The sequence below is a fragment of the Triticum urartu genome, chromosome 7A (genome assembly GCF_056163025.1).
Source record: "Triticum urartu cultivar PI428250 chromosome 7A, HENAU_Tu73, whole genome shotgun sequence".
NCBI lineage: Eukaryota > Viridiplantae > Streptophyta > Magnoliopsida > Poales > Poaceae > Triticum > Triticum urartu.
Window position 1 is genome coordinate 632,972,957 of NC_141879.1, and position 55,811 is coordinate 633,028,767.

The following is a 55,811-nucleotide window of genomic DNA, read 5'->3' on the forward strand; positions in this document are numbered from 1 at the left end:
ACAGTAAGTTTAGTCAACTTTAATGACAAAATTTGTAACACGCGATTAGGTATATGCCGAATGCATTTTCCGTTGTGGATGTCACAATCTGTGGGTTCTGGTAGCCGAGCTTCACAAAAAAAAAGTAAAAGAAATAAGTTAAATTGTAATCGAAAACAATACATGAAACAACAGTCGTCATACAAAAATTAAGCGTGTCACTAGAGGATTCCATGGCCCTATTGGAAGTTTTCATTTTCTTCCAAGTGGATTATCGATGTTCCTTTTAGTAGGAATTTTAATCCCTCAAAGGTTTTTGTTTTAGAAACCCAAAGAAAAAGCGGCTAGCATCTCATTACATCAATAAATAAAGGTCCATTTTACTCTCCCAGATTTTATTTCATAACCCCCTAAACTATTTATTGGTTAAGTTTGCCCCAATAGTTACTAAAACAAGTCATTTCAACCATTGATGAAAAATATTCTTTTGTTTCACCTTCTAGAAGCCCCCTTGCAAGTAGATTTTTTTCATTCTGATGGTAGATAACATCATACCCTATATAATAATAATAAATCATAATTTCCCATCTTGCATAGTTGGGAGCAACTAAACCTATTTCACCACTCATGGTACAAAATATGTGCTAAAAATGAATGTTTATGAATATATTTCCAAAACACAGGACATGGTGACAACAAAAAGGATAAAAATCATTATGCACTGAACTGAACTCATTCTACTGGAAAGGAAACTTGCTCATGCATAGAAAATTAGCCACAAGATTTCAACATAGAACACATCAGTTGACCTTATCGCTTGAAAAGGTGCTCATAACAAAATGAAATAGGTAAAGATATATTGATCACTTACTCTCGTTACGGTTTGCAACATTATATTCCCTTTTCCACGAATGATTGGCCCTGTATATCGAACGATCACGGTGTGTGCTTTTTGGAAACATTCCAATACGGAGTACATCATCTTCTTGGCCATCGCTTGCTACCGATGCCCTCTTTGTATCCTTGTTGGTTGAACTCCTTCCGTTTTCCTCACAACCAGAGATGTCCACAGTTTTTGAAAATGCATCATGTTTGCCGGCTATAGCATCTGTAACCTCCAAGGTCGTGCCAATCGTCTCCACGTCTTTCATGGCTTGGCTGATGGCAGAGTGATCGTTGGTAGAAGAGATGAACGATCGCGCGTCCGGTCTAGCAGATTCATCGCCTTTGAATCCGCTGGTGCTCGCCATTCTCCGAGATCCATGAGGAAATAATCTGTCACCAAAGAGCATAAGAAGGCAATCTGGTCAGGATCCAGATCCAAAACTGTGGCAACTAGCTATAAAGGGCGCGCACATAGGATCAAGAAAATTAAACATACCGGGAAAGACGAAGGGCGGCTAGACTGTGAGCCACCATGACCGGCAAAGCTCGTCGTGGAAGCGCTGGTGGCGACCATGAACGGCGAGGCGGCGGAGCAGAGGCCATGAACGAGAGGAGAGGTCGCGAGGTGGAGGAGAGGCGGCGCATTGGGTCAGGGGAGGAAGAATCGGGCGCAGGGTTTGCATCCAGGCGGCGGGCGGCGGCGGACAAGCAGGAGAGGAGTATGTGGAGCGCGACGATGCTGCAGGCCCGGACGACGCGGGGGCCGTTGCTCCAGCTAAAAAACTGGCATCTCCCTCCATGGTGGATGCCACGCCATCGATCGAGGCCATCGACCCTGATCTCATCTCACCCGCCACGCCACGGGCCGGAAAGAAAATCCTAAGAGCATCTCCGGCCGTTGGCCCCAGAGGCGTTTAAAATCAACACCGGGGATGAGCCGACGCAAAAAATAAATCTGGGAGCGAGTTGGTTCCCAGCCGCCGGCCTTAAAGCCGTCCCAGGCGCGTTTAAAAATAAAATTTGTGTAGCAAATTTTGACACAGTTCGGCGAAGTTCGGCTAAACACGATAAATTTCGGCAAACTTGGGCATATATTAGACATGTTCGCCGGTTTTCATTACATAACAAAATAGATAACTAAACAAAAAGAGAAACTGGCTGAACGCCGAGTAGTCGCCGTCGTCGCCGTCATCGTCGCCGCCGTCGTCGGACTTCTCCTCCTTGACGCGGCCGTCCCTGGTGGACCCCTGACCGGCGCCGCCAACGCGGGCTGATGGCGGCGGCGCGTCGTCGTCGTCGATGTCACAGATGACGACGACCCCGCCTTCGTCGCGGCCGCGTCGGCGCTCCACGAAGCGGCGCAGGGCGGCGCACTGGCGCTCCTTCGCCTTCTCCAGGCGCTCCTTCTCCATCGCTATGGAGTCCTTGCGCGCCCATTCCAGGGCCGCGTCGTCGTCGTCGAGCTCCGTCTTCACCGGCGCGGCCGGCTCCTTCTTCACCGGTGCGAGCCCCGACTCCGTTTTTGGCTTGACGAAGCGCGGAGGAGGAGCCGATGAGGAGGCGCGCCGGCCGCCCTCGTTGATGACGATGCCGGCGCTGCGAGTGCGCCGGCCGAGCGGCGTCTCCGCCGCGGGCTCGGCCTTGACGCCGAGCAGGGCCGGAGCACTGGAGGAGTGCGAGGAAGATCGCGAGGAGGAAGAAGAGGAGGAGGACCCGAACCTCCTTGGCGCCCATGGCCCAGCGCGTCGGTGGTGCGCCGGGGCGGCCACCCTCACCAGGTACGCCAACGACGTGTCGTTGCCGCCCTCGAGGTGCGTCAGCACGCCCTCAAGTGTGCGGCCGGGGACGCCCCATCACAGGTGGCGCCCCTCGCTGTTCTTCGGGCCGCCGACCACCGGCGCGTCGTTGGTGGACGCCAACCGCTGCTGCTGGCGGCGCTCGAAGTACGCCGCCCAAGCCGCGTGGTTGTCGGCGGCGTACTGGAGGAGGGAGAGCTGGGCGTCAGTGAGGGAGGCGTGTACGACCTCGACCTCCTCGGCGAAGTAGTTGGGCTTGGCAACGGCGTCGGGCAACAGGGGAACGAGCACTCCCCCGTCGCTGAGTCTCCACCCCGTCGGCCCGGCGCGCATGTCCGGCGGCGCCGGGATGTTCGCCTGGAATAAGAGCCAGGACTCCTGTTCGCGTAGCGAACGGCGGCCGAAGCCGTTGGCCGCTGTCTCGTCTCCGGGGAAACGCTCTGCCATGAGGACGGGCTCGGGAGAGGTAGAGAGGGAGAGGGAGGGGCTGGGCGGCGGCGCTCGGGAGAGGCAGAGGGAGGGGTTGGGCGGCGGCGAGGGGCGGGGGCTGGTGTGGGCACAGACGAGTGAGGCCACCGGCTATATAGCCGCGCCGCGCCCGTGTGAACGTGTGCGAGGGAGGGAAGGCATCGGCGCACCGTCCCGTGACGCGCCGCCCGTGAGGAATCAATGGCAAGGCTGACCGGCGGCAACCTTGCCATTGATTCCCCGCGGGAACCGAGGCCGTTGGGGGAAGACGAAGCGCCGTGTCGCTGACGCGGCTGGCCCGCGGCTTTTTCGCGCCAAAATAGCTCGCCCCGGCGCCCCCCCAGCGTGCCGGGTTTGATCTGGGTCCGCCGGCGCTGTTTTCGGCCCAGGCTGACGAAAATCAGATTCCTGAGACGCGAGTAGGCCGTTATTTCGGCGTCGGCGTGAAAAAATCGCTTGGGAAGGCCTTCTTGAAGGTGCGGCTGAAGATGGTTTAAGAGACCGGTGCTCGTAACAAAATGAAATAGGTAAAGATATATTGATCACTTACTCTCGTTACGGTTTGCAACATTATATTCCCTTTTCCTACGTATGATTCTCTCCCCATTCTCACCGCGTCTTTGCCGCCGCCGCCGCGAGCTGAGATGTCAATCCTCGGCCCGATTTTTGGTCTCCTCCGACGGCCTGGCGTCGCCATCAGTGGCGGAGACAGCACCCGGCGAGCCGGGGCTGCTGCCCGGGCTCCCATGGTGCATGTGCATGAAGCTCTAGTAGTAAACAAATGGTTTACGTACAGTTTGTTTGGGCAAAATCTAATTAACTTGGCATCACGTATATCTTGCCCAGGCTCTAAGTTTGAGCTGGCTCCGCCACTGGTCGCCATCTCTTATGACCGAATGCGCCTCCTCTCCTCTACCTCGCGATCTCTCCTCTCTTTCATGGCCTCTGCTCCGCCTTGCCGGGCGCCACCAGCGCTTGCACGACGAGATTTCCCTCTCATGGTGGCTCCCGATCCAGCTGCTCGTCGTGTCTTTGCTGATAGATTTCCTCCTGGATATCGGAGCATGGCCAGCACCAGTGGATTCAAAGCTGACGAGTCTGGTAAGCCAGGCAAGGGATTGCTCATCTCTTCTGCCAACGATCACTCTGCCATCAGCATGGAGAACGCAGCGACGAGTGGCACAACCTTGGAGGTTATAGATGTTGTAGCCGGCAAACATGATGCATTTGCAAAACCTGTGGACGTCTATGGTAGTGAGGAAATTGGAAAGAGCACAACCAAGGATACAAAGAGGGCTGGCAAAAAAGGTCGTGTGATTCCCATGGAAATACTTCCAGAAAGCAGACACCGTGATGGTTCTTTGTTCAGGGGCGCTCATTTGTGGAAAGTGGAGTATCATGTTGCGGACCGTAATGAGAGTAAGTGATCAATCCCTCTTTACACATTTTATTTTAATTTTTAATGAGTACCTTTTTCCAGCTATGGGGTCAACTGATATATGGGCTGCTGAAATCTCGTGGCTATTTTTCTTTACTTTGTTTACTTTGACAAGTTAAATTCCGATGCATTAGCACCCAGGGGTTGCATTTGTTAGGTTTTGCAAACAAATTAGAGGAAATTGTCCAGATACCTGCCTGAACTAGTTTGGTTCATCTCTGCGAGTAGAATGGTTTCAGTTCACTCCATAATGATTTTTTATCCTTTATGTTGGCGTCATGCCCTATGCTATGGAAATGTGTTCATAAAACTTTCATTTCTTAGCGGGTATTTTTGTATTATGAGTGTTAAAATAGGTCTAGTTGCTCACATATGCAAGTCACGGAAAATTATGTTTTATTTATTATATACGGTAATGATGTTATCTACTATCAGAATAAAAATAACTTACAAGAGGACTTCTAGAAAGCAAAAGAAAAGAATATTTTCATCAAGGGTTGTAATGACTTGTTTTGCGTAATTTTTGGGTAAACTTGGCGAGTACACTGTTTAGGGGGTTATATGAAATTACCCGCTTTTACTTTGCGTTTCCTAGAACAAAAATCTTTGGTAGTAAAATTCCTAGTAGAGAGAACATCAATAATTTCCACTTAGATGAAAAGGAAAACTTCCAATAGGGCCATGGAATCCTGGGTGGCATGTTTACTTTTTGTATGGCAAGTATTTGTTTCCTGTATTGATTTCCATTGGAATATAACTTGTTTTTTTATGAAGCTCGGTTGGCAGATCCCACAGATTGCGTCATCCATAATGGAAAATGCACGCTGCATCCTGTATTGATTTCCATTGGAATATAACTTGTTTTTTTATGAAGCTCGGTTGGCAGATCCCACAGATTGCGTCATCCATAATGGAAAATGCACGCTGCATGAACCTAATCGCGTGTTACAATTTTTCTCATTAAAGCTGGCTGAACTTACTGTGGGTGTTGGCTCAGTAGAGTTGTATGGATACATAGCAGTGCGGGACAGTCTGGATCCATTGCTTAATTATGTTGTCAATATAAGCAGGGACGATCCCATCATCGTGAAGCAGGTGAAAATCCTTACTTACCTGCAATTATTTCAAGGAATAAGTCTGCTTAACCGCCTCAAGTATAAAATACCAGGCATTTGGCCGCATGAAGTATTCCATACGGTATAAATCACCCACTAGGGAAGTTCTCACATTAAGTGGATGTTGCAACGTGGGCAAAACCACCCCAGGGAATGCTTTATACGGTATGGAAATTCTTCTTTACACATTGTAAGGCCAAACCCAACGCATACATAGAACAACAAGCACTTAATTTCTGTTGCATCGTTAAAGATGTGTCTATGCGATGTCAAGAAGTAGCAGAATGGTAGTTTTGATTGTATAAGCCACTATTATACCAAGTTTATACTGTGAAATGATGATTTACTACGAGAAGCTTCTAAATTATGGAACTGAGTATCATGTATTCCAAACAAAATCAAACAGAATAGTTTGGGCTCTTTGTTTGCTGTAGTACATGGTTCCACATCGAAGAATGACCCGACTCCCCTGTACACCCCCCCCCCCCGTCGCCTTCCCGAGCGGAGCGACCGGGGTGGCCCTCCCTTGCCATCTAGACCTCCACCCCTCCTCCCCTCCTGCCGCTGGCGGCTCCGTTGTGAGGCCGACGGTGGCGCCCCCACCCCCCTCTTCTTCCCTTCGCGGATCCTCGGATCGGGCGGGTGTCGTGGGTTTGTCACGGCAGATGTCCTTGTGAAAGGACTTAGTCGTGGAGCCATCGCAACGGGTTAGCTTAAATGGGTTAAACCGGACAAGGGGACACGGGTAGTTTATACTAGTTCGGCCCCTTCGATGAAGGTAAAAGCCTACGTCTAGTTGTGTTTGGTATTGCTAGGGTTTCGAAGGCCAGGGAGCGAATCCGCTTGTCTGGCTCTCGAGTTGTTGTCTATTGTCCTGAACCGCTGTCGGGTCGTCCCCTTATATACATGGGTGGCGCCCGTCGGTTTACAGAGTCCCGAGACCGACTCATAAACGTGTCCAATTCGGTCTCCACTCTTTCTATCTTACAATACAAGTTTCATACAAATGCCGGTTCACGGCTACGGGCCTTAAACCGGTTCTGGGCCCTGGACCTTTCCTCTTCTGTCTACATGGGCTTCAAGCATAATCAACTACGGATGAAGTTAACCCGGCCTTTCCTGGCCGATTTACGCCCAGTAGTAATATCCCCAACATTAGGCCCCAGATTGATTTGAACAGGTTCATGTCAATCCTTAGTAAAAACTTCGTGTTCAACATCTTCTCATAATTTAGTAAACCGCCGTGATGTCATCTGTTTAAAAACTGTGTATGGCACATCTTCATTAATGGGTCTCCGACAATCGAGGCGACAGCTCCGCCTCACTTCCAAATTTCTGGCCCCTCGATTTTCGCACCTAACACTTATCCCTTGCCTTTATAAATAGGACCGAGGGGTCATTTTCACCTTTTCCCCCTCGCGCCTCTTCGCGTCTTCTTCCTTGCGCTGCTCAGCCTCTGGAGCTCCGCCGCCACCGTCGACCGTCGCCTCTGCTCCGACCCTGGCCACTGCATCACCCTGAACGCACCAGAATACTGCGGCGCCTTTCCGCTTCCTCATCAGCTCCGGTAAGTTCTCTGCTTTTTTCCGCCACAGATCTGTTCTAGGGTTTTGACGTTCTTTGTAGTTCTTCTGAAGTTCATCAGTGCTTCAGTGTTGTTCTTCCCTGTTCTGCCTTTAGTCTGTAGATGGACACTTCGTGCTTGATGTATCCCTTGCCGTGACTAATCTTCTGTTACCACCACAAATCCTTATGCGCAAAAAACTGATCTAGTCCTTCATAACTGTTTTGGGTCCTACTCTTTTTAGGTCAGGATATTTTTTCCTTTCTGTCTTCGGTAGATCCAAAATTCCCATGTGATCCTGTGAAACTTGTTTTTCCTTACTTAGCCCCTTTCGCCTTAGATCTGCATCCTCTGTAGGCGGTTTACCTTTGCAAAAACAATCTATCTCATACCATTAGTCCCCTAGTAAACCGGCAGGCCTTCTTTGATTGTAATAATCCGGTTTAACAACACATGCACGCCCTTGATATGATCTTGCCATTCGCTATTGTATTCTTCTCCGGTTTACGCAATTTCACATACCTGTATAACTTTATTCCACTGCATCTTGTATACCACCGTGAATAATTGGCAAACCGGCATTTCTTTTCCAGCTTTTTGTTTGACAATGGCCAAACAGTTTGCCGCTTGCAATTGGGCTCGTTCCCGGGTCACCGAGGAACAGTTGAACGGGATGGTCAAGATTGGTACCTTACCTAAGAAAACTGAAATTCGATGGCGAGTTCCGGGAACAGAAAATCCTCCAACCCCAAGGCAGGGCGAGGTTGTGGTCTTCGTCGACCACATAGGCTGTGGTTTCAAACCGCCAGGGTCAAAGTTCTACCGAGATGTGCTTGCCAGTTTCCAACTTCATCCTCAGGATATCGGACCCAACTCGGTGTCCAATCTATGCAACTTCCAGGTCTTTTGTGAAGTGTACCTACAAGAAGAGCCCACTGCTGAGCTGTTTCGGGACTTTTTTTCATCTAAACCGGCGTATAGAGTTTGTAAATGGCCCCAATACTGAGCTTGGTGGTGTCTCAATTCAAAAGCGGAAGGAAGTTGAATTCCCTCATGCCAAACTGCACAGTCACCCGAAGGAATGGAACCAGACTTGGTTTTACTGCAGAGATACTTCTCCTGAAGATGAAAATCCCCTTCCAGGCTATCATGATCACCGGCTTTCCAACACCTATCCTATGCCGCAACGCTTAAGTTTTGCAGAATGGGCCAAGTATGCCCCTCAACTCGCCAAGCTCCGGGCTTTTATGGCCAACGGTTTAACAGGCGTTGATTTCATGCGCTGTTGGATATCTTGGAGCGTCTTGCCGCTAAGCCGGCGCCCCGGTTTAATGTGTGAGTACACCGGTGATGTTGAAGACCCTCAATGCCATTGCAACATTCAAGTGACCGATGAAGAGGTCACTGAAAGTGTAAAGAAGATTTTGAATGAGTCGGAATCAGTCTGTAGTCAAACCGGCTTGAGCCCCTTCTATACTAAGAACAAGCCGCCTGCTGTAAGCACTATACTTCCTTTTCATCTTTGATATCTTTAATTTGTTCAACTTGTAATCCTTCTTCTCTGTATGTATGTATAGGGTGACGATCCCTTCTGGAAACGGAAATCCGTAGATAAAGCAGTGAAGCCAACCGGGGATAAAGCGGTCAAACCATTTCGTCCCAAAACCAAAGCCGTCAAGCGGACCTCAAAGCGGAAAACAGCTGACCGGATCAACATGGAACTTGATGACGATGCTGATGATCCAGAAGTTGAGGTAGAACTTGACTCACTTGGCTCCCTTTTCATGCACCTCATTAAGAATGATCTGTATCAGGAGGACATAGAAGGCTGTAACGCCCTCGATGCGGCTATATCTCCCACGTGTCGAAGCACGACTTAGAGGCATAACCGCATTGAAAACAATGTCGCAAGTGAGGTAATCTTCACAACAACCCATGCAATACATTAAGGGGAAAAGATACATAGTTAGCTTACACTCGCCACTTCACACAAATACATGAATAAAGCATTACATCAACCAGATACAATCAAGGTCCGACTACGGAACCCAAAATAAAAGAAGACTACCCCAAAAGCTACACAGATCCCCGATCGACCCCAACTGGGCTCCACTACTGATCAACTAGAATGAAACAACACAAAGGACAAGATCTTCATCGAGCTCCTCCTTGAGCTTGGTTGCGTCATCTGCACGGTTCAACGACACCTGCAAACCTGGTTTTTGAAGTATCTGTGAGTCACGGGGACTCAGCAATCTCGCACCCTCGCGATCAATACTATTTAAGCTTATAGGTAAGGAAAAGGCATGAGGTGGAGCTGCAGCAAGCGACTAGCATATATGGTGGCTAACATACGCAAATGAGAGCGAGAAGAGAAGGCAAAAGCACGGTCGAACAACTATGATCAAGAAGTGATCCTAGAACAACCTACGTCAAGCATAACTCCAACACCGTGTTCACTTCCTGGACTCCGCCGAGAAGAGACCATCACGGTTACACACGCGGTTGATGTATTTTAATTAAGATAAACTTCAGGTTTTCTACAACCGGACATTAACAAATTCCCATCTGCCCATAACCGCGGGCATGGCTTTCGAAAGTTCAAAACCCTGCACGGGTGTCCCAACTTAGCCCATCACAAGCTCTCATGATCAACGAAGGATATTCCTTCTCCCAAGACAATACGATCAGACTCGGCATCCCGGTTACAAGACATCCTCGACAATGGTAAAACAAGTCCAGCAAGGCCGCCCGATGCGCCAACATCCCGATAGGAGCTGCACATATCTCGTTCTCAGGGCACACCGGATAAGCAATCCGTACAACTAAAACCAGCCCTCGAGTTTCCCCGAGGTGGCGCTGCAAGGGGCTCTAGTTTGGACCAACACTTAGACAAGCACTGGCCCGGGGGGGTTAAAATAAGATGACCCTCGGGATGTGCGACTCCCAAGGGAAAAAGGCTAGGTGGAAAATGGTAAAACCAAGGTTGGGCCTTGCTGGAGGAGTTTTATTCAAAGAGAACTGCCAAGGGGTTCCCATTATAACCCAACCGTGTAAGGAACGCAAAATCCGGGAACATAACACCGATATGACGGAAACTAGGGCGGCAAGAGTGGAACAAAACACCAGGCATAAGGCCGAGCCTTCCACCCTTTACCAAGTATATAGATGCTTTAATTAAATAAGAGATATTGTGATATCCCAACAAAATATCCATGTTCCAACAAGGAACAAACTCCAATCTTCACCTGCAACTAGCAACGCTATAAGAGGGGCTGAGCAAAGCGGTAACATAGCCAAACAACGGTTTGCTAGGACAAGGTGGGTTAGAGGTTTGGCTCAACAATATGGGAGGCATGATAAGAAAGTGGTAGGTATCGCAGCATAGGCATAGCAACAGAGCGAGCAACTAGCAAGCAAAGATAGAAGTGATTTCGAGGGTATGGTCATCTTGCCTGAAATCCCGCAAGGAAGAAGAACGAGTCCATGAAGAAGACAAATGGACGTAGTCGAACGGTTCCTCACAAACGCGACGTTGTCAAAACCAACCCGAAGAAGCAACACCGGAAAGAAGCACACAACATAGGTAAACAAACAACACATGAACATGGCATGATATGCGGGATGCGGTATGCGGTGCATATGCATGATTTGGAAAAGAATGATTGATCCTGGCCTCAACTTGGAAAACCAAGAGTGCCACTGGAAAGAGGAGGTGATTTTGGTCGAAATCGATATAAAGATCACCGGAATCGGATGCATGGTTTGGAAATGGCAAGCAAAAACAAATATGGCACCGGTGTACGATAAACAACAAGTAACCATCTAAATGCATCAAGATAAATATGCTACATCACTCAAACATGGCAAAAAAATACATGGCAGGGATCCACTCATGAAGCTTGACAAAAGATGAACAGTGAGCTACGGCTAATTCACTCAATAATAGGTTCAAACAAGCATGGCAAAAGTGCAAAAAATAACCGGTTTCAGACTTAGTGAAATTAACAACATGTCAGGAATTATCATCAGGAAGCAATGTTTAGAGCATGATAACTACATGCTACAGGAACATATCATGGCAAGGCAATGCATGGCATGAAGCTACTCAAAGCATATAACAAAAGTCCCTTAGTGACCATGAGCCAAAAGGGATCAGAAAATACAATTACAAGCATGTAAACATAGCAAAAATATAAACAGATTCAGACTTGGCGAAAAACTGGAGCATGCAAAATAGATTAATAAGTAGGCATGTTTACGAGCTCGATGCACTCACTACGAGGCATTGCATGACAAACTAAGCATACACCCATCGAGAAGACATGGCATAGTGACGGTGTCCTGGACTAGGGGGTACTCAACACGTCATCTCCCGATCTGATAGATTGGGCCGAGGACCCCCATGGCCGTATACTCATGGGCCAGTTCGGATAGCTGCCGCATACAAGGAAGATTCCACAAGACTTGGCGATCAAGACAAGGACTTCTCCCCACCGGCGTATTCGGCTAGGACTCTTGTTATCTTAGGCCTCCGGTGCATTATATAAACCGAGGCCAGGCTAGTCGATAGATATACAATATACAACATACACATAGACAATCATACCATAGGTTAGCTTCTAGGGTTTAGCCTCCTTGATCTCGTGGTAGATCTACTCTTGTACTACCCATATCATCAATATTAATCAAGCAGGACGTAGGGTTTTACCTCCATCAAGAGGGCCTGAACCTGGGTAAAACATCGTGTCCCCTGCCTCCTGTTACCATCGATCCTAGACGCACAGTTCGGGACCCCCTACCCGAGATCCGCCGGTTTTGACACCGACATTGGTGCTTTCATTGAGAGTTCCGCTGTGTGATCGACAAAAGGATTGATGGCTCGCCTGCAGATCAACTGCGACTTCGGCATCTTCGTCACCAGCTCGACTGGTCACCTTGGTTCGACCAAGAATTGCGCCCCGTGTTCGGATCACCATGTCCGGACGAGGGCCTTCATCAAACATCAACTCCGATCTCTATCAAGATCACGGAGGAATCATCTATGGAGCTCGGGGGCTCAACGTCAACATTGCCCTCAAGCGACCATGCTGTTTTTCTGGACAGCGAACTCGTATCTGCCATCACCACCTCCTCGAGTATTGCTTTGACGATCGCTTTGGTGGAATTGTGCGGAATTGAGTCTAAAACAACCCTGGAAAATTTCGTCGAGTTCCGATGGAGGAATCTCTGGCAATCCACGATATACCGGAGCCCTGTCAAATCTGGACGGGAATTTGGATGAGTTTAGGGCGTGGTGTCCAGCTTCTAGCTCAGACGTCCTTTGGAAGATCCAACCGTTGATCAGCTGAGGAATTCCTATATCTACCACCTCTCAAAATTTAGGCTCGATCCGACCGTCCAAACTCCGGGAACCTTCCGATTAGTGCATCACTTTTCGGATCTGTTTTCTGCGCGAAAATGAATCCGACCCGAGTTCATCTTTTTTATGAACAGGATTTCGGACATCCCTTTTGAAGGAAGTTTTGTATGGGGTATTGTGTTTTGTTCCCAAACACATCCCACTAACTGTAAGATCTTTTGAACATGATCTTCAACATCATGCTGGTGTCAAACCAGTCCGGCAATATTACTCCACGGCTGTCGACCTGCGCTAAACACGGCGTCACTTTGTTGAGCCGATCTCAACTTCTTCGGATCATCATCTTGGCAAGCCGAACAAGAGCCCGGCATCACGAAGGATAAATCATCACCAACATCACCGCCCCACGGATTACACGGAGCGGGCATACCGGCATCGCCGCACGGTCGTTTCATCAAGCCGGCATCGACCACGTCACGACCTGCATCGACAGGGCCGCACTATTGCTTCTTCAAGCTGGTGTCCATCACGCCGACCTACTTCGACTCATCGGCTGACATCGAGGCTTCGACATCTCGGCTGGACCGAGGGCTTTGCCATCTCTTCATCAACCTACTCCGGACACTTCGGCGTCACTAGCCGACCAGCTCCGTCACGTTAGCTGGGCCGAGGGCTTTGCCTCGGCGAGTCAACCTTTACCAGCATTGCCATGCCGTCGTTTTATCGCCCATCAGGCAACGGGTGTGCGGAGCGGGTCCCAATTTTAGGAATCACCTTCCTTCGAATTGCTACAACAAATAAACCAGGTGCTATTAATCCCAGTATTTTTTGCTTGTTTGGGTTCATTTTTCCCAAAGAATTATTACTCTGGTTTGTCCGTCATATGTACACAGGTCTATCAAATGGTGGCCACATTAATGACAGTCGCATGGTGGTTCGGTCAGTTTCCGTACATAGTCCAGCGAACGCCGCACTCGGAGCTCGGACTGACCTGCGAATTCAGGCTTTGCCACGCCTTTACCGCATCACGCCGATGCCCTGCATCGACATTGACTTCGGCGCCAGGCCATATTTCTTTTATTACTCACTTTGCATAAATTATTTATTATGCAACGATTTTTTTTTAATTATCATTATTACTATTATCTCCGGTTTGCACTATTTTTTGTGCACAGGAAAATGATCCGGGGACTTCGGCGTCACTCTGCCGGTCTGCATTGATCGTGCTATGTCACCACTTCGGCGTGTCAAGCTCTCCGCTCCGCCACCTCGGGACCGGCTTGAGGGATGGAACCTTGCCCCGCATCAAGCTCGGACCGCATCATTAATACCGAACACATTAACCAGCTAAGTCGCTTTCATGCTCAAAGCTTTAATTTCTAACTTGCGTTCGGTTCGACCAAGCATTATACCTTTTTGGAAAAAAGTTGCTTCTAAAAAATTTCCTTGTCCAAACTTTGTTTGTGACGCATAAATTCAAATACCCCGTTTACTTGGGGGCTTCCTTTATGAAGCTTTTCCTGTTGCATATGATTATACTTGTACGGCTTCGTTCCTTGTTCGTGTATTACGCCACAATATGCACCACATTGACTTAAGCGATTTGCAAGCTGGGTTGCCTCGCTCCTGTGTTTACCCCTACGTTCCCGATTGTTCGGCTAGGGAGTAAAGGGAGCACCTCTGTGATTGTCATGATCGGGTCACCCGAGCCGGACCTCAGACTGGGTGAAGCCGAAAGCTAGCGCTCTTATAGTTATTCAATGATGGTCGACACACAACGGAACTCATGAGTACAAAAAATCTATTGCACAAGTCTCATAATAACAATGAGCACCGAAGAAAGGTATCGGTGGGGGTACTATTTTCTTCGAAGATGCTTCTTACTCTTCGCAGTAATATAGCATAAGTTCCCTAAGCGCGCTTTGTCTGTTACAGCCTTATGGCCTGATTGCCTGGTTATTGGAAACACCATCGATATTCTCGACCGATGGAGTACATAACACTTTTCGGTCCTTAACCGAAGAGGGAGAAGCCGACGGTCGGTTAAGACGCGTTTAAAGTTCGGTTGAACATAGATATGATATAAGTACTTCGGTACATGCAATCATTCTTCTACCCAAGTCACTTGGGGGCTCTTAAGTTTATTTGAGCCGTTTTATAATAAGTGTTCTTCTTCTCAGTCGTTGCAAAGTTCTATTATTATTATTATTTATCACTCCTTTTTTTCGACGCGAGTGTGCGGTCACTAGCCGGGGATCCTAATTTCTCTCTCAAAGCCGCTAGAGTTTAGTCTGCTAAACTGGCCTAATGAGAAGTACTCCGCCCTCGGGATAGGAGGTTGAAGCCGTAGGCTGACCTGCTCGAAGTCTTGAGATATGATGTGTCATGTTAAAGGACGACAGAAGCACTTCTTTTTTCTAAGACCAATTTTTGGATTGGCACCGAACACTTGATCTTGTTCGGACGTCATGTTTTTACTGACGTTTCTTGGTTTTCCAAGCTTTTTGGCACTTTTAAACTATTTGTGCTTTTCCAGCATTAGTCTCGCAGTGCAACGCCGGACACCTTTAGGGATTCGGCAAAAACATTCTCAGATATTGCTATATATGCATCGGTTTCGAATTGTGTCTTCGGTCAATAGTTGGGTTGCTCGGCTCTTGCACTTGCTTCCTACGTTCCGTTTTGTTCGGCTAGGCATGCAAAGGGAGAACCACTGCGATTGTGCTTCCAGCTCACATGGTTAAGCACCTTAGTGGAGAAAGCCGAAAACTGACTGTCACAATAAGCGTAAACTGGTCAGCGATCCGACGACTATGACGGGCCATTCATAACATTGGCCGAAGTGTTTACGGCTTGACCTCGACTGTCGCCGAACACTACCGGGGGCTATTAACTGGCCTCCCAAACTAAATCCTCGATATTTTGCTCTTACATTCGAGCTGAGATTTCATGATTATGCTTAGCATGACAACCCAAAGAAAGGAACCGATAGCGGGACTATTTTCTTTGGAATACATTTCATCTGTTAAACAGTAATATAACATATCTCTCTGCGTACCTTTGTTTATAAAACCGTGTGGCCAGATTGCCTTGTTTGTCGTAAATCTTTACCCTCATAAAGGCTTTATAAAGTAGGACAAACACTCCTCGGCTACTGGCCAAGGAGGTGGAAGCCGATGGTCGGTCAACAAAGTTTTGTACAATGCGGATCTGAGCATTAATGACATAAAGTACTTAGATACATAGAGTCATTACACATAATTTGTGATTTTACTATGGATATTGATCCTTAATTCGGCCACCCGTGCCCGCATTAAGGCTCGGGGGCTACTGGGCTTCGGGCTTATTATTTACAAATATTAAAGGGGCACATCGATCCCCTGATCTGGTGTTGCCACCCGACCAGTGTCTCGAGGGCTACTGCATTGCTTGTCCAATGCAGAAAATTTTATGTGCAATATAGTTTCCGAGGAGATTTTGATCCTCAGGTTGGTCGGCCGCACACAACCTGAGTCTCGAGGACTAAGCACGCCGCTTTTAGTGTCCCGAAGTATTCTGCTGAGCTAGGACTTGATCCTCAGGCCAATTTTGCAAATCAACCTGACTCTCAGCGGCTACTGGGATCAGCGGTCTTACGTCATCCTTCAGGTGCATCTCGGGTTTTAGACCGACACACACCTTGAGGCTACCGGCCATATATCTCGGCAGAGAATAAATTGCAATAATAAAAAATATTGACAAAAAATCGGCCCATAGTCGGGGTGGTGCACCACCTCGGAAGCAGTCCGGCATAAAGCTCGGGCGCTAGTGGCTGGCTCCATAGAGGGCATTTCCGGCATTAAGCTCGGCTAAATTCCTTCAACTTTTTTGAACCAAGGTGATATGACACCTCGGATATAGTCCGGCGTTGGAGCTCGGATACAGTCCGGCGTTGGAGCTTGGACATAGTCCCGCGTTGGAGCTCGGATACATTCCGGCGTTGGAGCTCGGAAGCGATCCGGCATTGGTGCTCAGCCGCAAAAGATACCTCGAATGCAGTCCGGCGTTAGAGCTCGGACGCAAGAGGACACTGCCTCCCGGGAACAACTTCAAACCCGAGGTGTGGCATAAAAACAAGAAGGCATTGATAAAGGCCGGAAACTTAAAGGGGCTCCTCGGATACCCGACGTGTAAACTCGCCGAATGCATTTCGGCGATCCTCAAGATCAAAGATGAGAAGATTTGTTGAACTAGTTTTCAAGACCGTCAACCGAAGATGAAGAACAGTTCGGAAGAATCGAGGAGCGTCCCTAACTTGAAGACCGGTTCAGGGGGCTACTGACGGTGTCCTGGACTAGGGGGTACTCAACACATCATCTCCCGATCTAATAGATTGGGCCGAGGACCCCCGTGGCCGTATACTCATGGGCCAGTTCGGACAGCTGCCGCATACAAGGAAGATTCCACAAGACTTGGCGATCAAGACAAGGACTTCTCCCCACCGGCATATTCGGCTAGGACTCTTGTTATCCTAGGCCTCCGGTGCATTATATAAACCGAGGCTAGGCTAGTCAATAGATATACAATATACAACATACACATAGACAATCATACCATAGGCTAGCTTCTAGGGTTTAGCCTCCTTGATCTCGTGGTAGATCTACTCTTGTACTACCCATATCATCAATATTAATCAAGCAAGACATAGGGTTTTACCTCCATCAAGAGGGCCCGAACCTGGGTAAAACATCGTGTCCCCTGCCTCCTGTTACCATCGATCCTAGACGCACAGTTCGGGACCCCCTACCCGAGATCCGTCGGTTTTGACACCGACACATAGGATCTAGACATGGCAAGAACAACATCATAGCATGCACGGATCAATAGCAACAACCTCGGCAAAATTGCTAAACAAGTTAACAATCTGCCAGGAACATTTTATAACAAAAGTAGAGCTCGATTGACTAAAGCTAGGGTGCTCCATAATTGCAAACAAAGACATGGATGGATAGAGCACCACAATATCTACAAAACATCCTTACTGATCATGCTCAAAAGAGGCACGGATCACTAGGAAACAACATGAACATATGGCATAAAAATAAAGATAGGGCAAGGACTTAGTGAAAAACTGAGTCCCTGAAATCAGCATCATTGAGTAAGCTACTTTGCATGCTTGTGCTAGTCACCACAAAGATCACAAAAATACATGGCATACACCCCTGTAAAGATGGCATGTCATACTTCAAAACACATGTAGAGCTCATGATCATAGCATGCACACATTAATCATGGCAAAAATGACAAAAGTGCATTTGCTGAAACATATCTGAAACTATCATCACATAGCCCTCTTCCAAAAGCATTTCGGGCATCAATATGAGCTCAAATGAAAATGATGCAATGAGATGAAATGATGTACTCGTCGAGACGAACATTTTGATATGCTACACGCACGAATCAGAGCAACGGTGATGAAGTTATGATGCGATGAAGATGGCTAAAATATCTGGGACTTAGTCGTCTCTGGGAAAAAAAATAGAACAGGCGCAAAATGTTAAAACGCGCACTGGGCGAGGGTTAGACGGGCTGCTCACCATGGGCTCGGCCCAAGTTGAAGGAGAGGCAGGCCGAACTGAGGTGGGCCGGCGCGCCGGCCTCGGGGCCCATGCGAGAGGAGGCGGGAGGAGTTCGTCGTCTCCCTCCCGTGCTCCTCATGGCAGGAGACCATGGCGGCGGCGCAGAAGAACAAGGGACGCTGGCGGCAGCAGGGCGGCCTCTCCGGCGACGATGGCGGGCGCAGTGGCCGGGATGGATAGAGGGGAGGACGCAGCGGACGGATCCGGGCATGGCCCCTCCGGATCCGGTCGGAGGAGAGAGGACCGAGACTCCGGCGATAAGCTCCAGCGGTTGGTGGCGCTGCGAGGAAATAGAAGGGGTGAGACAGGGAGAAGGAGAGGAGTGAGGAAGGAGCAGGGCACGGGGGAGCCTGGCCTGGTCGGCGACGAAGAAAACGACGGTGCAGCGTGCTCCGGCGAGGCACGGTCACCGGAGACGGGCGGAGAGGATGCGCTGGCGGTGGGGGCGCGGATCGAGGGGCTCCTCCCTTCGATCGGCTGTGGGAGCGGGGCTCCTGGATCGGGCGCGGCGAACGGGCGCGGTCGGGCTCGCGCGGGCCGCGGCCGCGGGGACGACGACGGCGGACAGATGGCGCGAGGGGAGTGGACGAGGGCGGCGGCGCGATGACGTGGCATCTCCTGATTGGGCGGAGTGAGGTGGCGGCGGGTTTTTGTCCGGCGGGCGCAGACATGTCCGACGGCGCGGAGGGAGGTGAGATCTAGGGTTAGACCGCGAATTTCGGAGGGGGTCACATATTTATAGGTAGAGGGAGCTAGGGAGCTCCAAATGAGGTGCGGTTTTTGGCCACGCGATCATGATCGAACGACCGAGAGGATGGAGGGGGTTTAGGTGGGTTTTGGGCCACTTTGGAGGGGTGTTGGGCTGCAACACACACGAGGCCTTTTCGGTCCCTCGGTTAACCGTTGGAGTATCAAACGAAGTCCAAATGGCACGAAACTTGACAGGCGGTCTACCGGTAGTAAACAAAGGCCGCATGACAAGTCTCGGTCCAATCCAAAAACGTTTAACAGCCGCACACGAAAAAAGGTAGAAAGGGACACCGGAGGACATAGGAGCGCCAGAATGCAAAACAGACAACGGGGAAAACGCTCGGATGCATGAGACGAACATGTATGCAAATGAAATGCACATGATGACATGATATGCAATGCATGACATGCAAGCAATGACAAGGCAACAACAGCGAATAACTGGAGGACACCTGGCACATCGGTCTCGGGACGTTACAAAGGCAGCCAAGCTGATGATGTAGAGGTAATTACCCTTTCCTCCGGTTCAGACTCTATGCCAACACAAAAAACCCGTCAAGTTGTCCGGAAAGTAAGCTTTTCTCATCCTCTTGCTTACTTGGACCCAACATTTATTTTGAAGACACAGCAACATGAAGCTCGCCGGACAACCTGGCACAGTGGCCAACAGGTCACTTCGGCCGGTTTACCTGATACCCCGGTTCGGAAGCGCCGGTCTGAGGTCTCTTCCACTTCTGACCATTCTGATCCCAAGGCAGGTTATTTCAGACAACCTCTTAATCCCTTCGATTCAAATTATCAGGTGACACCTCCCTCATCCTCTGGCGAGTCAACAGCAACCCAACTCCCTTCTTTAAAAACGGTGGCTGGGTAAGCTTTCAAACCTTTTCTTCCAATGTGTTACAAATCTTGAATAGGATGCTAAACCTCTTTTATTTTTGTTTGCAGAGCCAAAGCCAGACCCAGCAAGAAAGCTCGGGCCACTAATCCGTCAGAAGACCAGGCTGTTGTTGAAGAAGAGCAAATAGGTGAACTGGACCAAACTCGTGACCCGGAAGGCCCTCCTCCTGAAGCCACCTCTGCTGAACCGCCCCTTCCAGACCGGAATACTGATGAACTAGCAGAAGCTGATCCTGTCGTTCCTGATACTGAACCGGCAACTCAAAACCGGGCTAGTCCAATGAAAGATACTGAAACTCCGTCATCACCCGCAAAAACCACTGAAGGCCAAGGAGATGATGTTGTTGTTACTGGTATAGGCCAAAGCTCTCCTGGCCATCCTGTAATTTTGGCCCAACATAGTGCCAAAGAAGAGTGTGCTACTAGGGAGAAGGGCAAATGGAGTACTGACTTATCAAGTTATGCCCATCTCAACGCTGAAGAGCTTCACTCTGGTTTCTTAAACCGTCTGCACTCAAACCGTGACTATGAAGCCGGTTTGGTGAATTTGATGAAGGAACGTTATGAGGTATTTTCATCTTCCTTTACTTCTTGACTCCAAAGTTGAAATGCCAACCCAAGTAGCCCCCAAGGGCCATTTTATGATGTTAATCGTGAACCGGGTATTTGTAATACTTTAAGTTTCTCCCACTGACCCTCAAAATGTTAGATCCTTAGTGAAAACCAAGGCCGATACTTTACCAATGTAATGATATAGCTTTCCTCAGCGTAGCCCCCAAAGGCCGGTTTAGCTTTGCAAGGTAATCCGGGTTTTAATCAATGCGTCTGTTTTTGAACAGATATACATTAGCCCCCAAGTGTCAAGGATAATGCTTGCATTGTTCTGGAGACTTTATAAAAGATGTAGTGAATCAGAGCAAACAAACATTAGCCCCCAAGTACAAAGTGCATAACTTGTTGTACGCTTTGTACTTTAGAAAATATATATCCTGTTGTCTGACATTTCTTCATTATTGTAGGCCGAAATAAGCAATAGAGATGCCCGGACTGCTGATTTGCAAGAGAATGTGAAGTCCCAACAAGCAGAAGCTGCAAAAGCTAAAGAGGAGCTGACCAAGGCCCTGGCAGCGATGGAAAAGCTGAAAGAGTCTTTTAACAAAGATCGGGCTGACTAGGAAACCAAAAAATTCGGTTTAACCAAAAGAGCTGAAGATGTTGAAGCGGCCCTGAAACCAGTTGTGGATGAACTAACTGGGTTGAAACGGCAAATCAACGCCATGACTTCTGCTATCTTTGGTAAGTATCTCCTTGTGCAGTTTATCCAATTCATTGAATCTTGTCATTGATCAGAACACTTGATTTTAAACCGTCACAGGCACTCGTATTGCTCATATGGGCACAGATATGAGGATGAAGCTTAAAGCGGCTTATACCCTTATTGAACAGCTGTACTTTGGGTCCCAGCATGCGATTTGTACTGCGGCTTACAATAAACTGGCGCCCTCACTGATAAAGGAAACACTTGAGAAACTGGCCATGTTACCAGCCCGGATCACCGAACTGAAGAAGGCAGCTGCAAGAGCAGGCGCATTAACCGCGCTAATCCGAGCCAAGGCATGGATTCCAGACCTTCAAGCGGAGGATATCATCAAAGGATATCCAGGTGTGAAAGAGGATGGTTCAGACTTCGACAATGATGACCTCCGAAGGCTGACCAAAGAATGCGGTCAATAGCTAGTAAGCTGGCAGAGGACACAGACTTGTCTCATTTCCAACCGGCTTATGACGCTGAAGGGAAGAGATAGCCTGCTGAAATCCATGAAGTCGAAGAACTGGTACCTCCAATTCGTAAGCATACCTACGCTCCTGATATTAACCCTTCCAGCCTTATCCATGAAGAAGCTGTGTTTCAAGCGTTAACTGGAATCGATTGGTCAATGGTTGATTTCCAGCGTCTGGGGAGGGATGAATAAGAAGTGATGGCACCAACTGACCCTCAACCGTCAAACCGTCCAGATGAAGCATCTTAAACCGGATGCCGGTTTACCAGGCATTGTGTGCCAATGCTTAAAAACAATTATTGAATGGGAGCCGTTTGAAAGCTTCATCTAATAGGATAGCAAAAACTCCTTGATCTGTCATGCCATCGAGCATGTTTTGTGACACTTAGATAATGTGAAAACCTGCTCCACCATTTGGCATCTATTTATGCTTAACCCATAATGAACCGTGTTCCTGTAGACAAGAACGTAAAAAGTGTCCTAGTGGTTTACCACTGGACGGGTCATGACGCCCAAGAATAGACAATACTTGGATGGATAACCAAAGTTTGTATATAAAAATAACATGTGTAACATACCTCGTTGCTGACCAACTACTTGTATGGTAAAGGTGTAAACACCAATCCGGAGCAGAGATAACTCCGTATTTAATTTGCTGGATTATGATAATAAACCGTACCGGTATATGATAAACACCGGATTTTCCTTATAACACTGGCGACCTATTAGTCAAAACCAGACCGGGGTAGCGAACGCCGGTTTATAACTGATCATGTACTGACAACTTGTAGTTGAGAGCCAAGCCGGGTCAAGGACACCAGTTTATCAGTAGACATTATAACCCTTAATAAAGTCATAAAACTTAGCAAATAAGTTTCAAAAAAGAAATATGCAAGGCTTTTTATGAGCTGCCAGGCTCCAAATCGAGGCTTTTCATGGGCTGCCAGGCCTCTGAGTTAAACCATTTAACAAAGCCTTTTAAGATGGGCCTCCAATTAACCAATCGTCGTTTTAACTTTGACAAGTTCAGAGTCTATAGAAGATTGACTTGTCAAACGTTCGGCGGGTCATACCAGGATTACCTGGACGGGAGTGGTTTACTTGATGAAGGCAGGTTAACCCGGGGTTTTAGGTGAATACACCAGGCTTCCAAGCCGTGGCTTGATAGCCAATTACAAGGGCCCTTTCAAACTCTTTGTTGCTTTGCACAAAAAGCCCCCAAGTAAATTTGTGAGTTGTGCTCAGTGGGTGCCCATGTTTGAGTTTGTGCTTTGTGCAACACTCTCTTTGGCCCCACATAATTTCCTTTGTGTCTAAACGCCTATCAAGAGGTGTAGCTATGGTGTGATAACAACCAAGCCCCCTAGCGATATCCCTTTGTGGTTTTAAACCGATCAAGAGATGTAGCAATGGTTCAGATATGACCAAGCCCCCTAGTGATTTTCTATACATTTGTGCGGCTGGAGAGACCGGTTTAACAAAAAACTCCGCTTTGTCAGTAGAAACTCTTGTAAGCACACACATGATGTAAAAAGAACAGATACCCCGCTTTAATGTAGGCTCCGGTGTATTATATAATATATACATCGTCATAAATATGTACATATGAAGAGCCTCTGGCTCAAGTATAGTAAGGCTGAATAAGAGCTATGTTCCATGGCCGCTTGGTCTCCTCCTACGATTTACGTGAGTCTTGGTGCTCTCGAACATCAATGAGGTAGTATGACCCGTTGTGCAGATTCTTACTGACCACAAAAGGCCCTTCCCAAGGTGGGGATAACTTGTGCATATCAGTTTGATCCTGGATGAGCCGGAGCACCAAATCACCCTCTTGAAAGGTTCTGGTCTTAACCCGGCGGCTGTGATAACGTCGGAGATCTTGTTGATAAATCACCGAACGTGCTGCTGCAAGATCACGCTCCTCATCCAATAGGTCCAGAGAATCCTGATGAGCTATCTCGTTATCCGCTTCAACGTAAGCCGCCACACGAGGCGAGTCATGACGGATGTCATTAGAGAGAACCGCCTCCGCTCCATAAACCATGAAGAAAGGTGTGTAACCCGTCGATCTGTTGGGCGTGGTGTTGATGCTCCATAACACAGAAGGCAATTCCTCCACCCAACAACCCGGTGTCCTCTTCAAAGGAACCATAATCCAGGGTTTAATACCTCTCAAAATTTCTTGATTTGCCCTCTCTGCTTGAGCATTAGATTGGGGGTGAGCCCCCGATGCTATATCAAGCCGGATGTGCTCACGTTGGCAGAACTCCTCCATCTCTCCCTTTGACAGATTAGTACCATTATCAGTGATGATACTGTGTGGAAAGCCAAATCGGAATATCACCTTTTTGATGAATTGAACCACCGTGGCCGCATCACACTTACTGACTGGCTCTGCTTCCACCCATTTGGTGAATTTATCAACTACCACTAACAAGTGGGTCTTTTTGTTCTTGGATCGCTTGAAGGGTCCAACCATATCGAGCCCCCAAGTCGCAAACGGCCAAGTTATTGGAATCATCCTCAACTCCTGAGCCGCTATGTGAGCACGGCGTGCAAATTTTTGACAACCGTCACATCTCTTGACCAAATCCTCCGCATCAGCATGAGCTGTTAACCAGTAAAAACTGTGGCGAAAAGCTTTAGCAACCAAAGACTTTGAACCGGCGTGGTGACTGATGTCTACTACACAACCTTCTTCTTGTAGACGTTGTTGGGCCTCCAAGTGCAGAGGTTTGTAGGACAGTAGCAAATTTCCCTCAAGTGGATGACCTAAGGTTTATCAATCCGTAGGAGACGTAGGATGAAGATGGTCTCTCTCAAGCAACCCTGCAACCAAATAACAAAGAGTCTCTTGTGTCCCCAACACACCCAATACAATGGTAAATTGTATAGGTGCACTAGTTCGGCGAAGAGATGGTGATACAAGTGCAATATGGATAGTAGATAAAGGTATTTGTAATCTGAAATAATAAAAACAGCAAGGTAGCAAATGATAAAAGTGAGCGTAAACGGTATTGCAATGCTAGGAAACAAGGCCTAGGGTTCATACTTTCACTAGTGTAAGTCCTCTCAACAATAATAACATAATTGGATCATAAAACTATCCCTCAACGTGCAACAAAGAGTCACTCCAAAGTCACTAATAGCGGAGAACAAACGAAGAGATTATGGTAGGGTACGAAACCACCTCAAAGTTATTCTTTCCAATCAATCTGGTGGGCTATTCCTATAAGTGTCACAAACAACCCTAGAGTTCGTACTAGAATAACACCTTAAGACACAAATCAACCAAAACCCTAATGTCACCTAGATACTCCAATGTCACCTCAACTATCCGTGGGTATGATTATACGATATGCATTACACAATCTCAGATTCATCTATTCAACCAACACGAAGGACCTCAAAGAGTGCCCCAAAGTTTCTACCGGAGAATCACGACAAAACGTGTGCCAACCCCTATGCATAGGTTCATGGGCGGAACCCGCAAGTTGATCACCAAAACATACATCAAGTGAATCACGTGATATCCCATTGTCACCACAGATGTCCATGGCAAGACATACATCAAGTGTTCTCAAATCTTTAAAGACTCAGTCCGATAAGATTACTTCAAAGGGGAAACTCGATTCATTACAAGAGAGAAGAGGGGGAGGAGAAACATAAGATCCAACTATAATAGCAAAGCTCGCGATACATCAAGATCGTGCCAAATCAAGAACACGAGAGAGAGAGAGAGATCAAACACATAGCTACCGGTACATACCCTCAGCCCCGAGGGAGAACTACTCCCTCCTCATCATGGAGAGCACCGGGATGATGAAGATGGCCACCGGAGAAGGATTTCCCCCTCCGGCAGGGTGCCGAAACGGGTCTAGATTGGTTTTCGGTGGCTACGGAGGCTTCTGGCGGCGGAACTCCCGATCTATTGTGTTCTTTGGAAGTTTTACGATACGTAGGTATATATGGGTGAAAGGAGTACGTCGGTGGACCGAAGGGGGGCCACGAGGCAGGGGGCGCACCCCAGGGGGGTGGGCGCGCCCCTACCCTCGTGAGCTCCTCCTTCATCTTATGACGTAGGGTCCAAGTCTATCCGGTAGGTTTCCTTCGAAAAATAACTTCTCCAGTTGATTTCGTTCCGTTTTGACTCCGTTTGATATTCCTTTTCTTCGAAACACTGAAATAGGCATAAAACAGAAATCTGGGCTGGGCCTCCGGTTAATAGGTTAGTCCCAAAAATAATATAAAAGTGGAAAATAAAGCCCAATATTGCCTAAAACAGTAGATAATATAGCATGGAGCAATCAAAAATTATAGATACGTTGGAGACGTATCAAGCATCCCCAAGCTTAATTCCTGCTCGTCCTCGAGTAGGTAAATGATAAAAAGATAATTTTTGATGCGGAGTGCTACTTGGCATAATTTCAATGTAATTCTTCTTAATTGTGGCATGAATATTCAGATCCATAAGATTCAAGACAAAAGTTCATATTGACATAAAAATAATAATACTTCAAGCATACTAATAAAGCAATTATGTCTTCTCAAAATATCATGGCCAAAGAAAGCTACCCCTACAAAATCATATAGTCTGGCTATGCTCTATCTTCACCACACAAAGTATTTAAATCATGCACAACCCCGATGAGAAGCCAATCAATTGTTTCATAATTTTGATGTTCTCAAACTTTTTCAATCTTCATGCAATACATGAGCGTGAGCCATGGACATAGCACTATAGGTGGAATAGAATGGTGGTTGTGGAGAAGACAAAAAGGGAGAAGATAGTCTCACATCAACTAGGCGTATCAATGGGCTATGGATATGCCCATCAATAGATATCAATGTGAGTGAGTAGGGATTGCCATGCAACGGATGCACTAGAGCTATAAGTGTATGAAAGCTCAACAAAATAAACTAGTGGGTGTGCATCCAACTCGCTTGCTCACGAAGACCTAGGGCATTTTGAGGAAGCCCATCATTGGAATATACAAGCCAAGTTCTATAATGAAAGATTCCCACTAGTATATGAAAGTGACAACATAGGAGACTCTCTATCATGAAGATCATGGTGCTACTTTGAAGCACAAGTGTGGTAAAAGGATAGTAACATTGTCCCTTCTCTCTTTTTCTCTCATTTTTTTATTTGGGCCTTTCTCTTTTTTTATGGCCTCTTTTTTTCTCTTTTTTTTATTTGGGCTTCTTTGGCCTCTTTTATTTATTTTTCGTCCGGAGTCTCATCCCGACTTGTGGGGGAATCATAGTCTCCATCATCCTTTCCTCACTGGGACAATGCTCTAATAATGATGATCATCACACTTCATTTTTCTTACAACTCAAGAATTACAACTCGATACTTAGAACAAGATATGACTCTATATGAATGCCTCCGGCGGTGTACCGGGATGTGCAATGATGCATGAGTGACATGTATGAAAGAATTATGAACGGTGGCTTTGCCACAAATACGATGTCAACTACATGATCATGCAAAGCAATATGACAATGATGAAGCGTGTCATAATAACGGAACTGTGGAAAGTTGCATGGCAATATATCTCGGAATGGCTATGGAAATGCCATGATAGGTAGGTATGGTGGCTGTTTTGAGGAAGGTATATGGTGGGTTTATGGTACCGGCGAAAGTTGCGCGGTACTAGAGAGGCTGGCAATGGTGGAAGAGTGAGAGTGCGTATAATCCATGGACTCAACATTAGTCATAAAGAACTCACATACTTATTGCAAAAATCTACAAGTTATCAAATCAAAGTATTACGCGCATGCTCCTAGGGGGATAGATTGGTAGGAAAAGACCATCGCTCGTCCCCGACCGCCACTCATAAGGAAGACAATCAATAAATAAATCATGCTCCGACTTCGTCACATAACGGTTCACCATACATGCATGCTACGGAAATCACAAACTTCAACACAAGTATCTATCAAATTCACAACTACTCAACTAGCATGACTCTAATATTACCATCCTCATATCTCAAAACAATCATCAAGTATCAAACTTCTCTTAGTATTCAACACACTCATAAGAGAATTTTATTATTCTTGAATACCTAGCATATTAGGATTTTAATAAAATTACCATGCTATTTAAGACTCTCAAAATAATATAAGTGAAGAATGAGAGTTCATCTATTTCTTCAAAATAAAACTACCACCATGCTCTAAAAGATATAAGTGAAGCACTAGAGCAAATGACAAACTACTCCGAAAGATATAAGTGAAGATCAATGAGTAGTCGAATAATTATGCAACTATGTGAAGACTCTCTAATATTTAATAATTTCAGATCTTAGTATTTTATTCAAACAGCAAGCAAAGCAAAATGAAATGGCATCTAAGATTAGCAAACATGACGTGAAGAAGCAAAAACTTAGGATCAACTGATACTAACCGATAGTTGTTGAAGAAGAAAGGTGGGATGCCAACCGGGGCATCCCCAAGCTTAGATGCTTGAGACTTCTTGAAATATTATCTTGGGATGCCTTGGGAATCCCCAAGCTTGAGATTTTTTGTCTCCTTAATTCCTCTCATATCACGGTCTCCCTAAATCTCAAAAGCTTCATCCACACAAAACTCAACAAGGACTCGTGAGATAAGTTAGTATAAACCATTGTAAAAACCTTATCATACTCTACTGTAGCAAATCACTAAAATTATTATTCAACATTGCATACTAAATGCCTCTGCATATTTAATAGTCCTATCCTCAAATAGAATCATTAAAGAAGCAAACATATGCAAACAATGCAAACATAACAGCAATCTGCCTAAACAGGATAGTCTGTAAAGAATGCAGCAACATCCATATTTCCCTAGCTCCAAAAATTATGAAATAAAATTCCCACTGTATTAAATTTATCAGATCTTAATATGCAAAAGGTTTCAACATTTTGTCACATTCTGAATTTTCTAGGGAATTATTGCAACAGCGGTAAACTTTCTTTTTTCAAACAGCAACATGTATACTTGTAACATAGGAATAGTAAAGGCTATCAATGCCACTTTTATTGAAATAAAAGATGAAAAACATTGTTCTAAATAACAGCAAGCAAATCCTAACAAAATAAATTGACGCTCCAAGCAGAACACATATCATGTGGTGAATAAAAATATAGCTCCAAGTAAAGTTACTGATGAACGAAGACGAAAGAAGGGATGACTTCCGGGGCATCCCCAAGCTTAGGCTCTTGCCACTCCTTATTCCATAGTGCATCGAATCTTTACCCAAAACTTGAAAACTTCACAACACAAAACTTAACAGAAAACTCATAAGCTCCGTTAGTATAAGAAAATAAATCACCACTTCAATGTACTGTAATGAACTCATTATTTATTTATATTGGTGTTAAAACTACTGTATTCCAACTTCTCTATGGTTTATAAACTATTTTACTAGCCATAGATTCATCAAAATAAGCAAACAACACAATGAAAACAGAATCTGTCAAAAACAGAACAGTCTGTAGTAATATAAATCAAACGTATACTTCTGGAACTCATAAAATTATCAAATAAATTGCAGGACCTGAGTAATTTATCTATTAATCATCTTAAAAAATAATTAACTAAATAGCACTCTCCAAATAAAAATGGCAGCAATTCTCGTGAGCGCTAAAGTTTCTGTTTTTTACAGCATGATCAACAAGACTTTCCCCAAGTCTTCCCAAAGGCTCTACTTGGCACAAACACTAATTAAAAGCATAAAACCACATATAAACAGAGGCTAGATGAATTATTTATTACTAAAAAGTAACAAGAAGCAAGGAACAAAAATAAAATTGGGTTGCCTCCCAACAAGCGCTATCGTTTAATGCCCCTAGCTAGGCATGATGATTTCAATGATGCTCACATGAAGGATAAGAATTGTAACATAAAGAGAGCATCATGAAGAATATGAGTAGCATATTTAAGTCTAACCCACTTCCTATGCATAGGGATTTTGTGAGCAAACAACTTATGGGAAAAATAATCAACTTGCATAGGAAGGTAAGACAAGTATAACTTCAAATTTTTAAGAACATAGAGAAGAAACTTGATATTATTGCAATTCCTACATGCATATGTTCCTCCCTCATAATAATTTTCAGTAGCATCATGAATGATTTCAACAAAATAACCAGCACCTAAAGCATTCTTTTCATGATCTACAAGAATAGAAATTTTACTACTCTCCACACAAGCAAAATTCTTCTCATGAATAATAGCGGGAGCAAACTCAGCGGAATAACTATCATGTGATTGAAAATTAAGATCAAGATGACAAGTTTCATGGTTATCATTGTTTTTTAAAATCATACATGTCATCACAATAATCATCATAAGTAGCAACTTTGTTCTCATCATAATCACTTTGCATATCAAAACATGGATGGCTAAAAATATCATCATTATTAAACATAGCATCCCCAAGCTTGGGACAAACATTAATTGCAGCAAATATATTCTCAAATATGTCATCCTCATCAAACATATCTTCCCCAAGGTGGGGCCTTTTCGTATCATAAGCATAATCACTCTCATCATTAATAGTATGGATAGCACCAATAGTATAGCAAACATTATTATCATATTCTTCCAAGCAAGTACCAAAAAGATTTTCAAGATCATAAGAAGTATCATTATCTTCCCAATCATAATCATCACAACAAGCAATAGGCATAACGAGATCATCATAAAGTGTATCATCTTCATTTTCATGAGGCACAACAATAATAGGAGCAACTTTATTTGGGAGAGATACCTTTTTACCTCTCTTCCTTTTTATTTTCTTCCTCTTCAGCACATCATGTGGGGGTTCAATCCTCTTTTTGGAGCTCCTTATTAATGAGATTGGTTGAGTAGAAGGCTCCTCCTCGTTACCTAATTCATCATAAGAAATAATAGGAGGATATTGGGAAGTCTCTTCCCTTTCATTAGTATTCTCTTCATCTTCTATTTGTTTTCTTTTCTTTATGTAATTGGCAATATAAGGATTTTCAATGCAATTCACCGCACAATACATATAAATCTCTTACAGATCAATATCGAGGAATTTCTTGAGGTTATATTCTGAAATATGCTTAGTTTGACGCTTCAATTCTTCATAACCCAAAAGCAAACTTAGTTCATTATAATGCGCAAGGGAAATCAAGTCATCACAATTTTTGGACACGATTCGATCATGAAACAATTTACATTTGATATTTAAATGACCATGTTCATTGCAAAGTTCACAAGTACGGTAAAGATATTTTAAATTTTCAGCACTCACATCAAGACTTTCTTGCAACAATTTAGTTTCTATACTTATGCCTCTCGCAATATCTATCCTCCCTATTTGGTGCGTACTTGCAAACCCAATGCACTCCACAAAAATTGACATGTTTATAGGAGACATTTCCATCATAACTAGTGCAATCATCATTAGCACCATGGATATTCAAAGAATTCGTACTAACAACATTGCAATCATGCTCATCATTCACATATTTAGTGCCCAACAATTTAATGCATTCTTCTTCTAACACTTTGGCACAATTTTCCTTTCCATCATACTCACGAAAGATATTAAAAATATGAAGCGTATGAGACAGACTGAATTCCATATTTTTTAATTTTCTTTTATAAACTAAACTAGTGATAAAACAAGAAACTAAAAGACTCGATTGCAAGATCTAAAGATATACCTTCAAGCACTCACCTCCCCGGCAACGGCGCCAGAAAAGAGCTTGATGTCTACTACACAACCTTCTTCTTGTAGACGTTGTTGGGCCTCCAAGTGCAGAGGTTTGTAGGACAGTAGCAAATTTCCCTCAAGTGGATGACCTAAGGTTTATCAATCCGTAGGAGACGTAGGATGAAGATGGTCTCTCTCAAGCAACCCTGCAACCAAATAACAAAGAGTCTCTTGTGTACTCAACACACCCAATACAATCGTAAATTGTATAGGTGCACTAGTTCGGCGAAGAGATGGTGATACAAGTGCAATATGGATAGTAGATAAAGGTATTTGTAATCTGAAATAATAAAAACAGCAAGGTAGAAAATGATAAAAGTGAGCGGTATTGCAATGCTAGGAAACAAGGCCTAGGGTTCATACTTTCACTAGTGTAAGTCCTCTCAACAATAATAACACAATTGGATCATAAAACTATCCCTCAACGTGCAACAAAGAGTCACTCCAAAGTCACTAATAGCGGAGGACAAACGAAGAGATTATGGTAGGGTACGAAACCACCTCAAAGTTATTCTTTCCAATCAATCCGGTGGGCTATTCCTATAAGTGTCACAAACAACCCTAGAGTTTGTACTAGAATAACACCTTAAGACACAAATCAACCAAAACCCTAATGTCACCTAGATACTCCAATGTCACCTCAAGTATCCGTGGGTATGATTATACGATATGCATCACACAATCTCAGATTCATCTATTCAACCAACACAAAGGACCTCAAAGAGTGCCCCAAAGTTTCTACCGGAGAATCATGATGAAAACGTGTGCCAACCCCTATGCATAGGTTCATGGGCGGAACCCGCAAGTTGATCACCAAAACATACATCAAGGGAATCACGTGATATCCCATTGTCACCACAAATATCCATGGCAAGACATACATCAAGTGTTCTTAAATCTTTAAAGACTCAATCCGATAAGATTACTTCAAAGGGGAAACTCGATTCATTACAAGAGAGAAGAGGGGGAGGAGAAACATAAGATCCAACTATAATAGCAAAGCTCGCGATACATCAAGATCGTGCCAAATCAAGAACACAAGAGAGAGAGAGATCAAACACATAGCTACTGGTACATACCCTCAGCGCCGAGGGAGAACAACTCCCTCCTCGTCATGGAGAGCACCGGGATGATGAAGATGGCCACCGGAGAAGGATTGCCCCCTCCGGCAGGGTGCTGGAACGGGTCTAGATTGGTTTTTGGTGGCTACGGAGGCTTCTGGCGGCGGAACTCCCGATCTATTGTGTTCTTTGGAAGTTTTACGATACGTAGGTATATATGGGTGAAAGGAGTACGTCGGTGGACCGAAGGGGGGGCCACGAGGCAGGGGGCGCGCCCTAGGGGGGTGGGCGCGCCCTTACCCTCGTGAGCTCCTCCTTCATCTTATGACGTAGGGTCCAAGTCTATCCGGTAGGTTTCCTTCCAAAAATAACTTCTCCAGTTGATTTCATTCCGTTTTGACTCCGTTTGATATTCCTTTTCTTCGAAACACTGAAATAGGCATAAAACAGCAAATCTGGGCTGGGCCTCCGGTTATTAGGTTAGTCCCAAAAATAATATAAAAGTGGAAAATAAAGCCCAATATTGCCTAAAATAGTAGATAATATAGAATGGAGCAATCAAAAATTATAGATACGTTGGAGACGTATCAGTGACCACAATCCCCTTCATGGATTTCTCGCAAAATCTCACAACCCTTTTGAGGAGAGACACAACGCTGAATTGCTCATGAAACGTTGTAACGATGTAACTCCCCGTTGAGTATGGTCATGGACTTGGAACGCCGGATTATCTGTCGGGCCAAGGTTTCATTGTCCGGTAACTCGCCCCAGTTCATGTAAGCCAGATACGGGATTGTCCAATCCGGTATGACATGCAAAGCCGCCACCAATTGAGCCTCCGGATCAGGAATAGCCAACTCTTCCTCTGTTGGTACTTGACTGACGGATTATGCAATACATCAAGAAAGACATTGGGTGGAACCGGTTTACGCTGAGAACCAAGGCGACTTAAAGCGTTCGTCGCTTCATTCTTTCGCCGGTCTATATGGTCCACCTGATAACCCTTGAAGTGATCAGCCACAGTGTCCACCTCTCACCGATATGCAGCCATGAGTTGGTCTTTAGAATCCCAAGTGCCAGACACCTGTTGAGCCACTAGATCTGAATCCCCAAAGCACTTGACCCTGCTTAAGTTCATTTCCTTAGCCATCCGCAGATCGTGGAGCAAAGCCTCATACTCATCTGCATTGTTAGTACAAGGGAACATTAAACGGAGGACATAACAAAACTTGTCACCTCTTGGGGAAGTTAGTATGACTCCAGCCCCCGAGCCCTCCAACTGTCTGGATCCATCAAAGTGAATAGTCCAGTACGTATTATCTGGCTTCTCCTCTGGTGCCTGCAACTCCGTCCAATCGTTGATGAAGTCCACGAGTGCTTGGGATTTGATCGCTGTGCGAGGTATATATTTGAGCCTGTGAGGTCCAAGCTCAATAGCCCACTTGGCAATCCGGCCCGTTGCTTCTCTGTTCTGAATGATATCTCCCAGAGGGGCTGAACTGACCACTGTGATGGGATGGCCCTAAAAATAGTGTTTAAGCTTCCGGCTTGCCATAAACACTCCATACACCAGCTTCTGCCAATGTGGATACCTCTGCTTTGACTCAATGAGCACTTCACTGATATAATAAACCGGACATTGAACTGGATATTCCTTGCCAGCTTCCTTGCGCTCCACCATAATAGCCACGCTAACAGCTCGGGCACTAGCAGCCACGTATAGCAATAACGGCTCCTTATCGATCGGTGCTGCAAGCACAGGCGGTTCAGCTAATTGCCTCTTCAGATCCTCGAACGCTTTATCAACTGCCTCGCTCCAGACAAAATTATCTGTTTTCTTGAGGATCTGATATAAAGGGATAGCCTTCTCCCCAAGACGACTGATAAACTGGCTCAAGGCCGCAATCCAGCCGGCCAGACGTTGAATGTCATTGATACACACCGGTTTAGCCAAAGATGTAATTGCTGAATTTTTTCCGGATTAGCCTCAATGCCTCTATTTGACACCAGAAAACCCAAGAGTTTGCCTGCCGGAACACCAAAGACACACTTCTCCGGATTGAGCATCATCTTGTAAACCCGGAGGTTGTCAAAGGTTTCTCTCAAGTCATCTATCAATGTTTCCTCCTTTCTGGATTTTATCACAATATCATCCACATATGCATGAACATTGCGCCCAATCTGCTTATGAAGACAATTCTGAACACAACGTTGATAAGTCGCCTGGGCGCTCTTGAGCCTAAAGGGCATGGAGACATAGCAGAAGGCTCCAAAGGGAGTGATGAAAGCTATCTTCTCCTGGTCCTTAACTGCCATTTTGATCTGATGATAACCAGAGTAAGCATCCAAAAAACACAAACGGTCACAACCCGCCGTAGCATCAATGATCTGATCAATACGAGGGAGGGCAAAGGGGTCTGCAGGACAAGCCTTGTTCAAATCTGTGTAATACACATACTCCAAGTCCCTTTTTCTTAAGAACCAGCACCGGATTAGCCAACCACTCTGGGTGAAAGACTTCTAGTATAAACCCTACGGCCAACAATCGAGCTACCTCCTCACCTATAGCCTTGCGCCTTTCTTCATTAAAGCGGCGAAGAAACTGCCGGACCGGTTTAAACTTAGGATCAATGTTATGTGTGTGCTCAGCGAGTTCCCTCGGTACACCTGGCATGTCAGAAGGTTTCCATGCAAAGATGTCCCGGTTCTCATGGATGAACTCGATGAGCGCGCTTTCCTATTTGGGATCCAGGTTAGTGCTGATGCTGAACTGCTTGGATGAATCGCCAAGAACAAAATCAATCATCTTAGTGTCTGTGGCCAATTTGAATTTCAACACCGGATCATGTTCTGTAGTTGGATTTTTCAAAGAGGTCATATCTACCGGATCAACTTGCTCCTTGTAGAACTTCAGCTCCTCCATGGCACAAACTGACTCAGCATAAGCCGCATCACCTTCCTCACACTCCAAAGCGGTCTTTCTGCTCCCGTGTACTATGATAGTCCCCTTATGACCTGGCATTTTAAGCTGTAAATAAACATAGCACGGCCTCGCCATGAACTTAGCGTAAGCCGGCCGCCCGAACAAAGCATGGTACGGACTTTTGATTTTTCACCACCTCAAAAGTCAATGTTTCTGACCTTGAATCATAATCATCTCCAAAAGCCACCTCTAAGGCTATCTTGCCCACTGGATACGCAGACTTGCCAGGTACCACGCCATGAAAAACAATATTTGACGGTTTAAGATTCTTATCTGTCAACCCCATATGGCAGAATGTATCATAATATAGAATGTTGATACTACTTCCCCCGTCCATGAGTACCTTAGTGAACTTGTATCCCCCAACTTGAGGGGCCACCACTAAGGCCAAGTGACCCGGATTGTCAACCTGGGGTGGGTGATCCTCTCTACTCCACAAAATGGGCCGCTCAGACCAGCGCAAATACTAAGGCACTGCCGGTTCAACAAAGTTTACTGCCCTCTTGTGAAGCTTCTGATCGCGCTTACATAAGCTAGTGGTGAAGACATGATATTGCCCACTATTTAGCTGCTTAGGATTGCCCTGATAACCCGACTGCTGCTGCTGGTGGTGGTTCCCCTGATGGTTGTAACCTCCCTGGTTGCCTTGGTGCCCTTGATTGATGTGTCTGGTTTGATTACCCTGAAATCCTGAACCAGAACTGCCACCTCCATAACCCGGCCCGTGGAAACCACCTCCTGAACCGCCAGGCGGACCATTATCGTACTGGAACATATTGCAGTTCTTGAAATCTCGCATGATATAACAATCCTTCCAAAGATGCGACGCCAGCTTCTCCTTTGATCCATGCTTTGGACAGAGTTGATTTAACAGGCGCTCCAAATTGGGGCCTGAACCTCCATCCCTCTGAGGCTGCTTGCCCTTACGGTTCTGGCCATTCTCCTGAGCATTGGTGTTAGCGACAAAGTCCAAGCTGTTGTCTGCTTTGCGCTTACAACTGTTCCCATGGCCTGTCGGATTATGCTGCTGACCCTTTGTGTTGCCGTTCTTTTTCCCTTTCCCCGGTTTGTCCTCCTATGAGTCAGGGTCTTTGGTATTATCTGAATCGGCGTACTTAACCAAAGCGGCCATAAGCGTTGACATATCATTGCAGTGACGTTTGAGCCTTCCTAGCTTCTGTTTGAGCGGCAGAAAATGGCAATTGCCCTCCAATGTTAGCACTGCGGTATCTGCATTGATACGATCTGATGAATGCAAAATTGTTGAGACCCGCTTGACCCAATGGGTCATGGACTCCCCCTCCTCTTGGACACAAGCGGCCAGATCCACGATTGACATGGGCTGATTACAAGTATCTTTGAAGTTCTGGATAAACCAATGCTTTAGTTCGGCCCATGATCCGACAGAGTTAGTTGGTAAGCTCTTCAACCAAGTACGAGTTGTTCCTTCCAACATCATGGTGAAGTATTTAGCACATACTGCCTCATCCACATCTAACATCTCCATTGCCATCTCGTAGCTTTCAACCCACGCCTCTGGTTGTAAATCAGCGGTGTAATTTGGTACCTTACGAGGTCCCTTGAAGTCCTTGGGCAATCTCACATTACGCAAAGCGGGGGTGAGACACGACACCCCCTAAGGAACTGAATACCACACCTGGCTCTACTGAAGCGATAGGGTGAACCGGAGTATGTTGACGAGCTCCGTGCCAGGCTGCTAACTCGGCTTCTCGACGTGCGCGACCATGATCCACTACATCCTATGCATTAGCACCTCCCCCTGCTGGGTTGTGTCCTCGTGGTGAATTACGGCGACGCGCACTGCTTGACATGGCTGGTTCATCCTCAACATGTCTGCTATAGCTCCGGCTTGGACGGGGAGTGGAATGAATCCTCTCACGACTGTGCGAATATGCCTGCTACTGATTTAGCACTGTTTGAAGGAGATCTCTGGCCCGACATGCCTCAATCGCAACTGGTGATTCACCGTCGGTTGGGAGGGCTGCCAAGCATGAAGCGGCAGCCACAATGTTGTCCAACGGGTTGGAGTAATGCCCGGGAGGCGTTGCTACATACTGTGGCACAACGTTGTTCTGACGAGGCGGGTCCATCGTGCGTGGATGAACCGGCGCTCCTGTTCCTGGTACCTCCGTCCGATTTAATATTGGCTGACTACTAGTTCCTTCTCCTGGTGTATTGAAGAGATTCTGTGGCTCGTAACCCGACGGGAGATGCGATCGGTACCTCCTTCTCATGACTTCTTTGGAAGCATTCTGATCGAGCCTAATCCGGTAGGCCTGAGCTTCGAACTCAGCCCGCTCTGTAGCCATCCTAGCGGTCTCTGCCGCTAGGTCCGCTTTGGCCTGAGCTATCTGATCCTTCACCTTTGCAATCTCCGCGTTGTGCTGATCCCGGGCTGCTGTATCCACTTCTGCGGTCATCAACGCTGCCAAAGCATCGAACAAGTCTGACAGGACTTGAGCCGGAGGTGGCGCAGAGCTTCCTGCCCCTGCCGGCATGGCTGTCGTTGAACCGGAGAGTATTGCTGCGGCAGCTGACGAATGAGGCACCGACTGTGTACCGGCCATGAAGATAGCGGCCCGGTTTGGCAGGTCAGGGGAGTCCGCTAATCCGGCCATCCTGCAACTGATAGAGCGATTGGGTCTCTACAGAAGACTCGTCGTCGGAGCAGACAACGGTTTCTCCATCGGACGCCGGTCCGTCCTCGTATTCTGCTCCATGGATGACGCCTACGAAAACATGGTTCGCCACGGGCTGAACCAGCGAAGGGCTTGCACGCTGAGCCGTCTCGATGATGTCGGTGCAGATGTCCGGCTCCGGGGCCGGTTCGCCAATCTTGCTAATGAAGACGTGAATCCCACCAAAGGGGACCCGGTACCCGTATTCGATTGAATCGGCCTCGGGACCCCATCCTGTGTTGTCGATGTAGAGCTTGTCGCGACAACTCTTCGTCATCCGGCCCACAGTGTATCTCTTGAGTCCATCAAAGTTGCCCTTCAAGAACTCAAAACCATCGTGCGATAGCCCCACGGTGGGCGCCAACTGTCGTGGGTTTGTCACGGCAGATGTCCTTGTGAACGGACTTAGTCATGGAGCCATCGCAACGGGTTAGCTTAAATGGGTTAAACCGGACAAGGGGACACGAGGAGTTTATACTAGTTCGGCCCCTTCGATGAAGGTAAAAGCCTACATCTAGTTGTGTTTGGTATTGCTAGGGTTTCGAAGGCCAGGGAGCGAATCTGCTTGTCTGGCTCTCGAGTTGTTGTCTGTTGTCCTGAACCGCTGCTGGGTCGTCCCCTTATATACATGGGTGGCACCTGTCGGTTTACAGAGTCCCGAGACCGGCTCATAAACGTGTCCGGTTCGGTCTCCACTCTTTCTATCTTACAATACAAGTTTCATACAAATGTCGGTTCACGACTACGGGCCTTAAACCGGTTCTGGGCCCTAGACCTTTCCTCTTATGTATACATGGGCTTCAAGCATAATCAACTACGGATGAAGTTAACCCGGCCTTTCTTGGCCGGTTTACGCCCAGTAGTAATATCACCAACAGCGGGCGAGCTCTGGCGACGGTGTGCGTTGGCGGGCGGTGCTTCGGTGCAGATCGGGCGGTGGTGAGGCGGCGGTGCGGGCCCTTGGTGGTGGGGGTTGGCCGGCGGTGCCCTGTAAGCCCAAAACTGGGCCCTTTGGGCCTGATCTACGTCATGGCGGCCCGGTTTGGACTCTGGCGGGTCGTCTCCGGCTGGGCTGGTGAGCTACGGGCGATGTGGCGGCGGTGGGAGCTTAGCGAGCCCGTTTTGGGCCCGGCCAGGTAGTTGGCCTGGCGTGCTCCTGCTCCTGCGTCCGGCTTGCTACCACCTTAGCCAGTGGAGGTTGTCCCCTCCCACATGGCTGCGGTACATCGAGCTCGTAAACATGCCTACTTGATATCTGTTTTGCATGCTCTAGTTTTTCACTAAGTCTGTGATCTGATTATGTTTTTGCCATGTTCACATGCTTGCAAATGTATTTTCTGATCCCTTTTGGCTCAAGGTCACTAAGGGACTTTTGTTAAGCTCTTTGAGTAGCTCCATGCCATGCTTTACTTTGCCATGTTCAGCACCTGTAGCATATAGTTTTCATGCTCCAAAGTGTGCTACCTGATCTGAAATTCCAGACAAGTGTTAATTTCACGAAGTCTGAAATCTGTTTACCAAATGCATTTTTGCCATGCTTGTTTGAACCTGTTAATTGATGAATTGGCCGTAGCTCAGTGTTCATATTTTGTTAAGCTTCATGAATGGATCCCTGCCATGTATTTTGTTGCCATGATTGAGTGTTGTAGCATGTTTAACTTATTGCATTTAGATGGCTACTTGCTGTATATCGCAGACCGGTGCCATATTTGAATTGCTTGCCATTTCCAAACCGTGACTCTGATTCCAGTGATGTTTATATCGTTTTCCAGTGGCACACTTGGTTTTCCAAGTTGAGGCCAGGTTCATTCATTCCTTGTCAAATCTTGCACATGCATCGCATATCGCATCCCGCATAGCATACCATGTTTGCATCTTGTTGTTTGAGCCTTGCACGTGGTTGATTGTGTCCTTTTGCTTGTTTGTCTTGTTTGGGTAGAGCCGGGAGACGAGTTCGCTAACGAGGAGCCCGTTGAGTTTGCTTTCGAGGATCCAGTCAACTCTGACAACTTTGCAGGCAAGATGATCATACCCTCGAAATCACTATTATCTTTGCTTTGCTAGATGCTCGCTCTTTTGCTATGCCTATGCTACGATGCCTACCACTTGCTTATCATGCCTCCCAAATTGCCATGTCAAACCTCTAACCCACCATGTCCTACCAAACCGTTGATTGGCTATGTTACCGCTTTGCTCAGCCCCTCTTATACCGTTGCTAGTTGCAGGTGAAGATTGGAGACCGTTCCTTGTTGGAACATTATTTACTTGTTGGGATATCATTATATTATCTTGATATCTTGATGCATCTATATACTTGGTAAAGGGTGGAAGGCTCGGCCTCTCGCCTAGTGTTTTGTTCCACTCTTGCCGCCCTAGTTTCCGTCATATCGGTGTTATGTTCCCGGATTTTGCGTTCCTTACGCGGTTGGGTGATAATGGGAACCCCTTGATAGTTCGCCTTGATTAAAGCTTCTCAAGCAATGCCCAACCTTGGTTTTACCATTTGCCACCTAGCCTCTTTTTCCCTTGGGTTTCCGGAGCCCGAGGGTCATCTTATTTAAACACCCCCCCCCCCCCCCGGGGCCAGTGCTCCTCTGAGTGTTGGTCCGACCGAGTAGACTGCGGGGCCACCTCGGGGCAACTTGAGGTTTGGTTTTACTCGTAGGATGTCTCATCTGAGTGTGCCCTGAGAACGAGATATGTGCAGCTCCTATCGGGATTTGTCGGCACATTCGGGCGGTGTTGCTGGAATTGTTTTAACTTGTCGAAGTGTCTCGTAGAACCGGGATACCGAGTCTGATCGGAATGTCTCAGGAGAAGGTATATTCCTTCGTTGACCGTAAGAGCTTGTCATGGGCTAAGTTGGGACTCCCCTGCAGGGATTTGAACTTTCGAAAGCCGTGCCCATGGTTATGGGCAGATGGGAATTTGTTAATGTCCGGTTGTAGATAACTTGAACCTTAACTTAATTAAAATGAATCAACTGTGTGAGTTACCGTGATGGTCTCTTCTCGGCGGAGTCCGGGAAGTGAACACGGTGGTGGAGTAATTCTTGCCGCAGGTTGTTCTCCAGTTATTCGTTCGCGCTTTGCCTTCTCTTCTCGCTCTCTTTTGCGAACAGGTTAGCCACCATATAAGTTAGTTGCTTGCTGCAGCTCCACATATTTACCTTGCCTTACCTATAAGCTTAAATGGTCTTGATCGCGAGGGTGCGAGATTGCTGAGCCCCTGTGGCTCACAGATTACTTCCAAACCAGATGCAGGGCCTGATGACTCTGTTCCAGATGACGCGCTTGAGCTCAAGTGGGAGTTCGACGAGGACTCACACCGTTACTATGTGTCTTTCCCTGATGATTAGTAGTGGTGCCCAGTTGGGGCGATTGGGGCCGTGTTGCATGTTGGGTTTATCTTTTATTTTAGCACCGTAGTCGGGCCATGAGTGATTGGATGATGTAATGCTATTTATATACTTTGATTGACGTGGCGAGTGTAAGCCAACTATGTATCTCCCCTTCTATTATCTATATTACATGGGATGTTGTGAAGATTGCCTAACTTGCGACATTGCTTTCAATGCGGTTATGCCTCTAAGTCGTGCCTCGACACGTAGGAGATATAGCCGCATCGAGGGCGTTACAAGTTGGTAATCAGAGCCTTTCCCGACCTTAGGAGCCCCACTGCTTGATCGTTTTTAGCAGCTAAGTTTGAGTCTAGAAAAAAAAATGTTTTGAGTCATTTAGGAATTATATATCGGAGAGTTTAGGAATTCTTTTTACTCCCCAGTCTCCTCATCGCTCTGGTAAGGCATCCTGACGTAGAGTTTTGACTATTCTCTTCTCAAATTTCACTAAATTTTTTTAAGATCACGCGGGTATTTTGGAATTGTTCCGATGGTTTTGTGACGAGAACATTGTTCTTGGTGCCTCCTGTCTTTAGGGGTTGTGGCAGTGTCCCGGGGAGTTGAGCTCCAAGGTGTTGTCATCACAATTTTATCGTTGCAGTTCTGTAATACCTGAGTTTAGTACGCCGACATCAAAAATCTCTTTTATGCAGTTCGTTGGTGATATAACCTCGACGCCACCCAGTACTGGGGCGGGAGTTCGGGAGTATTGTCATAACTTGTATAACGGATGCTTTTCGAAGGTTGAGGTAGATGGTTTCCGAAGTTTTCTCAGTTATGTGTTGAAGGATGGATACAGCTGGATGTAGGATTTGCTAGATTTGGGTGAGATATTATGCTTCCCCTGTATCCCCAACACCTGATTGCATAACCGGAAAGGTTCGGGAGTTTCATAGGTGGGAATTCTTGTAGCTCTAGTTCTTCTTCCATGGATATTTGGTTTGAGATTGGGATTTCTTATCGAGTATTCGTTCTTGCTCCGTGCCTTGGTGATTTATTCCTCTACCTAAATTCTAAGTGGCTTCTCAATTTATGGATATGTGACCATTTCAAGTGGAATGCATTCATTCATTTTGTTCGGATGTGAAGACTATATGTTGCAATTTTCATTCCGCTGGATTCAGCTTCATTTTATCTGTCAATGTGCTAACGGATGTCACCCTCTTCAGGATGGCTCCCGCTAAGAGCAGCAATCAGAATCAGAATTAGAATCAGGATCCTCCACCACCTCCTCCTCCTCTGGAGGCATGACAAGCTGTGATGGCCGCAACCAATGCAAACACGCAGTTGATCATGCAAATTCTCCAAGAGCGCAATCAAGCGAACCAAGGCAACCAAGGCAACAATCAAAATCACTTTGCTACACTCAACCAGTTCCTTGCTAACGGACCAAAGACTTTCAGCAATTGTGTTGAGGCAACTGATGCTGACGATTGGCTCGTGGACTTGTGCAAGCATTTCGAGTGCAGTAACGTCAGGCCTGAGGACTTTGTCAAGTTCGCTTCCTTCCAACTCAAAGACCAAGCTGCAGAATGGTTCCAGCAGTACAAGAATTCCAGAGGAGGCCGTGTGATTACTTGGGATGAATTCCGTCAAGACTTCAAAGCTCATCATATTCCTCAGAGCGTGGTTGAAAGCAAGCGTGAGGAATTCCGCAACCTGAAGCAAGGCTCTTTGTCTGTCTATGACTACAACAAGTTGTTTCAGAAGCTCGCCCGCTTTGCTAAGCAGGACGTCCCTGATGAGAAGAGCATGATATACCAGTTCAGGGGTGGTCTCAGAGAAGAAATCCAGCTAGCTCTTGTTCTCTTTGAGCCCTTGAGGTACGATGAGTTCTACAACATGGCGTTGAAGCAAGAGGCTGCTCAACTGAGGTGTGATGCTTCCAAGAAGCGAGTCAGAGATGCTACTCCTTCTTCCTCTACTCAAGTGGCCAAGCAGCAGAAGTATTGGCTTCCTCCTCCTCCGTTCCGCCAGCCGTATCAGAAGAGCAAAGGTGGCAGTGGATCTTCCCACCCACCCAACCCTGGCTTTCAGAACAAGACTTCGTCTCAAGCGCCAAGATCGAGTGCTTCGTATCACCGTCCGCTTTCAGAGGTCACGTGCAACAAGTGCCAACAGAAGGGTCACTATGCCAACAAGTGTTTCAACCAGAGGCGTCTCCCTCCTCCTCCTCCTGTGAGATCGGCAAGTACAGCTATTGTCAAGCATAACCCCAAGCACGCCAAGGTCAACTTGATGAATGCAGCTCAGGCAGAGGACTCGTCAGATGTCATCATGGGTAACCTTCCTGTTAATGATGTTCCTGCAAAAGTACTTTTTGATACTGGTGCATCGCATTCTTTCTTATCATGCCCTTTTGCATCGAAGCACAATGTTGATACTGAGGTCATGCCCAAAGTCATGCAAGTTGTTTCTCCCGGCAAGCTTTTGACTTCTAGTTTGGTTGCTCCCGATATCTCTATCACATTGGGCGACTACAAGTTTCTTTCTTCTCCGGTGGTTCTTGGCAACTCGGGTATTGATCTTATTCTCGGAATGGATTGGCTTTCTAAGCACAAGGCGCATCTTGATTGTGCTGCCAGGCAGATTCAATTGACTCATTCGTCTGAGGATGTAATTGTCTTTGCTGCTCGTGATGATACCATCCGTCTGTTTTCTCTCAATGAGAAGGGTGAACTAGATGCTATCTCGCAAATCCCAGTTGTTTGCGAATATCAAGACGTCTTTCCAGAAGAGCTTCCAGGAATGCCTCCGCACCGGCCAGTTGAATTCTTCATTGATCTTGAGCCTGGCACGGAACCAGTGTGCAAGCGTCCTTATAAGCTCGGACCTGAAGAGTTGAAGGAGCTGAAGAAGCAACTCGATATTCAAGAGCAAATGGGTCTCATCCAACCTAGTTCCTCTCCGTGGGGTTGTGGTGTTCTTTTTGTGAAGAAGAAGGATGGAACGGACCGACTTTGTGTTGATTACCGTCCATTGAACAAGAAGACTATCAAGAACAAATACCCACCTCCCAACATCAACGAGCTGTTCGAACAACTCAAAGGTGCCCAAGTATTCTCCAAGCTTGATCTCCGTATGGGTTATCATCAGATTCGAATCCGTGAGCAAGATATTCCCAAGACGGCTTTCAGGACAAGCTATGGTTCATATGAATACACTATCATGTCGTTTGGCCTCGTCAACGCTCCTCCGGCGTTCTCTCACATGATGAACTTCATCTTCAACGCCTACACAAATGACTTCGTTTTGGTCTATCTTGATGACATTTTGGTCTTTTCGAAGAACAAGGAAGATCATGCCAAGCACTTGCGTTTGGTACTCGATAAGCTCAGGGAACACCAGTTCTACGCCAAGTTCTCCAAGTGCAAAATTTGGCTCGATGAGGTTCTTTATCTTGGGCATATCATCTCTGCCAAGGGCATTGCAGTGAATCCTGAGAAGGTGTCTGCAATTGTGAATTGGGAACCACCTCAGAACATGAAGCAACTCCGTAGCTTCCTCGGTCTCGCAAGCTACTATCGAAGATTCGTTGAAAACTTTTCTAAGATCGCGAAGCCTCTCTCAAATCTTCTCCAGAAGCACGTCAAGTACGTTTGGTCTCCGGAGTGTGACATTGCTTTCAACACTTTGAAAGATAAATTGGTCACTGCTCCAGTTCTGACTCCTCCTGATGAATCCAAACTGTACAAGGTCTTTTGCGATGCCTCTCTCCAAGGTCTCGGTGCAGTGTTGATGCAAGAGAAGAAAGTTGTGGCTTATACCTCTCGCCAGTTGAAGCCCAACGAGAAGAACTACCCCACTCATGACCTCGAGTTGGCGGCAGTTTTGCATGCTCTTTTGACTTGGAGACATCTCTTATTGGGAAGAAAAGTGGACATCTTCACTGACCACAAGAGTCTCAAGTACATCTTCACTCAGCCTAATCTCAACCTCAGGCAGACTCGATGGGTCGAAATGATTCAAGAGTATAATCCGAGTATCGAGTATACTCCAGGCAAGGCCAATGTGATTGCTGACGCATTGAGCAGGAAGGCTTATTGCAATAGTCTGATTCTCAAGCCTTATCAACCCGAGCTTTGTGAAGCTTTCCGCAAACTTAATCTGCAAGTTGTTCCTCAAGGTTTCCTCGCCAACCTTCAAGTCTCTCCTACCTTAGAAGACCAGATTCGCCAAGCACAGCTTCTTGATGCTATGGTGAAAAAGGTGAAGATTGGGATTGCCAAGAGTCTACCCAAGTACAAGTGCTACCGCCTTGATGACAAGGATACTCTCTTCTTCGAGGATCGTATTGTTGTGCCAAAAGGTGACCTTCGTAAAGTGATCATGAATGAGGCTCACAATTCTCTCCTCTCCATCCACCCTGGGAGCACGAAGATGTATCAGGACCTCAAGCAGGCTTATTGGTGGACGTGAATGAAGCGCAAGATTGCTCAGTTCATGAATGAGTGTGATGTCTGCAGAAGGGTGAAGTCAGAACACCAAAGGCCAGCTGGTCTCCTCCAACCTCTTGCCATTCCAGAATGGAAGTTTGACCACAATGAGATGGACTTCGTGACTGGGTTTCCAAAGTCCAAGCGTGGCAATGATGCTATATTCGTTGTCATCGACAAACTCACTAAAGTGGCTCATTTTCTTCCTATCAAAGAGTCTATCACTGCAGCTCAATTGGCGGAGCTCTATACCTCTCGAATTGTCTCTCTGCACGGTATTCCACAAGTGATCTCTTCAGACCGTGGCAAGATCTTTACCTCCAAGTTTTGGGATTCTTTTCAGAAGGCCATGGGCACCAACATCCGCTTCAGCACAGCTTTCCATCCTCAAACTAGCGGTCAAGTCGAGCGTGTCAACCAGATTCTTGAAGATATGCTCAGGGCTTGTGTGATCTCCTTCGGCATGAAGTGGGAGGATTGTCTTCCATATGCCGAATTCTCCTACAACAACAGTTTTCAAGCAAGTTCGGGCAAGGCCCCATTCGAAATTCTGTATGGCAGGAAATGCCGTACCCCTCTCAACTGGTCTGAAACCGGCGAACGTCAACTTCTGGGAAATGACTTAATCACAGAGGCAGAGGAAATGTGCAAAGTCATTCGAGATAACCTCAAAGCAGCCCAATCCCGCCAGAAGAGCTACTATGATAGTAAGCACCGTGATTTAGCTTTCGAGATCGGAGATCATGTTTACCTCTGCGTCTCTCCAATGAAAGGTACTCGTCGCTTCGGTATCAAAGGGAAGCTTGCCCCTAGATACGTGGGACCTTTCAAGATCGTCAGCAAGAGAGGCGATCTCGCCTATCAACTCGAGCTTCCTTCAAACTTTGCAAATGTGCATGACGTGTTCCATGTCTCTCAGCTCCGAAAGTGCTTCAAGACTCCTGATCGCACCGTCAACTTCGAAGACATTGAGCTCCAAGAAGATCTCTCTTATCGTGAGCACCCCGTTGCTATTCTTGAAGAGACTGAACGCAAGACTCGCAACAAGTCAATCAAATTCCTCAAAGTCAAGTGGTCACACCATTCCGACCGTGAAGCCACCTGGGAACGCGAGGATCACCTCCGTTCTGAATACCCAGCGTTCTTCCAGTCCTAGATCTCGGGACGAGATCCTTTCGTAGTGGTGGAGTGTTGTAACACCCCGAATATGATTTACCTAATATGTAATCCAACTCTTGCCGTTTCCGGCGCTAAGTTATTTTATTTTCTCAGGTTCGGGTTTTTGTCTCCGTGTGGTGTTGTCGTTGTCATGCATCTCATATCATGTCATCATGTGCATTGCTTTTGCATACGTGTTCATCTCATGCATTCGAGCATTTTCCCCGTTGTCCGTTTTGCATTCCGGCGCTCCGTTCTCCTCCGGTGGTCATTTCTACCTTTCTTTCGTGTGTGGGGGTTAAACATTTCCGGATTGAACCGAGACTTGCCAAGCGGCCTTGGTTTACTACCGGTAGACCGCCTGTCAAGTTTCATACCATTTGGACTTCGTTTGATGCTCCAACGGTTAACCGAGGGACCGAGAAGGTGTTGCAGCCCAACATCCCTCCATTTTGGCCCAAAACCCACCTAAACCCTCTCCATCATCTAGAGAGTTCGATCACGATCGCGTGGGCGAAAACCGCACCTCATTTGGACTCTCCTAACTCCCTCTATGCCTATATATACACCACCCTCCCGAAATTCGCGGTTCCCCTCGTCCGAAACCCTAGATCCACCTCTCTCCGCGCGGCCGGACACGTCCGCCGCCGCCCGCGACGAACCGCAGAGCGCCACGTGTCGCCGCCGCCTCCACCAACCGCGCCAGCCCGGAGAGCCCGCGCGCGGCCCTCCCGGCCCGGGTTGCCACCGCCGCCGCCCGGGGCTTCCTCTCCCTCCGCCGCCCGGTGCGCCTCGACGCCGGCGACCGCCGCCTCCGCCGCGCCTCCACCCAACCATCGACCGCCGGCCCCTCGCTCCGGCCGCCCCCCCCCGCCGATCCAGTCGCTGCGCCCGCGCCGGCGAGCTCCGTCTGGTAGGTCTCCTCTCCCTCGGCTTCGTCCTCCGGCCACCGCGACCACAACTCCGGCGAGATCCGGCCGGTGATCCTCGAAGTCCGCGCCGCTACAGTATCGGGCCGGATCTAGATCTATTTGGACGGTTGACTTTTGCCCCGAAACCCTAGCTATTTTGCGTTTGTCATCATGTTGTATCTCCGCATCCCTAGCTCCATTTTGGGCATATAGCATATCAAAATGTTTGTCTCAGAGAGCACATCATTTCATCTCATTGCATCATTTTCATTTGAGCTCATCTTGATTCCCGAAATGCTGTTGGAAGAATGCTCTTTGAGATAATTGTCAGATTTGCTGCTCCAATTAGATATTTGTCATTTTTGCCATGATTATTGTGTGCATGATATGCCCCTGAGCTCTACATGAGTTTTGTTCCATGTTTTGCCATCTTTCCATAGGTGCAACCCATGTATTTTTTTGATGTGTGTGGTGACTAGCACAAGCTTGCAAAGTGGTGCATTCGTTAATGCTGATTTCAGGGACTTAGCATTTCCACTAAGTCCTTGATCTGTTTATCTCAATATGCCATATGTTCATGTTGTTTCCTAGTGATCCGTGCCTCTTTTGAGGATGATCAGTAAGGATGATTTGTTAACCTTGTAGTGCTCTATCCATCCATGTCTTTGATTGCATTTATGGAGCACCCTAGCTTGAGTCAATCGAGCTCTACTTTTGCTATTTCGTGAATCTGGGCAGATTGTCTACTTGTTAGCGATTTTGCCGAGGATGTTGTAGTTGATCCGTGCATGCTATGTTATTGTTCTTGCCATGTCTAGCTTGTATAATGTGTATTCTTGATGGGTGTATGCTTAGATTTTCATGACTTGCTCTGTAGTGAGTGCATCGAGCTCGTAAACATGCCTACTTGATATCTGTTTTGCATGCTCCAGTTTTTCACTAAGTCTGTGATCTGATTATGTTTTTGTCATGTTCACATGCTTGCAAATGTATTTTCTGATCCCTTTTGGCTCAAGGTCACTAAGGGACTTTTGTTAAGCTCTTTGAGTAGCTCCATGCCATGCTTTACTTTGCCATGTTCAGTACCTGTAGCATATAGTTTTCATGCTCCAAAGTGTGCTACCTGATCTGAAATTCCAGACAAGTGTTAATTTCACGAAGTCTGAAATCTGTTTACCAAATGCATTTTTGCCATGCTTGTTTGAACCTGTTAATTGATGAATTGGCCGTAGCTCAGTGTTCATCTCTTGTTAAGCTTCATGAATCGATCCCTGCCATGTATTTTGTTGCCATGATTGAGTGTTGTAGCATGGTTAACTTGTTGCATTTAGATGGCTACTTGCTGTATATCGCAGACCGGTGCCATATTTGAATTGCTTGCCATTTCCAAACCGTGACTCCGATTCCGGTGATCTTTATATCGTTTTCCAGTGGCACACTTGGTTTTCCAAGTTGAGGCCAGGTTCATTCATTCCTTGTCAAATCTTACACATGCATCGCATATCGCATCCCGCATAGCATACCATGTTTGCATCTTGTTGTTTGAGCCTTGCACGTGGTTGATTGTGTCCTTTTGCTTGTTTGTCTTGTTTGGGTAGAGCCGGGAGACGAGTTCGCTAACAAGGAGCCCGTTGAGTTTGCTTTCGAGGATCCAGTCAACTCTGACAACTTTGCAGGCAAGATGATCATACCCTCGAAATCACTACTATCTTTGCTTTGCTAGATGCTCGCTCTTTTGCTATGCCTATGCTACGATGCCTACCACTTGCTTATCATGCCTCCCAAATTGCCATGTCAAACCTCTAACCCACCATGTCCTACCAAACCGTTGATTGGCTATGTTACCGCTTTGCTCAGCCCCTCTTATAGCGTTGCTAGTTGCAAATGAAGATTGGAGACCGTTCCTTGTTGGAACATTATTTACTTGTTGGGATATCATTATATTATCTTGATATCTTGATGCATCTATATACTTGGTAAAGGGTGGAAGGCTCGGCCTCTCGCCTAGTGTTTTGTTCCACTCTTGCCGCCCTAGTTTCCGTCATATCGGTGTTATGTTCCCGGATTTTGCGTTCCTTACGCGGTTGGGTGATAATGGAAACCCCTTGATAGTTCGCCTTGATTAAATCTTCTCCAGCAATGCCCAACCTTGGTTTTACCATTTGCCACCTAGCCTCTTTTTCCCTTGGGTTTCCGGAGCCTGAGGGTCATCTTATTTAACCCCCCCCCCCGGGCCAGTGCTCCTCTGAGTGTTGGTCCGACCGAGTAGACTACGGGGCCACCTTGGGGCAACTTGAGGTTTGGTTTTACTCGTAGGATGTCTCATCTGAGTGTGCCCTAAGAACGAGATATGTGCAGCTCCTATCGGGATTTGTCGGCACATTCGGGCGGTGTTGCTGGAATTGTTTTAACTTGTCGAAGTGTCTCGTAGAACCGGGATACCGAGTCTGATCGGAATGTCTCGGGAGAAAGTCTATTCCTTCGTTGACCGTGAGAGCTTGTCATGGGCTAAGTTGGGACTCCCCTGCAGGGATTTGAACTTTCGAAAACCGTGCCCGCAGTTATGGGCAGATGGGAATTTGTTAATATCCGGTTGTAGATAACTTGAACCTTAACTTAATTAAAATGAATCAACTGTGTGAGTTACCGTGATGGTCTCTTCTCGGTGGAGTCCGGGAAGTGAACACGGTGGTGGAGTAATGCTTGCCGCAGGTTGTTCTCCAGTTATTCGTTCGCGCTTTGCCTTCTCTCTCACTCTCTTTTGCGAACAGGTAAGCCACCATATAAGCTAGTCGCTTGTTGTAGCTCCACATATTTACCTTGCCTTACCTATAAGCTTAAATAGTCTTGATCGCAAGGGTGCGAGATTGCTGAGTCCCTGTGGCTCACAGATTACTTCCAAACCAGATGCAGGGCCTGATGACTCCGTTCCAGATGACACGCTTGAGCTCAAGTGGGAGTTCGACGAGGACTCACGCCGTTACTATGTGTCTTTCCCTGATGATTAGTAGTGGTGCCCAGTTGGGGCGGTCGGGGCCGTGTTGCATGTTGAGTTTATCTTTATTTTGACGCCGTAGTCGGGCCATGAGTGATTGGATGATGTAATGCTATTTATGTACTTTGATTGACGTGGCGAGTGTAAGCCAACTATGTATCTTCCCTTTTATTATCTATATTACATGGGATGTTGTGAAGATTGCCTAACTTGCGACATTGCTTTCAATGCGGTTATGCCTCTAAGTCGTGCCTCGACACGTAGGAGATATAGCCGCATCGAGGGCGTTACAGCCTCGCAGCGTTTGTCGTGGTGAGACAACGGTGGCGCATGTTATTGGGCAGTAGGCATGGTGGAGCCGATGGTTGGTCCTGGGTTGTCGATGTGAGGGGTCGGGAGAAATCCCTGTCAGGTCTGGCCGACACTGACGCGGCGACGCCTGTGGGCGCTGCCACCCTTCTTGAAGGGCGTTAGGAGTACCTCTCCCTCACTCCCCTCCGTGTATCGGGAGAAATCCTAGGATTCGTCCGGGCGGCGGCAGCGTCGTCGTCGTCACAGTCCTTCTTGAAGGTGTTGCTTGGTACACGGCAATTCGGTGGTGGGCGCAACAGTTGTGGGATACGACGGCTCTCATTGATCCGGTGTTGCTGGCATTTTTTTCTTGTTTTCTCTTTTGGGCATAATTGTGTTGTTTGCCCCAGCGACGAACTTATTGAGGTATCGGGTGGTTGCTATATTAATATAGCGGGGCGAAAGCCTATTTCGAGAAAAATACATGGTTCCACACTTCCACTGCACACCACACATCTTCTGTTTATAGGCATATGAAAATGCATAGCATGAATAATTACACCACAACATGTCATTTTGACAGGCTTATGTAAATATTTGTGATTCAAACAATATCAAATAAATACCAGGGACCAATTTTCCCTATCGAACACTGTTATGCACTATGTAACCAGTCAGTTTGATACATTGCAAGTAAAACAACTGAAGAGAAGTATATTTAGCTTTAGCTATTTCTTACTTTCTTATGAAGAGCAACTAAATAGTGCCGGTTTTTGTAGGGTTCTCTCATCCATATGGTTGGCCCTAAGCGAGGGATAGATATGTATTCCACTATTCTACTGGAATATGACATGAGGATCAAGGCAGGCAGAGTAGAAGATGATGATCACCAGCTGACTGACGGTGTGTCAGCCCTAAGCGACCTGCAAGGCACATGGAACCGTGCATTCAGAAAACGCATCCATGGCGATTGCGGCGCGGTTGACCTAGTGTTAGCACGCATCCATGATGCGGTCCTGGCGAATGTGGAAATTGTCATATCAGAGGTGCAGAACAGTTTCAATCTGTGTCTCCGGTGTTCCATTGGTGGTTATAAAAAGCAAATCCGGCTCTTTGATGGCGCCATTGGCGAGTCACGTGGCTTAAAGAGGTCTGTGGTTGCTGTAGTGGATGGTTCTACCATGGATTTGAAGTTCGAGGTTGCCTCGGAGCCATCTTGCTCAGCGGAGCACCGTCGTTCCTTCAAGGCACGCACGCATGGGCTTGATACTCGAGAGATAAATTTGGCCCTGTTTGGTTCGACTGTGGATTTCTAAAAGCAGCTGTGAAAAATCTGCTGTGAAAAACAGATGTGGAAAATCTGATATGAAAAGATGTAGGTCATTTAGCAAACCAGCTGATACAGCTTTTTCAGATTTTGACTTGCAGCGGAATCAGATTTTGGAAAAGCACGTCCTGGGCTGCTTCCGCTTTTGGTTCATATTTTGACAGCGGATTTCTGGAATCGGATTCTACTGGGTTCGCCCTTTGATTCAGATTGTACTGCGCGGCAGCGAAATCCGTCTATAAAAGCTAAACCAAACAGGGCCAAAGACTGATTTTGGGTTGATCGCAGTGAAGGTGGCTTGGTCGACTCTGCTTTCCACCTAGCAAAGTGAAATATTAGCTCGGATTAAAAGCACACTTCAGTTTGGGTTGCATCGACGGGAGGGCTGCCGGTGCCGCTCAGCATCGTGGCATCGAGGAGGCCGACCGACGAGTTCCGCGGCCGCCGCGCCAGGTGCCCATCCGTCGCCAATCGATTTTCTCTAGCCGAGGCAGTAGGCACCCTTTGGCTGGCTGTGTCCCTGACCGCAGCGCTTGTCCAGCCATGGTCATGCGCGAGCACGCCAGCCGTGTGCAAGTGCAACAGCCGCAGACTGCCTAACTGAAGCTCTAAAGACAGGAGGCATGCCGTGAGTTGCTCAGTTGCATCCAACAAGCCTGGATTTCTCTCTCTTTTCCTGTTTGCATTAGCGATGGATTTGGTTGTATGCATGGATGCATCTGACGCGTACTTCTTTCTCCCGCTCGCCGCGCTACTCCTTGATGATGGGATTGATGCCGACCTCTCGCCCGCAACGCTACTCCTCTGATGTCGACCTCTCGCTCTCTTCGCCGATGGGGAAAGGAAGGATACCCACGCCCAGTAGCCGCCTCATACCGACACTTCAAACCGGCCTTAAACACCCGAACGAACGGTCCAGTCACTACCTGTCACGAAAATTTATTTTAGATGTACGTCTTGAACGGGTTTCAAACGTCCGATCTGACGAGATGGCGGAGCAACATGCCATCTTGGAATCCATTCAAGATGAGGCCTGTGTGGAGGCCAACCGACAGTTCATCCGGCAGGAACAGGCGGCGACCGACGGCTCTTCGACGAGGTCAAAGCGGAGACGGATGCGGAGTACGATGCTATGGAGCCGGAGCTGCGGCTGCCGCCCATGTATTCGGAGCCGGGCACAAAGATGGTGGACATCTCCAGCGAGAACTAGAGTAGTTGATCTACGTAGTATGTCCATTTTTTAGTATGAGGTATCCAAATGTAAGTATGCAAATTTGAGAACTTGCGGGTCACTGCCTGCATACACGACCGGGCTGTAGATGCTCTCACGTGCCCCTCGGTCTCCGTAACTCCGCAACTCAGGCCCGGATTAACTTAGCTTTAAGTCGCTGAAGATGGCCGCCGTGGCGCACCACGCGGTTGCCGAGCGGCCACCGCCGAGCGCCCGAGCCTGACGATGTCTGTGTGTTGCGCTCGAGGCCATGGCTGATGTCCGATTCAGGCCGGACCCCGTGTCGATAGAGGATGCACCGCCGGATTGGGCATGGGTGGTGGCACACGACCACGTCCCACGCCCAGTAGCACCACCGCAATTTTGTAAACCATTAACGATTTGGTGGTTTTTCGATACGTCGCTTGCGATTTTGGTGGGTTTTGGCAAATTACTGGCTACACCGCCGACATCTACATTGCCACCGGCTCCTATGGCATCACGACGAGCTAAGGATCTGTCACATCTCAGCTTTTCCTCAAATTTAAAATGTTAAAAAATATTAGGGTCAATTAATTATTATTTTCAAATTTCCTTTGGATTGATTGATCTTAGCTGAATTTGACTAGCAGTTGATTTAATTGAGTGAAATTGTGGCTTAGATAAAACTTTGAAATTATTTAGAACTCTAAATTGTCATACAGGGATTACTTATAAAGGCCAAAATTGAGCTAAAAATGTGTGTGCCTTCTCTCAAATATTTTGGGTTGATATAATTCCATAAGTCTCAAACATTGTTGAAACACTAAATTAAAATTGGGAATTAAATTGAACCCTAAAAGTATTTAGGGAATAAATTAATATCCCAAAATACGGTGACAATTTAAATACATAATTTGCGCTAAATATTGTTTTGAATTTCCAAATAACAATTTGAGTCTCTGTAAAAATTTCCAAGATGATTAGTGTGAATTTGATTTTTGAATTAATTCAAAATTCAAAAGGGAGTAAATGGCATTTTCAAAACAGGTATGTCTTTTATTTTGGCAAGAAATCATTTTCCTCAAGTTCAAAAATATTAAATTGAGCCTCTGTAAAATTTTCCTAAAGGATTTGGAACACATTTGATTTTTGAATCAAATACAAACTCAAAAACTGAAAATAGAACACCCGAGGCAGCTCTGTTGGTCAACGTATTGCGCGAACTTTATTGAGTTGCAAATGCCGAAAGCGCGATCGACTAGCTCCTCCGCATATTTGCTCGACCTCGGTGGCAGGCCAGCATGCACGATCTAATTTCCGATTGCTAATGGTCTCCTTGCTACCGTAATTGCAAGGATCCTATTTGCCGCGTAGGTCAGCAGATAGTGACCAATCGCGCACCCATCTTCGGCGCTAGCATGCTATTTGGCCGGCCCAGTACGGCTGGCTGGGTGTTTTCTCCCATCGGTTTGGGAAGGTTCAACTGTTTTTATTTTATTTCTCAAAAAAAATGTTTTTCTTTTTTTGGTTTTCTTTTTGATGTTTTCTTCTTTTTCTTTTTTCCTTTTCTAAAATTCGGAATTTTTTTAAATTTCAAGGGAAAATATAATTCAAGAAATATCGGCGAACAGTTTTTTGCAATTTGGGAACGTTTTTTAATCGACCAACATTTCTAATTTTGAATTTGTGAACTTTTTAATTCAAGAACATCTTTTAAAATTCGAACATTACCCAAAAATTTTAATATTTCCGAAATCCTGGAATAATTTGGAAATTTGTGAAAACTTTTTGGATTCAGAACATTTTTTGAAATCTGTGCACAATTTATAAATTCGTGAACATTTTTTTGAAATTTGAATTTTTTTCAAAATCTTGAAAAAAATTAAAAGTCCGATTCTTCTTTGAAATCCCTTTTTTTTAAATAAGCAAGAAAACTAAAGAAAAAGGCAGGGGCACGCCCGCC

At 46.5% G+C, this 55,811-nt stretch overlaps 1 protein-coding gene and 1 pseudogene across 1 annotated transcript; one reads left to right on the forward strand and one right to left on the reverse strand.

The window, feature by feature from the left end:
- LOC147960844 (uncharacterized) overlaps positions 1-1,550 on the reverse strand; it is a 3,033-nt pseudogene extending 1,483 nt beyond the window's left edge.
- A 2,474-nt stretch (positions 1,551-4,024) lies between these two features.
- LOC147960845 (uncharacterized) lies at positions 4,025-52,979 on the forward strand. The gene is made up of 4 exons (XM_087533564.1): positions 4,025-4,547; positions 5,441-5,661; positions 52,109-52,625; positions 52,915-52,979. Exons 1-4 carry the CDS (start codon positions 4,025-4,027, stop codon positions 52,977-52,979), a joined length of 1,326 nt encoding a protein of 441 aa, XP_087389690.1.
- Positions 52,980-55,811: the final 2,832 nt, after the last annotated feature.

What these genes read in the sequence shown, in the direction of transcription:
- LOC147960845 (XM_087533564.1), top strand. Translation starts at nt 4,025, where the DNA reads ATGCGCCTCCTCTCCTCTACCTCGCGATCTCTCCTCTCTTTCATGGCC. An exon ending in ATCCCATCATCGTGAAGCAG is followed by an intron (nt 5,662 to 52,108) that starts GTGAAAATCCTT and finishes CGGTTTTTGTAG; the next exon opens with GGTTCTCTCATCCATATGGT. An exon ending in GATAAATTTGGCCCTGTTTG is followed by an intron (nt 52,626 to 52,914) that starts GTTCGACTGTGG and finishes TAAACCAAACAG; the next exon opens with GGCCAAAGACTGATTTTGGG.